Raw genomic sequence first — 70,964 nt, 5'->3', positions numbered from 1 at the left:
AAATCAAACATGCTGAAAAAATACTTGCCCTCTTAGAGAGCATTAAAAAACCCACAGAAGTAGCTATCATGCCTTGTAGAGGTCACCAAAAAGAGAAAACCCCTCCAGAACTGAGAAACCGCTTTGCTGATAAAGTAGCAAGAAGGATTGCAGAAAAATGTATTCTCAGAGTAATTCCACAAAACAAGATTGATTTGTTGGGGTTCACCCCAGAATATGACCAAGCAGAACATAAACTAATTAAATTTCTTAAAGCTGAGATCACAGAAGGTGGATGGGCTGTTACATCAGCAAAACAGGTTGTAGTCCTACCCCTGATCCTTCAGGAGGTAGCTCAAAGAGAACATGAAAACACATATTTCAGGGTTGAAAATCTTCTGAAACGTGTAAAAAAGGTAGTAATAGGAATGACTGACATTGTACACTCTGTAGTTAGCAAATGTAAAATATGATGTAAAAACAATCCTGACATAAGAAAAAGAGCTGTGTTAAGAGTAAAAAAAGCAGAGGATCTTCCTGGAGATTACTGGCAAATAGATTTTGCAGAGTTACCATGCAAAGAGGGTGTAGGAAATTTTAACAGAGCAAGAGCATGAAATTTTAGCCAAAGCCTGTCTGCACAACCCAGCTCTCAATCCAGGCAACAGTTCTAAGGGCAGTGTCCTTGAAACATTCCTGGGACAGTGAGAATAAAGAAAAACAATGGCATTGTGTATAAGGAAAAGAATGTTAAACAATATGTATTAACCAATAGTAGCCTGTTAAGCTGCATGAACCCAGTAGAACCCTATAAAAGTGTGCTAAAGATAGAAATAAATGACGTCCACTATACCTCTCTGAGGACTCAGTGAATAGTCTGAGTGGTTTTCCATTACCTGGCACCCGAACAGGGACCCTTTGCAAGCAAAGGGCACCAGCTCAGCAGGCTAGCACAGTGGTTGGACGTGGAAGCGGACCAGGGCTGAGGGAGCGAATTCATTCAGCAGTTAGACATGGAAGAGGATCGGAACTGGGTGGCAGGTTTGCACAGAGGTTGGACATGGAAGCAAACCTAAGCTGGGTGTTGGGGGTTTCGGTGTCCTTCTGTTAGTTCTGGCTTGCCTGTGGAATTTTTACCCATTGGTTTCGGGGAAAACCTAACTGTGGGTACTTGGTGGGTGCTTGAGAAAAGACAGAGTTCAGCCAGGCCCAGGGGGGGAAGGGGGCAGGAAAAAGAGGAGGGCGGGGACAGTTCGATGGGCTTTCTTCAGCTTCAGAGAAGGAAACTTTGGGGTGCAGAGCTGTTGCGGTGGGGAGAAGGGAATTTCTCCATCACCCAGATGGAGCTTCTGCTTCTTCTCCTTCTTCCCTCTTCATTGGTGGCCTCGCACCCTGTGTCCTGCCGGGACGTGTGGCAGTGCCAGGCACTGATCCACCTCAGCCACCGGCCCAGGATCTCAGCTCATCCCTGCTGATCCAGCTGAGTGTTCCTCAGAGCCCTGCAGGAGCACCAGGACTGCCCGCCCGAGGGGGTTTGTGAAGCAAAGCCTCTCCTCCATCCCTTCCCATCTCAGCCGAGAAGGCTGTCACGGGCCCCTGGTTCTGTTTTCTTGCTAACGCAGTAGTTATTGTTGTTTGTTTGCCTTGTTATAAATATTAGTAAAGAACTGTTATTCCTATCTCCAGATCTCTGCCTGAGCGCCCCTTGATTTCAGGATTATAATAATTCGGAGGGAGGGGGTCTACATTTTTCATTCCAAGGGAGGCTCCTGCTCTCTCTAGCAGACAGCTGTCTTCTAAAACCAAGACACTGGGGAAAGCCGGCAACAGAGGAGCCTGAGACAAAGGCCGAAGGCAAGTATGCATTGGCACTCAGGGAGGAGGGGTTGCTCCCCTGCCCCCGTCCAGGGCTGCTAGCATGGATGAATTTGCAGCAGCACAAACATTATCATTAAAGCATTATCATTAAATGAGGAGAAGCAGTCAAGGATAAGGACCTTGAAAATCTCATTGTATGGGCTAGAGAAAATGGAAGCTTGAAAGTGCCTCCACTGCTTTTTGCAGTGGAAGAATGGAAAGAAATAGGAGACCACCTGCAGGAGAAAACAATCACGAGGAGAAGCAAGGACACTCTATCTTACGGTCTGATTTGGCGGATTGTAATTAATACCTTAAAAGACATGAAAGCAGAACCTACTCAGGCTGCAAGCCCCGTAATTCTAGCTGCGTCACAGCAGCAGCCATCTTCACTTCCCACTGCTGGGTGAACATTCTTGGCAATCATGGCCTTGGAGGGGGCAGCAGGAGTCAGAGAGAAGAAAAGAAGGAGATGTTCAATGTTTTTAAATTGATTGTGGACATACAGGGACAAGATATTAACTCTACTTTTGAAGAGAGGCCAGATTTAGATCGGTTTCCACCCAATCCAGGAGGCGCATGGAGGAGAATTGGAGTGTGCACAGAGAACAGAGGCACCCCTCATGGCAGTGGCACTGCAGAAGCTCCAAGGCCACGCTGGACAAATATCAGCAATTACAGAAACAGTTGAGCAGAAACATGTGGCTCAGACAGCTTCAAAGGGAGACAAAACAGCCAAAAAATTGCTAACTGTTATAAATCTATATTGTGATATTGGCTTTCGCAGGTATTAAGATGAATATTATATGTTAAATACTTTTTAGCTATGTATGTACTTTTTTTCTTGCTAACAAGTTTTAAGCTTAAAGGAATCTCCTACGTACCCGCAAGAAAACCCCAGAGGGCAAAGACAGTGGGGCCCAAGCTGTTGCCAGTGGAAGAACAATAGAGCCCAAGCTGTTATCAGCAGAAGAACAATAGAGCCCAAGTTATCTGAAGCCAAGGCCAAGCCGTCAGCAGCAAGGAGGAAAGATATGAAGCCCAGCTGCCCTCAAAGGAAGGATGAGGGGCCCAGACTGTTATCAACACTGACCATTTGCAGAAGAAAGGAAACCAGACTCAAAATAATGTTGGTCAGCAAGAATAATGATGACCAGCAGAAATAATGCTGACCAGCAGAAAAAAACCCCATACAGAGCATGTTCCAAGAAGGCAGAACCAGGGAGGGGACATGCTTTGAATATGCATTAAACCTTCACAGCAGGAGGGGATAAAAAGAGTGTTCCCAAGATACCAGGTGTGTTCCTGGCAACCCGCCAGGGCACCCGGCCGTTTTAACCCTTTGCTTTATTTCCTTTGTCTCCTAATTGTCTTTTTGTTTATATTAAACTTTTTATAATTTATTAAGTAAATCTTGTTTTTACTATAACTATATGGCATCTATTTCAAAATTCATTACTGTAATTAAAAGTTGATAAACTTCAATGGTCACTGTTGCTACCACTTGGCCCTGAGAGGCTGTTCGTGTAACATCACCTGTTCTTGTAAAGTCGTGTCCTTTTCCTTCTGTCTGCGAACAACGAGAAAAATATTGAGAGAAAGAACTGCATTTGTTGAAGTTAACTTTTTAGGGTTTTTTTTCTCTCCGTTTTTCCTCTCTGCAAGAGTATGTGGGGGATGATGAAGACTTCATTCAAACCTTCTAGAGATAACAGCAGCAGAGCAGGGCAGTTCACCCCCTCCACACACACACACACTCTCTAAGAAGAAGCACCGGGATAGTACCCAGTTTGTTAAAAAGCCATGATTCATTGTTTTCTTAGAATGTCTTTATATACCCTTTTAGAGTTAATTTTGTGTTTTTAAGTAATTATGAGTTCTTGCAGTTTTAGAGAGTTTTACTGGAGAAATTATTGCAATTCTTTAGAAAATTCAAAAAACCCCTCTTTAGAAATGTTTAGAGTAAATATTAACAGAAGTAAAAGTTACCTTGCAATAATTAGTTTTAAAACCTAATGTCAAAATACTGAATGATTTACAGCTACTAATAAAACAACCTTCCAATTAACGTTATCTACAGAAGATATTCATGGTTTAAAAAATAATTAGCTAAGAGAACTTCACTGTACCAGACAAAGTTAAGTTAACCATATATTACCCATTTGCTTGTTTTTTCCACAATTTTAATATGGCAATTTCAATGTGAGGTTTTTTTGCTATAAAACCACGTGTAACAGCATATATACTGATTTGGACTTTAGATTTTAATTAAAAATTGGACTTCATGTTTCTGAAAAGTGCTAAAAAAGCTGAATGGCAACTTGCCAAACCCTGTGTCGTTGTGTTTTTTCTCTAGTAAAACTGCACTTTAAACTTAAACTTAGGAATATACCAAGCAATTCTTACTATGAATAAGTATTTTCAGTAACATATGCAGTTATTGTGAGTTATTTTCAAAGCCAGATGACATGGAATTGTGATGTATTTGTTACATCCTTGTAATCTCTATAGTGAATCCATGTCACTGTTATATTATGTTCAAAAGTCATATACCAAGCTTTCAGTTGCTTTTTTTGTAATAATAGAGTAAGATTGCTATGCTTTCATTTGATGTATATTAAGTGTCAATAGAATTAAGCAAAGTTAAGTTTTACTATGTTTAGATCTGAATGTTTTTAAGTTAATTTTTATAAATTCGGTATTCTTTTGAGGTTAAGTTTTGTTATTTCCTTCTGTCATAATTAATTTCTACCAGGTTTGAATATTGTTTAATTTAAATTGTCTCATGTTTTGTTGAAGACACTTGTTTAAATTGCAAAGTATAGTTATTTTCTTAGAGAGATGAAGATGACTACGACTGAAACAGCTGTGATGGAACACTGATAAACACCTGCTTGTAGAGAGAAGAAGATATAGTCTGTTGCATCCTTCATTTCATCAAAAGTTTAGTTTATTTGTTACAATTTCTGCTATTTTTGTTTTTGATAAGTAATACAAAAGAATAGTGACTGTTATTTACTAGGAAATTTAGAAGTTTTTTACCTTATTTAATTTTTGGTCATTAAGACATGAATGTTCTAAAAATATCTTGATTTTCTCAGACACTTACTGCTGACGTATTCATTGTACAATGTGAATTTATAGATTTTTATGATGAGCATTATCTATAGAGTGTCATTGTTGTATTTATAGCAAACTTCTTATATATTTGAACATATTTTTGTGTAACTACGTTTTAGACACGTGTCATTTGAGATCTTTTTGGTTTTTAACTGAAGATGCATATTGGTAAACAAGCTATATAGCTGTTCCTATAGAGAGTTTTCTTGTTTTTCACTCCTTTCCTTGTTTAACAAGACTTGCTTTTGCCTAATCCAGTATAGGTTTATTATTTTTTAGTGCTTCCAGAATTCCAAGAAAATGTATCATTGCTGAAAGTCAGCTACCACGAGAAAAATTTCAGATTAAACCATCTACTAAATGGTTTGATTAGTCTGTTGCCTAAAACTTCTGATCATTTGCTTTACAAGAATTCACTTCAACAGTTTGCTGAGCTTTAAGCATCTCATAGCTGCTATTACTAAGAACCTTGTTTTAGAAATTACTTAAGAGACATCTTTCCAGTTTTTCTGGGCCTGGCCAAGCCTTGACTTTACCTGGATGGAATGTTTGCCAACAGATCCAGATGTCTTCTTCACCAAATCAGTATTTGAGTCACTTTTGACTTGGCAATTTGACCCTATTAATATAACAGCTGGATCAATTTTGAAGTGGGCTTGGGGAATCATTTCCGGAGGTGGTTATCCAATCCTTCACTGATTTTGTTGTCTGTTTGCAGACTATGGGATGCTGGTGCAGTGTTTTAGTGGTTACTAGTAATTCTATATCACGTATGTTATTAATAATGTTTATTATCTGACTGATTTCTGACTGCTATAGGTTTTTCATTCATTATATTTTTGTATTGATATTAATATGCATGATAAAAGTCACTTTTAAAAACAAAAGGAATTGATGCCCTGAAAACATTCAATTAATGTAAAATGTGCATTAGAAATTTAGACCACAATTTATTTTTAATAATGAAATATTTACAGCAAAGATTTAGAAAGATCATATAAGCTGACTTTACAATTAAGTGTACCACAGCTAAGCCAAAATGATTCATTAACTTTAAGGAGAGAAGTGCCTATGTTTTGTTGACAGGTTCAAAAAGGTCACCTATTCATCTAACCAGACTGACTGCCTCTGAAAACATGAGACCTAGTAAACAGTCACCATACAGCCTAAGTACTGCAAAGAAGATCAGAAGTGGAGCTGCCAAGACACAGTTGTGTCTGAAAACTACACAGTTTGCCAGCAGAGGTTTTATGCTGTCATCATGATGCTGTGTCTTTACCAATTTTCTTCAGTTATTCCGTGTTTTAAGATTTGAAAGAATGTGTTGTATGAATCTTTCTAACCACTCAGTCTCTATCCAAGAACAACTAAAACAGCTACAAAATAGGTTACATGCCCTGAAAGAAGTTGATGACCCCATTAGAAGCTGGTTAACCAGTTAAAGTATTACTAAGCAGTTAAAATCTCTTGTACTAGAAAAAAGATGAATTCTTGTGATAGTATTAATAAGGTTAATTATTGTAAACTGTATGTTTTCCTATATCTGTAAAAGTCTGAAACTAATCACGTCCAAAGCCTGGGTTGTGCAAAAATAAAAAGGGGAATTGCAGGAAAATATTTTAACAGAGCAAGACTGTCTGCACAACCCAGCTCTCAATCCAGGCAACAATTCTAAGGGCAGTGTCCTTGAAACTCTCCTGGAACAGCGAGAATAAAGAAAAACAATGGCATTGAGTATAAGGAAAATAATGTTAAACAATATGTATTAACCAATAGTAGCTTGTTAAGCTGCGCAAACCCTGTAGGACCCTATAAAAGTGAGCTAAAGATAGAAATAAACGACATTTGCTATACCTCTCTGAGGACTCAGTGAATAGTCTGAGTGGTTTTCCATTAAGAGGGACACCGGTACATACCAGTATTAGTTGACACCTTCAGTGGATGGCCAGAAACTTACCCCTGCTGCACAAACACAGCCAAGGAAGTGGGGAAAGTTTTGCTAAATCATATAATTCTGAGGTTTGGGGTTCCCTTGGGAATGTCATCAGATAGGGGACCACATTTTGTTGCAACAGTGGTTAAAGAAGTTAGCTGGATTTTGGGAATTACTTGAGATCTGCATACACCTTATAGATCCCAAGCAAGTGGTAAAGTTGAATGTATGAATGGGACTCAAATCACAAATGAGCAAAATTTGTCAGGAGACATCCATGACATGGGTTCAAGCCTTGCCTATAGCTTTACTGAGAATCCGCATAAAATCAAGCTGGAGAGGTAACATCAGTCCCTATGAAATACTGGTATGATATGGTACTGATATGATACCATACTGATATGATATGACAGACCATATCAGATTCTGCATATTCCAGGTGAAATTCACATGTAGAAGAAACTTGACTTGCAGAGATTTTCCCCTTTGCAGAAGCTCCAGACTTACATCGTCCTATCCAGACCCATAGGACTGAACAGACCAGCACATCCCTTCTAACCTGGAGACTGGGTTTATATTAAGTGGTGGGACAGTGACCCTCTGCAAACCAAGTGGAGAGGACCATTCCAAGTTCGGCTGACCACCCTCACTGCAGGCAAAGTGTCTGGCAAAGGGCCCTGGATTCACTACTCCAGAACTAAGAAAGCTTCTGCTCCTGAAACAACTAAAGACAGACTGATAAAAAGCGACTGTAAAAAGAGAGACTGATATAGAAGAAAAACTGTTTAAATTATTCCCCTTCTGTGCCTAAAGTATCATAATAATCATTATACTTCTTTGCATGATACCCAACTGTGCAAGACATTGCTACTGTTAGATGTTTATTACTGTTTATTACTGTTTATTATTATTTTGTTTATTATATTTGTAATTATTATTAGATATTATTTTATTAGATTATTTGATTGTTATTATTATTTATCTAGTTATTTATATTACTATGTATTTATCTAGTGTCAGATATTAATCTAGTGTTAGATATTTACTGTTATTAGATATTTATTTAGTGTTAGATATTTATTTGCTACTAAATATTTATCTGTTGTTAGATGTTTATTATTTTTAGATTGTTGGGGGTTGGGTTTCTTTCTTTTGTATTTATAGAATTGTTTCCCATAAGTTGCTAGGAAACTAACTATTGGGTACTTATGGGTACTTAAGAAAAACACGAGTGGCCAAACTCTGAGGAGGGGGGAGGGGATACCTGGAGATTTGGATAGGCAGAAAGATGGGGGTTGGAGAACAAAGTTTGTGAAGCAAAGCCTCTCTTCCATCCCTTCCTGTCTCAGACAAAGCTGCCATTACCGCGTGCTCCCCGATCCCGCACCACAGTGCCCCCTGCAGCTGCGGGGGAATCACCACACCTGCCCTGGGAGCACCAGCGCCCCTGCTGGCTGTGAGCGGAACTGCACCAACGGGGAAAGTGCCTGTGGCTGGGAAGGCTGTTACTGGTTTCCTGGTTCTGTTTGTTGTTAATGCTGTAGTTGCTGTTTGTTTGCTTTATTAGACATACCAATAAATAACTGTCATTCCTATCCCCATACCTTTGCTTGAGAGCCCCTTAATTTCAAAATTATAACAATTTGGAGGGAGAGGGTTTACATTTTTCATTCCAAGGGAGGCTCCTGTCTTCCCTAGCAGACACCTGTCTTTCAAACCAAGACACAGAGGTTTATTATTGTTAGCTGTTTACTACTGTTAGATATTTATGCTATTAAATACCTATTATTAGTAGATATTTAGAATAGAGACTCGACAAGGTAAAAGCCTTGTCAAGCCTCTAAAGGGGGGAAATGATGCCTTAGGTTTTAACTTTCATATTTTTTACATTCTGTGTTGCCTAGGTGTGCAGTTTTGAGCTTCATATTAAATGTTAGTGAGCTTAGGTGGACAGGGCTTGAAGCTACCTGGTCTAGTAGAACATATCCTTGCCCATGACAAGGAAGTTTGAACTAGATGATGTTTAAGGTTCCTTCCAACGCAAAATATTCTAGGATCTTATTGTTCTGTGATTCTGTGATTTGAGAATTCTATGAAAGTTTCCTTTTTAGAGAAGAAACACCTACTTTTAGGTCCCATATGTACATTTTTTGGGTCCAGTGACTCATGGCTGGTCTGCTGGGGCCACAGAAACTGCCAGGAGTCTGCCCTGGCCTAGGGTCTCCATAGGCTCCAGCTTCCTGGTGGAGCTGTTTATGGTCACCTTAGGGTACAACACTGCTGGCTGGATTCTCTTTTAGGCATCCCAAGCACCTTGAGCATAGGAGGAAGATCACCTGGAGGGTAAACCAGGGCTTTCCCATCCCTATTCTCAAACAGGGGCACCTGCAGCCACTTGTCCATGATCTTGCGCAGAGGACTATGGAATATGTCCAAGGATGGAGCTTCCAGGTGCTCGCTCAGTAGCTTCTGCTGGTGCTCAACACCTTTTCCAACACCCTTCCTGAACTGCAAGGAGTCCTTGCCAGCCTAACTATTCAGCCTGCCCAGGTCCCTCAGGGATAGCAGCACAACCCCTGGCCTAAGCGCCAGTCTTCCAGTTTGCTGTCATGTGCCAATTTGCTGAGCATGTCCTCTGCCCAAGCAGACAGTTGAGGAAGATGTTAACCAGGATCAATCCCAGTGCTGATTCCTGGGAGACAGTGTTTGTTCCTGGCACCACAATAGACTTGGTGGCACTAAGCAGCACCCTCAGGGCCCAGCCATTCAGCCTTTTTCAGTCCCTGTCACTGTTGGCTCATCCAGTTCATGTCCTTTCAAGTGACTTGAACTCCATATTTTAAAAAGGGATTGCCAGTTAGGCACATGTAAGCATACAGCTTTCAAAATCCTATTACACAAACATCCCACAGAAGGCATGTCTACCAGTTGCCCCAAAACCTACAGAGAAGGAAACACCTTGCAAATTATATACACAAGGCTAACAAGGGATCTTAATTCTGCCTTTGTCTTTTCTGCCTGTTTGGTCCAAATGAGTGTTTCCTCCTCTTCTTTGTTGACTGGTGGTAGTCTGTGTTCTCCACAAACTGTCTGCGGAGATCATAGCCCTGCTGTGGTGATCTGCCCTGCTTTCTCTGCCTTGGCAGGGATTGCTCCTGAGAAGCACTGGGTGCAGTAGCCCCCTTGGAATTCACATTCAAGGACCCTTCCAGTGTATCATCCTTTGGGTCTTGGTCACAATGTGGAGGGCTTCTTCCCCACCAGCTCCTCCTCCTCCTCCTCCTCCTCACTGACTGGTGGTAGTCCATGATCTCCACAAGCTGTCTGCAAAGATCATAGCCCTGCTGTGAGCACTGGCTTTGCTTTTTCTGTCCTGGCAGGTGTTGTACCCAAGAACCACTGGGTGCAGAAGCCCACCGACTGTTGAAGGGCTCTGAAACTGTGCTATCCTTGAGAGCATGGTCATGACCTGGAGGACTAGTTCTCTTTCTCTTCCTCCCTGTTGAGTTGTTGGAGTCAGTGCTGTTTATGAACAACCTGCAGTGATCATTTTCCCACTGCAGGGATCGATTCTGGATCCTCTCCCTGGCACTTGTCCTCTGGCAGTGCATTGACACAGTCCTACAAGGTTGACCATGTGTCCTTGCAGAACCCGCCTGCTCACTGCTGGCCTCCCACTGACTGAAGAAGGAATGGGCATAGGATGGTGTCAGAGAGGAAGCTATCATTCCTCCCATTTTCAAATCAGAGCATCTGGAAGAAAAAAAAAAAAATTAGATCTCTCGGGCATTTTTTGCAGGCTCCTCTGGGATTCAGTAATTTTCTTGGAGTGGTTTCTACAGCAGAGAGAAGATTTCACCAAGGTCACCAATGGAAAATTTGATGGGAGTCTTCCCACCAGGTCTGCCCCTGTCAGAACAAGTCCTCATCTCTCTTCTCCCTACAGCCTCCATTTCACAGAATCCTAGAAAGGTTTGGTTTGGAGGGTTCCTTACATATCATCTAGTTCCACCTCCCCCTACCATGAGCAGAGATATCTACAGGTTACTCCAACCTTCATCCAGCCTGGCCTTGAACACTTCCAGGAATGGGGCAGCCACACATTAGAGAAGCTCATAGACAACTTCTGCTAGTGCTTCACCATCCTCACAGGCAATAATTTACTTCTAGTAACTAACCTAAAACTGTCTTTAACTTTGAAATTTTATCTCTTGTCCTATCACTGCATTCCCTGATAAAGAATCCCTCTCCATCTTTCTTGGAGTCCCCTTCAAGTCCTCTCAACATGACGTAGTTTCAGAGAGCACACAAGAAGCAGCTTACAGAGACCAGTACCCTAAAGCCCATCAAGAGAAGGACTGATATGACATAGTTCAGAATTGACAGCACTGAAGTTAGCAGTGAAGAATTGTATCCTATGACAGAAACACCCAGGAGGGTGAGAATACAAACAGCAAAGCCAGGAAAAGGAAACACATTTTAAGCACATGACCCTGGTTATTACCTGGCATAGAACAGCAAATAGGCTTGCTGCCTGAGAACTGCATGGATGCCACAATTATCCACAGACTCATCATCCATCTTGTACCATAGTCCATTGCTGGCCTGCAAAGAAAGTCATCCATGTCTGGAAAGGAACTGCAGATTTTCTCCACAACATCAAAGAGAGAGAGCAGCTGAACAAAGAGTACACCAAAACAAATCCAAATCAGCCCTGAAGGAGACCTTCTCTCCCAAAAGCCTTGGATACCTTTAACACCGAGAAGGAAATTTGTATTCCCAGCACAGGTTTCTGTCAAGAGAGAAGTTGCTCTTTACCTTTGTGTAGCAGAAGAAGTGTCCATCAAGACAGGTGTCACCGCTGTGCACCACAAGAGCATATAAGGAGTAGAGGAGGGGTTCTCCAGCTGTGTCAGACATGTATGGCCGAAGATTCAAGTACTCGGGATACTCAACAATCTACAGAAAGACCAAGTGGGCTCAGAAACTATCCTGAACTATCACATGAAATAGCCCTTCAGCACATAATGGTTTGGGCAGCAAGAAACTGTTCTCAGCCAAAGCAGCTCTGTTGGAGCAGAGTCCAGGTTGGTCTTTTCATCGGTGCTCTTCTCTCCCCATAACAGAACACAAAAACCCCAACATGAGCAGCTTCTGAAAGAATGCTTTGGGGAATATCCTGCTGCAAAGAGAAAGTTGCACTGCAGTTGCATACACACCTTGCTTATCTTCTTGCCTGTGTGATCGGCAGCTCTTTCCAGGCACACTGTGAAGACCTTGGGTACACGATGAACTGTAACCCTTTTAGAGGCAGTTACCTTCTTCTCACACCTTGAAACAAAAGCAGAGCCACGTGCTGAAATGCACTCTGTCTTTACCCAACAAGACCAGACAAGCTTTTGTGTCTCACATATCCTTACAGTATTTTAAGACTATGCCATAAGGTCACATAAAAAAAATACAGTATCTCATTATTGTTCTTTAAAACTCCATGAGAAGATGATTCTGCTCATTACATGCAGCTCCTTCACAGAGAATCAAGTGTTAATATGTTGTTATAAATCATCTTACTTGCTACATTTGAGGCAGTATTTTCCATCCAGCTCCTTGGGTGTCACAAAGTCCTCCAGAGCTGTGGTGAGGGATGAGGGTTCCTGGACAAGTGAGAAAGGAGCTGTTGAGCTGTGGGAAGTACCAATGCCAGAACACTTCCAAGGAGTCAACAAGAAGGGGAAGGGAGGATGAAGGGGAGGGAGGGAGGGAGGGAGGGAGGGAGGGAGGGAGGGAGGGAGGGAGGGAGGGAGGGAGGGAGGGAGGGAGGGAGGGAGGGAGGGAGGGAGGGAGGGAGGGAGGGAGGGAGGGAGGGAGGGAGGGAGGGAGGGAGGGAGGGAGGGAGGGAGGGAGGGAGGGAGGGAAGGAGGGAGGAGCCATTGAGAATTTCCTCTAGAATGGGTGATGAGTGCCATGGTCTTCGTAAAAAGATGTGCATTCTCCTTCCCACCCACCACCAAGCTCCCTTGTGCTTGCAGGATCCATTTTTAAGACTAATTCTTTGGATCTGGAAAGCTGCAGAGGCCTTGGGATATCTTGAAGCACAACTGCAAGCCCTCTTACTTTGATATCCAAAAGGACATGCAGGAAGGCTTTGTAGGAATCAGAAACTGCTTGGCACCTCAAGCATGTGACTGGAAGGAAAATCAAAATGCTGAGTGAAGGAGAAAGTTGAATGATGGTGACAATTTATGCTCATGTTACCAATTGTGCCAGTTACAGGACCAGCCATTTATCATAGACAGACAGAAGGATGAAAAAATGCCAAGGAGAACAATAGCTGTGGAAACATTACCTCTGGATTTCAAAAAGCCCCCAAATATTTGATGGATGATGGTAGTTGTTTGAGAAGAGATGTCCACACTGGAAATAAATGGCAAGGCAGAGTTATCCCCTCCTCATCCAAGAGGTTAGCTTGGAAAGCCCTGGGCCTAGGGTTTTCCTTGATGGGAACACATCCAAGGAGTCCAGTGTGCTTGGGAACATGGGAAAGACTATTTATGTATGCTTACTTGCTGCTTCCACTCAGACAAGCTCTCTGCATGGCCTCAAGAGCACAGCATAAGAACTCATAGGCATCTCCGGCCATGTCAGGCTCAAATTCTTCTCCTATGACTAAGAAAGAAGTTAGTAGTTCTCACCTACAAGAAAGGGAGAGAACCTATTAAAACATCTGAAATTACTTACATTTGAGGTCCCTGACGACAGCCCTAGGCCAGATGACATTGGCTGAAGAGTGCAGGACTTTCCTAACATGTGCTTCCATGATGCACATCATGCAGAAACCTTGCCGATGACCTGAAGAGGGAGGGAGGGAGGGAGGGAGGGAGGGAGGGAGGGAGGGAGGGAGGGAGGGAGGGAGGGAGGGAGGGAGGGAGGGAGGGAGGGAGGGAGGGAGGGAGGGAGGGAGGGAGGGAGGGAGGGAGGGAGGGAGGGAGGGAGGGAGGGAGGGAGGGAGGGAGGGAGGGAGGGAGGGAGGGAGGGAGGGAGGGAGGGAGGGAGGGAGGGAGGGAGGGAGGGAGGGAGGGAGGGAAGCTCTTCAGGTTAGTACATCATCCCTAGCACTGAGAAACCTAATGAAGATCTTTAAATTCTAAGAACAGTCTTCTCCCAAGTTGACAGTGTCACAAAATCACAGAATCACTAGGTTGGAAGAGACCTTCAAGATAATCGGGTCCAACCCATGCCCTAACACCACCTCAACTAAACTGAGTGCCACATCCAGTCTCTTTTGAAACACATCCAGGGATGGTGACTCCACCACCTCCCCGGGCAGACAATTCCAGTACTTTATCACACTTTCAATAAAAAAACTTTTTCCCAACATTCAACCTAAATTTCCCTTGGTGCAGCTTAAGACTGTGTCCTCTCATTCTCTCTGTTGTTGCCTGGCAAAGGAGACCACCCCCACCCGACTAAAACCACCTTTCAGGAAGTTGTAGAGAGTGATAAGGTCACCTCTGAGTGTCCTTTTCTCCAGGCTAAACAACCCCAGCTCCCTCAGTCGTTCTTCATAGGGCTTGTGTTCCAAGCCCCTCACCAGCCTTGTTGCCCTCCTCTGGATGCATTCAAGCATCTCAATGTCCTTCGTAAACTGAGGGCCCAGAACTGGACACAGCGCTCGAGGTGCAGCCTCACCAGTGCTAAGTACAGGGGAAGACTGACCTCCCTGCTCCTGCTGGCCACACTATTCCTGATACAGGCCAGGATGCCCTTGGCCTTCTTGGCCACCAGGGCACACTGCTGGCTCATGCTCAGCTGCTGTCACCAGCACCCCCAGGTCCCTTTCTGCCTGGGCACTGCCCAGACACACCATCCCCAGGCTACAGCGTTGCAGGGGGTTATTGCGGCCAAAATGCAGGACTTGGCAATTGGACTTATTAAACTTCATCTTACTGGAGTCTGCCCATCTATCCAACCACTTTGATCATTCCTAACAAGCCCAGGACATTTTAGTGCAGGGAAAACATTCTCTAGAAATTGTCACAAGTTTTTGGTGCAATAAGCTAAGAGGATTTAACTTGCAGGGACAGAGATACCAGGCTAGAAAAAGGTGCCTTCCTGAAGATGGACACACATCTTGTGTCATCTGTGGACACACACAATGGAACAATGGCTTCTTCTTCTTTGAACACAAGCTCATAGGGCTAACAAAGAAGGGCTACTGTCCTCCTAAATACAGTTCCAGGTTCTGTAATCCTTAGGATGAGCTCAAGAGATTTACAAGGAAATATTGCTGAAAGTACTCACACAGCTGGCTGTGGTCACGAGAGAGCAAGTAGTTGGCTAAAGGGGGTGTGTATGTCAGGCACTGTAGGATGACATTGATGTAGCAAGTACTGCCCAGGTTGCAGAGGCCTGCTCCAGGTCTCTGTCTTTGCTGCCAGTCCATGCAAATCTCCTCCGGGGGAAAGAGGATCCTTTGTGGCTGAGCCATTCCCTCAGCAATGCCTGCAGGGAAATTATATTTGATGAGATGTGATAATACTGTCACTTGAAAGCACATTCAAATGTTGAGTTCTCTACAGGAGCACCAAGGACAACAGCTCTAACCACCATCACAGAAACACTGGGGAAAGCCTAACAGCCCATTTACATCTACTGGTATGGAAACAGTTTTGGAAAACAGTCTGTTCCCCTGCTTAGTCTGCCAAAAGTCCAACAAACTCCAACTCTGATTTCTGGACCTCAGGCTACCTTCCTTTCCCTCTAGAGCCTTGGATAATCAGTTCCTTTTTCATCATTGTAATGTGAAAAACAAGTACCTACACGTGTCAGGTCTTTCTATAAGCAATGTCCTCTTTCAAAATCTTGTGCACTAGTGACAGAGTGACCAAATGCATTTTCCTGCATCTAACCAAAGCCACCTGGGTCAGTCTGGCTGCTCTCAGGAAACACCCCAGATTTCACACTAGTTTGTTAGTGCACTGGCACTCAGGAACGAAGCACCAGCCATGTTGTCTGCGAGCATTCACAAAGTTCAAGACTGCTGGAAAAACTGTTACAGGGATTATTTCCTGTTGCAGCTGTTGCTCCTCTCAGGATGGAAAAGTTGTGGATGACAAAGGATCCAGATCCTCCTCCAGAGAGATCAGATCAGAATTAAACCCATCTCCTGTTGAGAAAGAAAATAAATGTAGCTTGAAAATTAAAAAACCCCAAATGCAACCTACAGAACAGCTTTAACAGTCAGAATCATTTTGTTGGTGCTTGTAGTTGCTGCCAAAGACAGAGAATGCTTGAAAAAGTGCAGACATTCATGTAACAAAGAAAGGATGAGTTATCCTGAAGACCAGTTCAATCTTTGCTGGTCTGCTCCTCAGAATACCAAACATTGGGCAGGTGAGGTCACAGTGGCTGGACAGGTGCTACATCTCTGCCCCTTTGTGACACAGGGCTGAATGGGGAGATCTCCTGTTGTGCCCACAGAACCCTGATGCCACACAACCCAGGCATCTTTCACAACTGGAAGTCAGTGGACCTCCCTTGGCAAAGGGTTCCCCCACCAGTAAAGCTACTCTTCCTGAATCTGCAGCAGCCAGAGGAATTAAAACCTGCTCAGGGCTATAAGCGTAGTTGTGGAGGCTCTGGAGCCCACGGTGGTGATGGCATGGAGGGAAGCCTCTGAGGTGTAATGTGGAAGCAAAAGAAAAAGGCCTTCCCCCATAGTTCTTTGCATCGCCATGTTAATGTACCCCAGTTCTCTATAACTTGTTGGTACATTGGCCCTCCCTCCCCTTTCTAGCTTTTATATCTACCCTCTGGAAAGTTCTCCCTTCCCTGTTTTCCCACTGGCCCCAGTTTGGTGCATTGTTCTGCCCGTTATCCCATTGGTTTCTGCACCACATCCCTATTGGACCCTCACCCTATGATCCACCCCCCTTTACCCAAATATAATCCTGGAACCTCCATTGTTTTCTGCCTTTGGTACCTGGTTCCCCCTGGAATGGTGGCAAATAAACCCCCTCTGAATTACCATACCAAAAGCCCTTCTTGCCTCTTCTACTGCTGCAAGCTATCTGTGGCTGAGTGTGTGGAGTGTCTGCTGCCTGGCTGAGAGCCTTCTCACTGGAGAGACCTTTCAGAAGGTAGTGTCACCCTACCGTTCCAAGCATGATGTTACACCTGGTCATTGATTTGGCTGGCACACTCACAGTGCTGAGGGTTTCTGTTCCGTTCTTCCCACGTACTGGAATGTGTCCATGTGACTTGTATAGCAAATCACCTGGATTCTTTGGGCTCATTTCCAATGAATTTTCTCTGCTCTTTAAGGTGAGTTTCAGGCTGACCCTGAACTAGCAATACCAAAGGAACACCTTCACAAACAGTGCTGGGTGCACCTTGGATGGCTGCTAGGCCCCACCCAGCTTCTCTCTCACACTGGCTCTCTCATCCCTTCTGGCTTTTTAGCACCAGAACTCTTTGGATTCCACCTCTCAGGAGAGCATGTTAAAGCTTCATTTTAGGGTGCAGACCTCTCACTGAGGGCTCAAAGCCTTATGTTCATCATGCCTGAAGCCTCATTGGGAAACTAAAACAAATTATTTCTAGGGTGTAAAACCTCAATTTTAAGGCTATTCTTTTAGTATCTGTATATTTTACTGTTGTTTTTACGAACTATAATTTCATTTTTAATGTCCAAAACATCCTGGTTTAAGTCCGAACTGACCTTGTTAAGGCACAAACCCCACGACTCATCTGAAGGGCTCAAAGCATCATTTTGAAGGCTCCAAGTCTTATTTGGAAGGTCCAAAGCTTCATCTCCAGGGTTCAGAGCCTCATTTGTTTTGGTCCAAGAGAGGAGATCTGTGGAAGCTAATAAGAGGGTTTGGATCCCAGAAAGACCCTTTGGACTTTCTAAAGAAGGCTTTGGACTCTACAGACGAGCTTTTACCCTACAAGTGAAAATTTGGACCTTCCAAATCAAGTCCTCATGGGAAGCTAAATACCAGCAATAGCTTTCTGTCCTATTACCTTTTGCGTGGAAGCAATACCTGAACATGTCCCATTTTGGATGTGGTCTCCTAAAAGTGGAGCAGAACTTTTTGAAGTGGGTCTCTTTCTTTATGAGAAGAGCAAGAGGAACTACAGCCCATGCTTCAGGGCTATGGGATTCCCCACTTCTCTGTGCAGATGAGGAGGATATGTATTGAGACTGCCAGCTATTCACAACCCTTCACAGAAGTAAACATGAATGCCGTTTATTTCTATCTTTAGCACACTTATATAGGGTTTTACAGGGTCCGCAGGCCAAGCAAGTCACTATTGGCTAATGCACATAAGTTTACATTTTTTCTCCTGTACACAAGGATATTGTTTTGCTTTACTCTCTTCTGCAGGAAGGTTTCAAGGACTTTAGCCTTTAATATCACGACTTATTTCAAAGACTGGTTTGTGCAGACAGCCCTTTACTAATATATAAAATATAGCAACAATTCCCCCTTCCTCTTTTTGCACAAACCAGACTTTGGATGTGACTCATTCTATATTTTTATGAAGACAAGATAACATACAACTTAAACTGTCATCCTGATTAACACTATAAGTAAAGTCCATCCTCCTTCTAGCACAAGAGACCTCAACCATTCAGTGATATCCCAGCTGGCGAACCAACTTCCGATGGGATCACTATCTTCTTTCAGGGCATGTAACCCATCCTGTAGCTGTTGTAGTTGTTTATGGATGGAAGCTGAATGATCAGTAAGATCCAAGCAGCATATGCCTTCAAACTCCTCACAACCGTGTCCTTGTGCTAAGAGCAAAAAATCAATTGCAGCTCGATTTTGTAATACTGCATGACGTTCACTACTCACATCAGCTGAAAGTTCACTTAACATTGTGGATGTTAAGTTCAATTCTTTCTTAGTCTAACAAGTGAGCATTTTTAGAGTTGCTAAGCCTTAATTCATTCAGGCTTCGCTTCGACTGTTTGATGTTTTTTATTTTATCAGCTACATTCAGTAATTGGTGTAAGCTTGGATGGAAACAAAGTAAGTTTCTCAAGATAACAGGGTCTTCCATGTAGATTAGCAGGAATCCCATTCCATGCTCTATCTCCACAGATTAGGAATATGGAACTAGGTAATCATTTTGGTAATCATCCTGTGAGACTGAACCGCGAATAAAGGCTTTACTTTCAATGGTAGTAACGAGACCAGCTATAGGGTTGACTGCAGCCCAGTGCTGCATTACTTTGTTAGAGTGGCTTTTGTTGGGGGTTCAAACATTATTCATCCACCTGAGGTATTGGTGGAACTTAACAAATCTAATTCTTCTGGGGGTTCTATGGTAACATTGAGAACTTCAAGAATTTTCACTTGCCAGCAGGCTTCAAGTTGTCTTAATGTGAAGCCAACAGTGCGATTGCACTCTTGCAACATTGCCAATCGATTCAGTCGAGTCTCGTTACTAACTAAACCTTTAAATGCTTGAGGATCCCATTCAGGGACTCTCATGAGACAGGTGCGAAAAGGATCTCCAGGTGTAGCTAGGCTCAAACACATTGACCTTTGGCCAGTTCAATGTGCCAGAATGACCCATATGTTCTGTCACTTTTGGATGTTAGTTAGCAGACAGCTGGTCACGACTATACACAGCACAATTACTATAAGCAGTTTGTTCCATGCAAATGACACCATACTTGCAAACTCACAGCTAAAACTTTAACGTTAAATGAACTTTCAAAGATGCTTACACTACCGCTTGAAGGGGGGGGATGCTTATACTTTATACTAATATAACAATTACTACACAGACTAAACTCTTTATCTTAAACTATTATCTAACTACTTTTAACACACATGCTCTGGTATATATGTAGTCTAAGCGTGAAAGCAATTTGCTGAAAGGGTAAACACACAACTACAATTTGCTTTATATACAATTAGATGGAGTCTCTACACTTTTCTTAGATCTTCTACAGAATTTCTCTCACAAACAGACTATGATTTAACACGATTCAGTCTTGGAACATTCACTGCTCCCATGATGTCAGCTGGCAGCTGATCGGTGACTGAGGCCTTTGATGTTCAGGTTGTTCTTCAGATCCTTCTAAATCTTAAAACAGAAGATAACTGAAAAAATTGGTAGAGACACAACATCATAATAAGAACATAAAATTTCTGTGGGCAACTGTCTGTGTAGTGTTCAGACACAACTGTGTCCTGACAGGTCCACTTCTGATCCATGTCTGGAGTACCAAGGCTGTGTGGTGACTTTTCTGTTCACTGGATCTCGTGTGTTCAGAGGCAGTCTGGTGAGATGAACAGGTGACCTTTTGGAACCTGCCAACAAAACACAGGCACTTCTCTCCTTGAAGTTAATGAATTACATTCATACAAATGCCTCTAAGGCATCAATTTCCCCCGTTTTCTTAAAAAAAATAAAAATGAGATGTACTTCTGTCATACACATCAACATCAACACAAAACCATATACACAATGAATAAGAACCTATGGCAGTTAAAAATCAATCAAATCATGAACATTATTAATAACATATGCAATATAAAATTACCACTAACCACTAAAACGCTGCACCAGCATCTTATAGTTTGCAAACAAACAGAAACAACAAAAAAAAATCAGTGAAGGATTGGATAATCACCTCCGGAAATGATTCTCCAAGCTCACTTCAAAATTGATCCAGCTGTCATATTAATAGAGTTAAATTGCAAAGTCAAAAAGTGACTCAAATACTAATCTGGTGCAAAAAACATCTGGATCTGTTGGCAAACATTCTGTCCAGGTAAAGTCAAGGCTTGGCCAGGGCCTAGGCTTTAAACTGGAAAGATGCCTCTTAACTCATTTCTAAAACAAGGTTCTCAATAGTAGCAGCTATGAGCTGCTTACAGCACAGCAAACTGTTAAAATGCATTCGTACAAAGCAAATGATCAGAAGCCTCAGGTACCAGACCAATTAAACCATTCAGCAGTTGGTTTAATCTGAAGCCTCTCCCATGGCAGCTGACCCTCAGCAATGGTACATCTTCTTAAAATTCTGGAAACACTGAAAAATAAGAAAGCTATAACAAACAAAAACTGCAGAGATTGCAACAAACCATAGAACTCCTGATGGAGTCAAGGGTGTCACAGACTGCATTCACTTCTATCCACAAGCAGGTGTTCATCAGTGTTCTATCCCAGCTGTTTCAGTTGTAACTTCATCTCTCTAAGAAAATAACTATACATTGCAGTTTCCAATAAAACATAAAACAATTTAAATTAAACAATATTTAAACCTAATAAAATTAATTATAACAAAAAGAAATAACAAAACCTTAAAAGAATATCAAAGTTATAAAACTTAAAAACATTCAAGCCTAAACATAATAAAACTTGACTATTCTTAATTCATTAACACTTAATCTATATTAAATAAAAGCATAATCTTATTCTGTTACTACAAAAAGCAACTAAAAGTTTGATATATACCTTTTAAACACAATATAACAATAACATGGATTCACTAGAAAGATTATAAAAATGTAACAAATACATCACAATTCTATGTCATCTAGCTTTGAGAATAACTCACAATAACTGCAAATGTTACTAAAAACACTTATTCATAACAGGAATTTGCCTAGTATATGCTTAAGTTGGTTAGGACTTTAAAGTGCAGTTTTTCTAGAGAAAAACCACAGCACAGGATTTGGCAAGTTGCCATTCAGCTTTTGTAGCCCTTTTCAGAAACATAAAGTCCAATTCTTAATTGAAATCCAAAATCCAAATTGGTATATATGCAATTATATGTGTTTTATATAACAAAAGGACTCACATAGAAATTACCTTATTAAAATTGTGGAGAAAACAAGCAAATAGATAATGTATAGTCTAACTTAACTTTGTCTTGTACAGTAAAGTTCTCTTAACTAATTATTTTTTAAACCACAAATCTCTTCTGTAGATAACATTAACTGGAAAGTTTTCTTAGAAGCTGTAAATCATACCAGATTTTAACCTTAGGTTTTAAGGCTAATTATTGCAAGGTAACCTTCTGTTAATATGTTGTAATGCAGTTAGGAAAAATGGTATGACCCAAAGAACGTACCCCCAAATATGTAGACTTGTAAGTTCTTTCCCTTATTTTGTTCTCCCCAGTTCCCCTAATTGGTTGTGTAAATTCCCCCCACCCCTTCCCCCTGCCTTAGAAAAGAAGTGCTTATCAATACCTCTTCCTCTTTCCCCCCTGCAACTTCACTCTGAAAGATCCCAAGAAATAAAGCTGCAATTGCCATCTCAGCAAAGGGAAAGACCCTTGTTTTTAGGGCCTCCTCTGCCAAGCTAAAACTATCTCCCCAGCCTCCCTGGCCGCTGTGGGGTGGACAGAGGTAACAGAGAGGCTGGGGACGAAGTTATAATAGCATTAATATTCACCTTAAACACCCTTTTTTGAAAAGAGGCCTGTTGTGAATTCATGTTGTAAATATTGGCTTTTCACAAGTATTCTGATAAAGGTTATATGCTATATGCTTTTGCTATATTCTTTTCTCTCTTATCAAGTTATAGGCTTAAACAGGAATTCTGAATGGTAAGGATGTGTTTCATCTGGACAAGGCAAGATAACTCCAACAGGCAAGACAGTGGGAGGACCAAGCTGTTTCCAACAGAAGGACAGTGGAAAACAGGCTATTATCAGCAGCAGGAAATGGAGAGCAAACTGTTATCAAAAAGTCGGGTACCAGGACGTTGGTAGGGGGGAAAGATATGAAGCCCAGCTGCCCTCAAAGGAAGGATGAGGGGCCCGGGCTGTTATCAACACTGACCATTTGCAGAAGAAAGGGAACTAAACTCCAATTAATGCTGACCAGCTAGAATAATGATGATCAGCAAAAAAAAAATGTACAAGAGCATGTTCTAAGAAGGCGGAACCAGGGAGGGGACATGCTTTGAATATGCATTAAACCCTTACAGCAGGATGGGATAAAAAGGGTATTCCCAAGATACCAAGTGTGCTCTTGGCAGCGCGCCAAGGCACCCGGCCGTAACTCTTTGCTTTATTTTATGTCTCTTATTGTCTTTATTAAACCTTTTTAAAATTTTACAGGAGTGAACTTTGTTTTTCACAGGCCTTTTTAAGCTTTCAAAGAATCACAATAATTTCTCTAGTAAAACTCTAAAAACTGCAACTGCATAAATTCATAATTACCTAAAACACAAAATTAACTCTAAAAGGGTATATAAAAACATTTAAAAAACCAATGAATCATGACTTTTTAACAAACTGGGTACTATCTCAGTGCTTTTTCTTAGAGAGGGAGTGGGGGGGTGGACTGCCCACTCTGCTGCTGCTCTCTGCTGCTGTTATCTTTCTTCACATTCTCCACATACTCTCGCAGAGAGGAAAAAACGGAGAGAAAGAAAAAAACCTCACAAAGTTCACTTTAACAAATGCAGTTTTTTCTCTCAATTTCTTTCTTATTGTTTGCAGTTAGAGGAAAAAGGGCACGATTTTACAAAAGCAGGCGATGTTACACAAATGTCTCTCACGGCCAGGTGCTAACAATGGTGACCATTGCAGCTTATCAACTTCTAATTACAGTGACGAATTTTGAACTAGATACCACATAGTTCATGATTTTTTGGCTATTTTGTCTCTCTTTGAAGCTGTCTGAGCCACTTGTTTCTGCTCAATTGCTTCTGTAATTGTTCAGCGTGGCCTTGGAACGTTTCCTGCACTGCCTCTGCTCTGGGGATGCCTTTGTTCTCTGCGCACACCTCAGTGCTCTCCCATGTCCCCCTGGTTCGGGTGGAAACCAATCTAAATTTGGCTTCTTTTCTTCCAGGGTAGTAAAGTTGGAACTTAAACAAGATTGTAGTGTTAAGAGTGACTCCAAAAGTGAAGCAAATAGTTCAGGATGTATCACATCCTGCTGTAGATGAACAGACTCTGCCTGCTACTTCGATGTTTGATGCAAAGCTGCTTTTTCTTGATAACGCTGTACTTTGTTTGCACATAGTGTCTGCACAATCTGAGCTTGCAGCTGTTGCACGAGCTGTTTTACTTGTTGTTGTCTCCCTAATAGACCTTTTTTAGATGCACCATTACAATTTACTGATTCTTCTCCTGATGGTGTTTGCCTGTCTGTTGAATGTATCAACACGCCTAGGGGGGAGAGGGACGTCCTGCAGCTTTCCCCAGTGTTATAAATGCAAAGGCAATTTTGGATTAAAGTGAAAAATAAAAGATTTATTATAAAACAATTTTGATAAGAAACAGCAACGAGAAAAAAAAAACACAATAAAATAAGCAGCGCAGCGCTGGGTGGACAGGGTCTATACCAAAGGTATAGGTGTTCCCAAATCCACGTTTGAGCGCTCTCAGGCTTGGGGTTTTATAGGATTTTTAAGTCCTCAGGCTAAAATTCCGAGCAGGCTCCATTCACCGAGTATTCTTGATTGTTCGGTGAATAGATTTCCTGGCTTGGAAGAATAGACCTGACTTGAGTCCGGACAGAGTCTCCTCATATGCAAAGAGACTCTGTATGTATTTTAATTCTGAGTTATCAATGTGATCCGGGGTTGGTGCTGATGGAAATCTCGACGGAGCCTTCCCCTTTGTTTCCAATGATTGCTTTTTCAACACCGGGATGTTCAGGTCTGGCAAGGCCTATCTTTTGGGGCTTGTCTTTCTTTTGTCGATCAGATTGTTCCCTACAGGAATCTGCAGGGCGTTGCTTGGGTCCGGAGGCAGGTAATTTCCCCCAAGCCAGCTCCATTGTCATCTTGATTATCCGTGTCCTGTCTGTTTGTCCGAGTTGATGGGTCTGCTTGAGTTCGTTATCTGGGTGTGGGTGGCAATCAGTGGTTTTTCGGAGAGAATCCCGTTCTCCCCCTCCGCAAGGAGAGGCCTTTTACATTTCATATTTTTATATCATTGCAAACACATTTGTCTTAGTTATAGCCTTCGAATTTTTAATACAAACAATAATTTATTACACCCAGTGAACAGTAGATGGTGGCTGGCAATCTGGGGCTCTGATTTCTGATGACGTGTGAGGCTCTGCCTGCCTGGGGCTGGCACCGTCTCATTCTGGAAACATTTCTACATCCGCATTCGGCGGAGCAACTTCCGGTTTGGGCTCCGCTGATGAGGTCCCGCCCCAGCACACTCCTGAGATTTTAAAAGTTCCGATACGGTGCTACACTGCCTCCCTGTGAGCCCCTTCGCTGGCTGAACGTGCCCAACTCCAAAGAAAGCACCCAGACGGCTGATTGACGTGGCAGGAGGTGACTGCTGCGGCATGTCCGTCTCAGGCCATGCCATGGCTTCTACAGTGGTGGCTATGACCCTGGACTCTGCCTTCATATCTTTTAAGGTGTCCAACACAAGTTTCCATATTGAACCGAGCGCTACTATGTCTTTACTCTTTCCCGTGATTGCCGTTTCCCACATCAGAGCCCTTATATCCGTCCATTCTTTCACTGCAAAGAGCAGTGGGGGCACTGCTAAATGCCCGTGATTTTTAGCCCATATAATGAACTTATCCAGGTCCTTTTCCCTGGCTGCTTCACCTCATTTAACGAGAATACTCAGAAGCAGTTTTTTAGCTGCTGCGAGCTCCGTTTCCATTTTTGTGCGGCCACGGTGGGGGGAGGGTCACGACCCCTCACTTACTCCTCCACCTCTCGGTCTCCCCCAGCAACTTGAATTCTAATTCCACGTCTAACCACAACGCGTCTCACTGTGCTCAGGTTGCCTATCCGGTACCAATCCGCGTCCGTGGCTTCCCGTGCCCAGATCCGCTCCGCTGGCTCCAAAGCCCCCTGCCTGCAGTGTCCCTGTTCAAAGCGCCAGATATTGCAAGACTGCCAGCTTTTTCACCACTCTTCACAGAAGTAAAAGTGAACACCATTTGTTTCTATCTTTAGCACACCTTTTATAGGGTTCTACAGGGTCTGCGGGCTAAGCAAGCCACCATTGGCTAATACACACAGGTTTACATTTTTTGTCTTACACACAAGGATATTGTTTTGCTCTACTCTCTCTTCTGCAGGAAGAGTTCAAGGACTTTAGCCTTTAATCTCACGACTTATTTCAAAGATTGGTTTGTGCAGACAGGCTTTTACTAATAAAATCTAGGTACACCAGGCTGTGTTCTGCATCTGACAGCTGTCAACTCTCCCAGCACACCAGAGCTGTGGGGCATTGGCAGGTGTGTCACTACTGTCTTACAGCCTTGGATGGAGGTACCCACAGGATAGCTGTTGTGTCCCCCAATGCTGTATGGTAGTGTAATAAATGGAAATAATTCATGCTAACTAAATTGTAACTATTTGGAAAGTTATAATTAGAAACAATCAAAGGAATTAGTTTTACAAGGCAGATGTACCCCTTTACAGATGTTACATGTTAAAATTAAAGTACAGGATGTAGTTTTGAGATAAGTAATGCCCCAAGACAAAATTGACCTTGAGATGGATAAAGTTGGAACAACTTTAGGCATGGGGCCTGAAAATTATAAAATGTAAGACTAATTAGTGGAACATAATGCTTACTTACATAACACAATGCTTAGTATGCATGCGCAACCTGTAAGGTTATCCAGAGGACAACAAAGATGAGTGTAAGCCTTCATCCAAAAGACCACCAAAAGAAGACTGAAGACCCCCTAGCACCAAGTGAGGCAGGCCCCATGAAGAATAGTGATGTAAAATTAAAGAATCGGAAATAGGAGGAGACTTATGAGAAATATTAATGAATATGTATAAGCATATATTATATAAGTTTAATTTGAATTGCTTTGTTTTGGTGCATGAGGTAGGATGAGAAGCCCTCCCCGTACCATGGTCAGTTTGCTTATGCTTTAACCATACTCAATTACTTGCAAACTATATTCATATATATATATATTTTTTTACTAAATGGTACTCTTTTACTGAATTGTATTTCTTTTATACCAAAATTGTATTAAATTCACTAAATTGCAATTGTATTCTTGTATTCAATTCACTAAATTGTCTTGTTATTAAATTGCTATTAACTCAATAGACCTAGTTGTCCAAATTTTAATTTCATTTATAACAGTGGGTCCTAGCAACAGTCCTGTGGTGTCTGCAGATGTCTGTACCTCAAGGGGTGATACTGGGCATCATGAAGGTGGGCTCCATCCTCACTCAGAAGCCCATCTTGGTCTGCCTCATGTTGGCGAGTTGATCCTCAGTGGCGAAAGCCCTGACAACCTCTAAAATTTGCAGCTCCCTGTCTCAAGTGTCAGAGCTGGTACGTAGAAATTTTTCAGCTTGCCGGAAAAGCTATTGAAGAGAAGCCACCTGCAGACAAACTGTTGGAGCTGACATGCTTCCCAATGTGACACAGGGAACATCCACACCATCAAGAGAAGAAAGGATAAGCACTCTCACAATGCCCCCCCACCCCCAATAGTCTCTTGGGACCTACTTTACTGATAAGTGCATGAGGAAATGGGTCTTTGGAGTCTTAAAAGAAGGATTGGAGATGGCCAAATGGCAGACTGAATTCTAAAAAGGAGGTTTAGTCCCCAACTTTCAAAAACTAAAAATGAAGGTTTGAGGCCAGAAATGAGCCTTTGAAGACACAAATGAGGCTTTGGACCTTGAGACATAAAAATAATGCTTTGGACCCTCTAAATGTGTCTTTGAACCCTAAAAGCATAAACTTTGTCAATTATGAATTGCTTTTTAGAAATTTAGAAAATCTTAGCAATTTTGTAGTCTAAAAATGTGGGTTTGGACTTTATTTGTTCTCCCAAACACATGTTCTGGTGATTTAAAATGTGTGCAGTTCTCTCTCTTTGTGAGGATTACATCATATAAATAGTGTCTACGCCTGAAAAACTCAGAGTTAAATCTGGAAAATAATCCTCTGGACCTTGAAAATGTAGTTTGGGGTCTAGTTTTTAAAAATTTCTTTGTTCTTGGGATTCAGATTCAGATTCTGACCCTAATCATGAGGGGGCTTGAACTAATATTTCCCTGTGTTATAAACCCTGTTCTCAGTACAAATCCAAAACATAGGCCCCATGAAAGGTATTATGAAGAACTTTAACTTAATTACTGGCCAAACCAGTACTACTGTTCCACATAATCCCTTAGGCCTCTTTAGGAAACTAATAGGACTCCGGGATGGATCTTGTTTGCATAGGTTGCCCGCTGGCAACACTTGTTCTTTCCTCTGTAGATAGTATGCAAAAGCCCCAGGTATGGGGTTTAAAAATACATGTCATTTACCCCTGTCCTGGGGTGACTTTATATATCTATTGCGTACTGCACCTTTAAGATAGCTTTGGGAGCTGGGGGGAAGTTGAAACTGCTGGAGGCTGATGGGAGTTTTTTCTCCTGACCAATTACTAGCCATTTCTGAGAACTGACAGCAGTTCTAACCATTGAAAAATGAGAAGATGTAAGTCTGGGAATTTCTGGCTCTCTTTGATTTCTGGCTTTTGAGGAGGTAACAAGGCTCTGATTCAGCCTGCCCCCCCCACCCCAGGCCAGACAAGGCTGCGGGTGGGGGGGCGGGAAAAAAGCGGAGCCGGCCGGCTTGACGCGGTTTGCAGTTTGTGCCGCTGCTGAGTTTTACCAGAGACTGCCGAGTAAGGAGAGGCCATAGCAGACAGCTCCAGCCGCTGCTCTGGCAGAGATAACAAAACCAGCTACAAGGCCTGGGCAAGATTTTAACCCTTTCATTACCCAGATGAAACTTGCAGATTAATCTTTTTTTTTTTTTGCAGAGAGAGAGAGAGAATGATCAACATGGAAAGAGACCCTATAAAACTATCAAAGACAGTGAAGAAAGGAATTAAGCCTCAGAGGGGGTAGAGAAACAAGGAGATGCTTTAATAAGCTGAAAAATTTCCTGTTAAAGACTATGGAGATGGACAGTAGAGTTCTGAGAAAAACTCCTTTAATTCATGATAGAGTATATTGGGAGGAATGGAGTGTTTCAAAGTGTAGATTTTGAGCAAATGGTGAAGTAGTTGTGATACTGTGAGATGCTGGGACAGAGGGGGAGAAGTTTTTGTCTCTATGTTGTCATGTGTACAAGGGAATGGTTGGGTCGTGGGGGAGAAAAGGGTTGTTCTGGAGGTTTTATTCTGGTTTCTTGTTCTTGTAGTTTTTGTTAATAAACTTTCTTTATTCCTTTTAAGTTTTAAGCCTCTATTGCTCTTGCTCTAATCTATATCACATAGCAAGAAATAAGTAAGTTTTCTAGTGATTTTTTTTTTGCTATTGCTTTAAAATCATGACACCCCACTCCCTTGCCTCCTCAAAATGCAAGAAATGCTAGAACACTGACAATCAAAAAGAATAAAAAATCAAAAAGTACCATCTTTCTTTGACAAAAAGTACCTAGTAAAACTCAAAGTCAACCACTAAAATTCTTAAGTTAAAACTACAAAAAGTCTAAAACCAACTACACTCCAACAAAAAAAATAAGATTTAATAGCCAGAAAAAAAGTTCCAACTGCTTCAGAGGTGATTGGAACAGAAACACAACTCCTTCTGGCACCCAGAATACCAGTGTTAAAATTAATGTTCAAAACAAAAGTTCCCTCTATCCACCATAGCACCAATCCCACATAAAGCAAGTAAATTACTCTAATCACACAGCACTCCAGTATTAAAAAGCTAAATCAACCTAAGATCTTAAAAATAGTTACAAATTAGCCTAGAAATAAAAACTTTAGTCTCACGAACAAAAAAAAAAACTAACATGTACTAAAAAAGCCCCACCATACAACCAACTATTGTAGTATGTTTATTCAGTTCTGTTAAAATTGTTATTATTTCATATGTTTGGTATGTTCCTGGTTCTCCCCCATTTACTGCTTTGGTTGGTTCCAGTTGTCTGTTATGGAAACTCCTCCCAGTTTTCCTGAATGTTCCCCGTCAATCACCTTTACCCTGCCCCATCTCCCCATCCATCATTGTAAACCCCACCTCTCCTTCCAGCTCCTTCCATGTACATCATCCCTTCCTCAACACGTTATTGGTTGTTATGTTATGTTCCCGCCTTCTTTGTATCCCCATTGGTCCCTGATATTGTAGCCTCCTCCCCTTACCCCTCCCTCCATGAGCTCCCATTGGACCCTGGACTGTGCCTGCCCCTGAGATAAAATCAAGTGCACAGAGGTGCTCAGGGCTCTCTTCGGTCCTGATTTGTCCAAGGCCAGACCCTTGTGCTCATCCCCCCTCCCAAATAAACCTGTTCCTGGGAAGTACAGCTGAGTGAGTCTCCTCCTTCCTTTTGCCATCACCCACGACGCCTGATCTGGCAGAGCCCGGCAGGATTCGGTGCTCTGAAGGTTCTGCAGTGGGATCGCCTTTCCCCTGCAGTTCCCCACTCCTGGCGACTGCCCATGCCAGAGTGGCACTGTAGAGCTAGCCTGGAGAAGCATCACCAACTACCAACAAAAAACCCACATTATGCTCTTTTTACTAATAGTTCTTGTCACATCATAAAAATAAAACAAAATTAAAAAACAACCATATAAAACCTTACAAAAGTCACAAAAACTACTAAAAAAAATAAACCAATTTAATCTGAAAACTAAATAGCTGTAAACATTACTAAGAAAAAAAATACCCAAAGCTCTACCTCTACAATAGTTCATAAATAATAGCCAATAGTCTCCAAAAATTTCTAAAAAAATTTTAAAATGCCCTAATTAACAGCACAAAATAAAGCAAATTTGGGCTGCTTAAAAGTAAGAAACATCACTACCAAGATAAAAAATGGTCTATAAAAGTTCACCATATAAATAACTGTGTTCCCAAGAGTACGGCTAATAAAAAACACCAAAACAGTAACAAATAAATCAAGCTACAAAAATAAAAATGTCAAAAATAAATTAGCAACACAGAAACAAGTTATTCCTAGCTTAATAAGTCCATGAGGCCTCAGGTTAGCAAAGTAAAAATACCACCTATATGTAAGCACAAAACCAAAGAATAAATTTAACCTTAAACAATATTTCTCAAATTATCTACGACTGTGAGACATGTACTACAATCAAACAGGCCAAGCAAGTAAAACCCCTAGTATTGAAGTACAAAACGCTCGCGGTAAGAGACTTCTCCAGGGTCAAGCTGTTCAGGTATAAGCTGTTTATTATAAGGGCAAAGAGAGCGAGACACCCATGTCCGCCACCAGCCTCAGCGTTCATGTGGTCCTGGGGGAGGGGAGAGAGTGCAGGGAGAACAGGAGAGAAGAGGTTAAAGATGGGGAGGGAGGGAGGGATCAAAAGAGCATGAGAGAGATCGGGGAGAACTAGGGAGGCTTAGGAGAGAGGGGGAGGACAAGAGAGGGGTAAGGGGGGGAAAGAGTGAAAAACAAGAGAGTAAGAGCAAGAGAGGGAGAGAGGGAAAAACGAGAGAGAGAGAGCGGGGAAAAATTAAGAGGGTAAGGGAGGGAGAAACTAAGAGGGTAAGAGCAGGGAAAACGAGAGGGAAGTTCCTGTTGCAATACAATATATGTCTTTCTATAGTGAATATTTTAATTCCCAGTAACCAATCACTACAAGATACACCCACTAAAGATTTTACATACAGGCTATAAGAGTCACTACATTAACATACAGTGTTGCATTTCAAACTCTAAAAGCTTTACAAATTCTTCCCTTGCTTCTTGACCTTTGGACTTTGTATCAGCAGAAGGACATTGTTTCATCAACAGGGACTCTCCTTTAGCTGGCTAGGCTATTGTTTTTTGGTCATATAGTAACTAGTACTCAGCATCTTATGACTCAAAGCAAGCTTTTATTTCTATTTCGATTCTAGGCTTCATGTTTTCAGAATCTTCTGCCAATCACATTCATAAGGTTTTCCTGTTTCATCCTCCCCAACACCCTATAACATAATAAGCAATTTTCCAAATATAAATATAAGGACGTCTGGCAGATTAACTACATCACACTGCCTCAAACCCACCAAGGCAAGTGCTATGTGCTCACAATAGTAAAAACCACCATTAAATAGTTAAAAACCTACCCTACACCTCACAGTACTGCTCAAAGCACCATCTTAGACCTTAAAAAACAAGTTCTTTCAAAACATAGTACCCCTAAAAATTTTTTCAGAAGCACTTAAATTTGCCTTCTAAAAAAACCCCATTCAAATATTTTCTGCTAAATTTGCCCTAAACGAAAACAAATACACTAGAATACTAGAAGCAAGATTAAGATTTAAATAAAATTGATATGGAAATATTGATAAATAAACTAACCACTGCAACTAACACTTTAACAAAACTAAAGCAACCTCTACACTCATCTCTATTAGCATTAAGAACTAGCCAGTAGCAAGTCTCAAAAGTGCTACCAAAATAAGAATAAACTAAAGACCAAGATCATAAATTAATAGTAAATACACAATATAGCCCAGAACAATGTATCATTAACTTTTAGTTATATGCAAGCACAGTTATACATATAATCAATAGCCACTTTAATTAGAAGTGAAAAAAGTGAAAGTGCTTTTCCAATTAAAGTATGAAAGACAATTTAAAATAATGCCATGAATTTAAAAAAAAATTCAATCTTAGCAGACCCTAATAAATTTTACCTACAATCCTATTACTAACATAGTTACTGCCTTTATACTTACTATACAGTATATATGTTATATATGTGCCACAATATATGTTATCCATCCCATTACTGCACTGAAACCATAATAAGACAGTACTCTATCCCTCTAAACATAAAGTCTGGGCCCATATAACGAATAAGAAGTGGCACACTGTAAACTGAAAGTCTTATATTATCCGAGAACAACAAAAGTTCATTTGTGAGAACAATCAATACTCAAGACATATGTCTAAACACTGAGCAAAGCATTTCCCACTTTGAGGTCTACCCACATACTAGTCAAAAAACTGTCCTTGTATATATTAGTCAAAGGTGTATATATTTAAGAATGTATAGGTGTATGTATATGTATATGTATATGTATATGTATATGTATATGTATATATTTAAGAATGCTTGTGTTTTTGTAAAAAGAAATAATAATAATATAACCTTACCTATTGAATATCATTCTAATTTTTGCATCTATAATTTTGTTAAGATTACTAAGCATAACTTTTCATATTTAGCAACAGTTGTATGCCACCAGTTGATAAAACCTAACTACACAATATATCACAAATTATCACCTACACCTATTAGAATGAATCTTACATTAGTGAAGCAAATAGAAACAGGCAATAGATTGGGTACCCAAGACTGTGCAGGAGACAGACAAAAGGCAGACCAGGGGGGTCTGTGAAGAGTCCATAGGAGAGGACATGGATGTCCAGAGGGGGCTGTAAAAGACAGTTGAGAAGGATCTTGGCAAATCTCACCAGTAAAAACCACTTTGGGGTGTGATGAACACGTATATATATAATAGTTTTGGCTTTCACAAATATTAAAATGGATGCAATGTGCTGTGCATTATAATATAATGTTAACTTTTGCAGAATGTCTCGGTTTTAGAAGACAGCTGTCTGCTAGGGAGGGCAGGAGCCTGCCTTGGAATGAAAAAATGTAGACCCCCTCCCTCCGAATTATTATAATTCTGAAATCAAGGGGCTCTCAGGCAGAGATCTGGGGATAGGAACAACAGTTCTTTACTATTTATAACAAGGCAAACAAACAACAATAACTACAGCATTAGCAAGGAAACAGAACCAAGGACCCCGTGACAGCTTTCTCGGCTGAGATGGGAAGGGATGGAGGAGAGGCTTTGCTTCACAAACCCCCTCGGGCGGGCAGTCCTGGTGCTCCTGCAGGGCTCTGAGGAACACACAGCTGGAATGTTAGCATTCAGGTGTGGACTCTGTGTCTAACTCTGAAACAGAGAGCCTGTAGAAATTACAGGCCACATAGCTCCCTCAGTCCTGCCTGAGAAGCTGGCCTGGGAAATTCATGGAAGAATTCAAAACAATCCTCAGAGACAGAAAACAGCCTTGCAGGTGTTGTTGTCTGTCCCTTGTTTTCTTTGCAGGAGAAAGTCAGGGGGTGGTGAACCCCACTGACCAATGATGGTAATGTAGTAGCTTACTAACCAATAAGAGTTTCCTTTCTGTACTTTCCACGTATCAGTCTATAAAACAGAACTAAAGTAATAAACTACGAGAAATTCTCCTGAGTAACTCCTAGAGAGTCTGTGTCATCTCTTCCCAGCCGGTCCTAATAGAGCGACATTCAGGAACACACATAATCACGAATGAAGGTGCTTTATTGAAGAGCTCTGGGTGTCAGGGGTACACATACCCAAATCTGACCCAATTTGGTTTTAAGGTGAACATGTTTTGTACTCTATCGTTATGCAACTTACATATTAATTATTAAACTTACATTGTTCTATTGTAAGCATTGTTTTTACCCAAGCATGAATTTCTCGTGATCCCCCTAGCCCCCTAACATTGTTCCTTACATTCTTTAATTAGATCTAATCACATCTAACAATTGTATCATTTATCATATACTGATTACACAGGTGCAGTTTGACCTGATCTTTAGCAAGCACAAGGCCTAACATTTCTCAGGGCCTACTTTTCCCAGGGCTTTCCAAACCTAACTTTCTTTCTAAGTCTCCAAATTTTCTAAGATTTTAGAACCTTTTACTATCAGGAACAGCAGGGATGAGCAGAGATCCTGGGCCGGTGGCTGAGGTGGATCAGCAGCTCTGCGGCGGTGCCTGGCACTGCCACACGTCCCGGCAGGACATGGGGTGCGAGGCCACCAATGAAGAGGGAAGAAGGAGAAGAAGCAGCAGCTCCGTCTGGGTGATGGAGAAATTCCCTTCTCCCCACCGCAACAGCTCTGTGCCCCAAAGTTTCCTTCTCCGAAGCTGAAGAAAGCCCACCAAACTGTCCCCACCCTCCCTTTTTCCTGCCCCCTTCTCCCCCTGTGCCCCGGCTGAACTCTTTGTCTTTTCTCAAGCACCCACCAAGTACCTGCAGTTAGGTTGTCCCAGCAACCAATGGGTAAAAATTCCACAGGCAAGCCAGAACTAAAAAAAAGAGACACCTAACCCACAACACAAAAGTAGCTATAGTTGTGAAATAATAGCTAATGCTTTTAATTTTGTAACTCACAATAATTAAAGTAACTCAGATATATTTGTGAAGTAGCTGATGTTGATTTAGAGTACTTGTGGTTAATTTGAAATTACTGAAATAGCTAAACAGTCTGCATGGTTGGATAACATTTGAGGAACGAGTATGATGTGAACCCCTGCTACTGACACTTTGACTATCAACAACTGTCATCTGCTGAAATCATGACACAGAGGGCCATGAGGAGGTGACACACAACCCTCAAAACCACATTCAAGATTACTGCACATGCTCCAAAAAGGAGGATCAGAGGAAGGACCTGAAAAAATGCTAAAAATTTCCTGGAACATGTAAATGAGTTCAAAGAAATACTTGAATATGTATCATCATTTGTTGTCCTGGGGTGAGTGTGATGTTAAATTGTATCCCCATTCATCCACCTAGCCCAGAAATACGTTTTATATCCTTAAAACTTCATCTAAGAGTAGAAGTGAGTGGAGAAGCACTGAGTCTGTTATCAGAGACTGTACTTGCTCCCCCCGCATCCTGGGACGGAGTTTTGAGTACAGCACAGACAGACAACAAGGGACAAATCCCATTGCCTTTCCAACTAGCCGAAGTGGAGAGGTCTTCCTGGACTGTTTTCTTTCCCTTTTCCTTTAAATGGATCAAACCTGCTCTGGACTGGGGACTCGTGGGAGCACCAGGAGCTTGCACCCGCGGACTACAGGGAGCCCAGCCTGGGCAGCGGCATTTTCCAGGACCAGAAGGATTGATAACAGAGTGAACACCTGCAGGAAAGAGACCCTCTGAATTTTGTCATCTCTTCAGAGCAGTGAGAGGTTTTGTAATTTGATATTGTTCATTCTTGTGCTGGGTAGTGCTGCGCCTGTGAAATAAACAGGTTTTTTCCACTTCTCTCAGAGAAATCTCTTCCCGAACTGGTTGGGGGGGGGGGGGGCGGGGGGGGGGGGGGAAGAAAGGGGCCACGTGGGTTTGCTTCCTGGGGGGGGCCTGTTGGAGGTTTTCTCCCAAATTTGCCCTAAATCAGGACAAATTCCAAAATACCTGCATTCAGGTGATAGATCTCCAGATCTGTGTGAGGGAAGTTTCACAAAATACTCCCTGGCCTGAGGGAGAAAATGTGTTTATTGATGGGTCTTCAATGATGGTAGAAGGGAAACGATTTACAGCATACTCTATTGTGAGTGGAAAGCAATTAAAGGAAGGGGGAGAGGTTACCGCCCACTTGGTCAGCTCACTCAGCAGAGCTGTGTGGGCTTGTGAGAGCCTGTGATTTATATTGGGACGAGACAATGAGTGTTTTTACTGCTTCTAAATATGCATATGGGGCGATACATGCATTTGGGAAACAATGGATAGAAAGAAGCTTATTAACTTGCAGGGGGAAGATGTTAGGTCATGAGAACTTAATCTCCCACCTATTGGAGGTGGTGAACTTACCAAAAAGGGTGGCAATAATACACACCAAGGGACACCAAGCAGGGTGCTCAGAGGAGGCAATAGGAAACCAACTGGCTGATGAAGAAATTCAGAAAGCTGCATTGTTGCCAGAAATCTTTAAGATCCTCTCCTTGCTCCCAGAAATTGCACCTCTGCCAGAAAAATTGTCTTTTCCACCAGAGGAACTTGAGATAATTTGAAAAAAGTGGGGCAAAGGGTAAGTGGGGAGAATTGGTTTACAACGGATGGCAAACAGCGGATACTTGTTATAGATATATATATTACTGGTTTTTCACAATTATTAAAATTAATGTTATATGTATCATGTTGGAAAACTTTGCTGTACTAATATAGTTTCTTTTATTTCTGTTATTGATAAAACTTAGAAATAGTGGTGTAATACATTTATATATATATATATATATATTTAAAGCTGTAATATGGTATTAAAATAAAGACTGTTTTTGTTAATATAACCCAGAAGCTGAAAAGATAGTCAGAAATTTCCCCCTGCATTCTTAGATTATCTTATTCAGATGAAGATAGCAGTGACTGTAGTTACATGGGAGCAATTTTTTGAACCTCTGTTATCAGGGAGTGTGAGATGCAAAGGAGCCAAGAAGATTGATCTACTGGGGAGGGGGGAGTTGAAGCTAAACAAAAGAACATCTAAAACTTAAGAAGAATGTTTAAATCATGCATAAGCATTTATGAATATGCAAGAGACTTCTGTTTTTAAGGGACAATCCTTTGTTAGTAAAGTGTGCTCTTGGCTGAATGCTGAGGCACCCAGCCATATTTATTCATTTTGCTTTATTTGTTTCTTTGTCTATTTCTTCTTGTCTTTCTATTAAACTTTTTAAATTTTATATTAAAAAACGAGAACATAATTTTTTACAATACCAAAAGCTCTGGCCTTACAGTTGTTTAAACAACTTCATGAAGGAAGTCCTTGGGGCTTCCAAGGACTGGCAGAAGCTTTCCTCAAAATGTAGGCTGCTGTGGGTCTTTTTAGTCTGTCAAAGCAAGCTATTGAGGGATGTTCGACTTGTGCTAAAACCAATAACAGAGTTACAAAGAAACTTGCCAGTAGAGGGAGGCCTTAGGCTGCATGTCCTTTCCAGGGATGCCAGATGGATTTTACTGAACTGCTCCAAGTGACAAGATTAAATATCTTCTTGTAATAGTGTGTCAGTTAACAGGGTGGCCAGAAGCATTTCCAGGCGTTTCAGCAACTACAGGATTGGTTAATAAAGTATTTTTGGAACAAATAATTCCAAGATATGTGATTGTGGATGCAGTAGGCTCAGGGGAACTTATTTTACAGGAAAAATTCTTCAAGGAGTTTTGACTGCTTGTAGTAGTTTAGATTTGTTAGTTTGTGTTTCCCAGACAACACATTAAATAATGTGGTGGTTTTTAGCTCTGGCTAAAATCACTACAGTACTTACTTATTTCTTGCTGTGAGATATGGATTAGGAGAACGGCAAAACAGGCTTAAAACTTAAAAGTAATAAAGAAACTGTATTAATAGGACTACAAGAAATAAGAAACCAGAATAAAACCTCTAAAAACTTTTTCTGCCCCAACCTAACCTTTTTCCTTTCCCAGCTGACACCATAGAGACAAAACGTGGGATGTTAAAGCAGTACCAACTATACAATAGTCTTTTCATCAGTCTCTGTAGGGAGAGGAGTTTTCTCTTGTCATTTCATGGAGAGTTCTCTACAAGAAAAACAGTTTTCTTGTGACTTTTCATTTCCATGCCTGGCAGCCACCTGAAAAAAAACTCTGTCATCATGTTTTCTTCCCATTTTCACACTAGTCTGAGGTGTGTTCCTGGGCCGTGAACTCAAGGGGTATTATTTTAAGGATGAGTTATTCAAAGGCAAAGGTTTTCTTCATCTGTCTCCGTGATCATTTCTGGGAACAGAGGTTTTCTTCTTTCCCTTGGGGTAAAGGGTCTTCATTAGCTCTTACTTCTCTCTCTCTCTGTTCAGGCATCTCATGGGATCACAGCTACTCCACCATCTGGTTAGTTTTATCAACAGATACTTTTGCTCAGATCTACAGTTTGAATACTTTATTCCTCCCAATACTCTTTCATTAATTAAAAGAGTTTTTCAGAACATTATTGTCCATCTCCATGGCCCTACCAAAAGAATATTTCAGCTTATTAAAGCATCTCCTCATTCTCCTTCCATCTGAGGCTTGACTCCTTCCTTTACTGACCTTGATGTTTCAGGTTGTCTCTTTACATGTTGATTGCTCCCACTTTCCTCTCTCTGGAGAGGGGATTAAGTCTGCAGGTCTCATCTGTGTAGTGAAAAAGTTAAATCTGGCCCAAGCCCAGAGCAGATGAGCAGATGGGATCGCTTCTCAGCCTGGAGCCGTCTGTACGGACCATGGGTGGGGGTGTATCGGCAAGATGTCAGCAACTGTGGCCCAGTCTAGCCTAGGGCCAGGGGCCCCCTGGGGAGGGCTTTAGCCACCCCACTGGAATGGGACCCAGAGGGTTTCCTGGGAGGGGCCACAGCTCGGCCCAGTCTGGGGCTGGGGGAAGCCCAGCAGTCTCCATTCCCCATCCGGGAGCCACAGAAGGCTGAGCCCAGCCCCTGCCGGACCTCACAGGCCATGGGGGAGCGGGGCCAGTCGCACCAGAGCTCCACAAGTAAGACACATGTTGCCTGTGACTATCAGTGGAAGTGGCAACACCAGAATGGAACTCGAACCCTTTTCAGTAAGTTCTGGTCCAGATCTAACAAAACAGATCTGGGATGTAACTTCAGGTGGAAACCTCATGTGGGAGCTTGGAAATGAAAATACTGTGAGCAGAAGAAGGGGGAGTGTGTGTAAAATTAAATGATAGATGAAAGGTGGTGAAACAAATAACAAAAGGAATAAGAAAGTTAGCTCATGTACTGGTCCAAACATGGAAAGGATGGGAATGGGACATGTTTTCATGGTTACCTGGTGAACTGAGTTAAACAAATGCATTTTTTGTGCTGTAGCAACTCTAATTTTTACCATACATGATCTCTTGCTTAGTAAAACTTATTCAACATGCGATCAAAAGGATGCAGGTAGTAGCCATGCCTACTGATCCAGAGATGGCTACAAAAGGACAGAAACTGATGTCACTGCAAATAATTGCAAAACCAAAAAAGACCCAGGAACAGGAAATTAAGTCAATGATAACTAAAGCTTATAAAGACAATTATTAAAAAAAAAAAAAAATAAAAGAGGTGGGATTGAGAAGAATGATGGATTTTCTTTACAAACAGGCTGTGGGTCTGCTGGTAGATAAAACTATCACTGAGAGATAAAAGAAACAATGGGAAGGATTCCACTGATTGATGAATGGAAAAAAGATATTTTCCTTTGCAAACAAACTGTAGGTTTGCTGATAAATGAAATTGGATATTGAAAGATGAAAGAAACAATGGGGAAAAACCATAAATTCCATAAGAATTAAAAATTAAGAGGGAGAGTTATACATTTGAGGGGAATCTTAGGTATCAGGCATTCCAAGAAGTCTGTACCTCTCAAGTACCTCAGCCAATGGGGAAAGAGAGAAGGACTGGATAAATTTGGATAAAATGGAGGCTGTGTCCTCCAAAAATTTGAGAGATCCAGGGGAATGTCCCATGACCTCTCCCTTTATTCAAAAAGTAAACAGACTCTCCTGTCTCCTTTTTGGACATAAATCTCTGCTGTTTGTGGATTAATTTTCCAGACACTGATAGACACATTAACTTCTCAGTCTAATTTGAATTTTATATTAAAAGGGGAACAATTGTTGTAATGTTCTTTTGATAAGTAAGAAAGGTGAGCAGGTGCATTCTGTGTAAAATAACACAGGAATTTCCCTGAGAGTTTGGTCAATGTATGAGCTGGATTTGAAAAGTATGAGTTTCTGATTATTCTTAGTTGTAAATGTGGTTTGCTAAGAGGGAATTTGATGACTGGAGTTGGGAATGCGAGTTAGTGTTGTGAGGGGTGATGAGGATGCTAGCACTCTTTCGATATGGAAAACTGGATATGGAGCCTCTCCACATTACTCTAAGGTGACCTGGACAACTGGTGTCTAAAAAGCCAAGGGAAGGAAGGAAAGGGTTGCAGCCTGTAGTTAAATCCCTGTTAAAGGCAGATCTTTTGGATCCGTGTATGTCTCCCTAGAACTCTATTATCCTGCCAGTTATGGTGCACAGTAGGTGGGGCTGTTGAACCCAGGCACTCCACAGTGCCAGATCCTTGTACTGTCTTGAGCCAGGTTCCCTCCTCACATTGCTACTAAAGACTGGCTCCTATCAGGAGAATGGGAGGAGGTAGTAGGGGAAGCCACTCCAAAATTGTTCCATTTTCTGGCTGCAGGGAAGGCTTGGAGTGTCTAAAAGGAAGGCAGACATGATAGAGAGAAAGGTTGAATGTTTAGGGTATATTTGGACTGAAGGCTTGGGGTGTGTTGGCACAGAAGGGGTCCAGGGAACCTTGGAGATGCCGTTGCCCAGGACTGAAGAGGAGCTGTAACAATTTTTAGAATGAATAGGTTTTTGCAGGACATGGATTAAGGACTTTTTATTTTGTGGCTTTTTAACCCAAGATAGTCCCAATGTTGTTGTATAGATACCAGAAGAAAAGCAGAACTTAAGAAAATTAAAAGAAAGGCTGATTAATGCCCCGGATTTAGCTCTTCTAGGCCCAGGAAATGAATTTGAATTGTATGTGGGTGGTTAACAGGGCCAAAGGAATTCTAGTGCTAAAATGTTTGTGAAGCAAGGGGGTGGCCCCACAGTTTGCTCTGATGGTATCTGAGGCTCTGTTGTGTGCAAAATTGTGTAGCCAAGCTGTGTTAATTTGGCATGGCCTGGTTTGTTGGTAGCAGGAGTGTGGGACAGACAGGAGAGCTTTTTTGAGAATCTCTGATGGCTCTGAAGATGGACATGCTGCTGGTCCAATTAGAGACATTGGTAATGCCTCATATGTGACGACATATTTGAGAAGAAAATCATAACAGCACACACGCAGTTTTTTCCAGGAGCAGTGAATCAATGCTGACAGGGGCCAGCTGTGCTGTGGGCAAAAGGGCAGGGGTGGCAGCAGCAGCTTCACCTTCCCAGTGCCCTGCATGAGGAGAGGCGTTCAATAGAGACAGCACGACAGCAGCAGCACCACTGTGCAATGGCAGCAGGACTGCATGGACAGCAGCGGAAACATGGCAAGCAATTCCCCAATGTGGAACCTAAATGAGATCAACTTCTTGGCACTGCGGGATCCTGCAGGAATCTTTGAATTAGTAAAACTTGTTGGCAATGGTACCTACAAGCAGCAGTTTTCTTCTCGTCAGAGAAGAGAACAAGGTGAGAACATGTGAGGGAGAACAACATGGCGACACCAAGGTCAGTGGGAAAAAAGGAAGGGGAGGAGGTGCTTCAAGCTCCACAGCCAAGATTCCTCTGCAGGCCATGGTGAGGACTGTGGTGAAAAAAATTGTCCCCTTGTCATGCGTGAAGTCCATGGAGGATGAAGATATCCACTTGCAGCCCATGGGAAAAGTGGTCATGGTGGAACTGGTGGATGTTAGAGAAAGCTGTGATCTAGTGGGAGACCTGAATAGAGAGGATCCCTGCTTCCAAAGTTAGAGAGAGAGGGCCCTTGCTTCCAAACCGGAGTAGTCTATCCTTAGGGGACTGCCCCCCATGGATGAGTGACCCATGCCACAACTGTTTTGGGACAACTGCCCATGGGAGGGAACCCAATGCGCAGCAGAGCAGACTCTCCCTGAGAGAACAGAAGATGATCTTGAGTCACAAACTGACCAAAACCCCCACACCCTGTCTCCCTATGCTGTTCATGGGAAGGAGGGAGGGGCTTGAGAGGAAGAAAGGTGTTTCAATGGCTTATTTTACTTCTCATTATCCTCTTCTGACTCTGCTCATCTTTTTCCCTCTCCTTTGCCCATCTATAGCAGGAGAGGATAAGAGAATGACTCTTGTGGGTGCTTGGTCTTTGGCCAGTGTCAAATCATGACACGTGGCAACTTAACCTTCAATACTACCTTTATCTGCAGTGTTACCTGCACTGGGTTTTTGGACATAACAAGTGCTACATATGGCTTTCCATATGCAGAGAGCATTGGAGATCCTGTCACGTGTCGATGGCATAGCACAGTTCTGTGGAGACAGCAACGTTATTACAGATGTACATATATAGCACACCAGGGCTCAGCACTGCTCAGACCAAATATACACAATTCCACACCATGTGTGGTGTTTGGTCCCCTCCTCTTTAGTACAGGAGAGACATCAGCCAGTAGGAGACACTGCTGCAGGGGAAGGATGCACAAGCACTCACTGCTTAGGCAGATGCTAGGGGCACAAAGCACCTCAGCCTGGGCAGAAGGCTTTACACAGCCCACCAGGACTGTGTGGGGTTTCATCCAGGCTCTTTTTTCTGAAAGCTGTCAGGAGGAGACACCATGGACCACAGTGGAGAGGAGAGACCCAGCAATGCCCCTCCAGCCTGCTGCTGGCCTAGCAGCAGCTGTAGCTGAAATGATCTAGAAGACACTCACAGCCCATACTGCATTTTTGAACATGCCCAAAAGAAACCCATTCGTTGCCTCTGACATTCACTCAGCTTCAGGCTACAGCCTGCCTATACACTCTTGCAGAAGAGGATAAAGAGCCACCAACAACTGCAGTAGAGCCAGTGTTTGTATATCCAGACCCCACTGGAGAACACACTCTGCACTTTATGGAGTGACACCACTGCTTCAGCAGTGGGAATACAGATGTGAGCCAGGCAATATATAAAACAGAAAAAAATAGGGGCAAGCAGTCTTACTTGTCAGCGTGCTTCTGCTATCCTTCTGTTACTAAATCCCCCAACATCGTCAGGATAAGTAAAACCCTCTAACATAGTCTTTTCAGTGAAAATAAGTAAGATATTACTTTATCCTTGGTCCAGAGGTATATGTATGGCCAAAAAAATTCCAACCTCCATACAGACATCAATACAAAATTTTTACTTATTTATACACTGCAAACAAAGAAATTAATGTTATTGGTTCTAAATTACATAACTCTTTCATAATTAGTATTCCATCTTCTATTGGCTGATGATTTCTTGCTTCTTATGCTAATTAGACCATATTTTTAGGTTTTTTTCGTATCTTTTTCCTCCAGTAGGGACTTTCCAACACATATACTGAGTCTTTGTTAGTCTCCTCTTTATCTTCTGGTTTCCGCAAAAGGTCCTTGTAATCCATAAATTCTGCAATCTAGATATCCAGCTTCAACAATATATCTCTCTCTCCCAGGCTTTTTTCACTGAAGCATATCAGAGTTAGTTTAGCAAAATGTAAAGTTTCAGTAATTTTCCCAAGCTGTGTTCCCATAAATGGAGCATATGATAACTTTACTAAATGCTGGCTAAAAGTGGTTTAAGACTAACTCACTACATGTAACTTACATACTGGTTATTGTTCTTTTTTAAAAAATAATTAGAAGTTAATTAAACTATTAATTTAATAATTAGAAAAGTTATATAATTTCCAACAATTGGATCTAGGAAATGGAGCAGCCAAAGCACACAGTTGTATCTGACTGTAAAAATGTAAAGTAAAAAGAAACAAAAAAGCCTGGGAAATCAGAGGCTCTAGTTAAAATGACACCTCCTGTCTCAATCCCCAAAGCAGAGGGAAATACATCTGCAGATGAGTACTCCAATGCAGTTACCATCACACATACCATTTGTAACTTGCATCTAAGCTCTGTCTTCTATGAACCAGGAATGTTGTGTGGCTGTTTTAACAGGTTGAAGACATTCCTCCTACCTGACTCCAAAGGCAGAATGATGGACACTCCTTTGAGAGCAAAGGCTGCAATTCCAACGCATGATGCAGAGGTCTGCTGCCAGTGCCTCCATCCAGACAGAGCTGCCAAATGGAGGTGCTGCAATGAAGATCTCTCATTGCAAGAAATGAATAGGTCTTTCTCTAGGGCAGGGACAGGCAGCAGATCTACCTGCAAAAGGTGTGCCCAGGACCACCTGTGGCAAGTGATTGAGAAAGGCAAGAGGCAGCAAGAAAGCTGTATAGTAGCAGGAAGGCTGAGAAGGAGTTCTTTCCCTGGAAGGAGAGAGTTAGCTGGTTGCAAGCACAGTTTGCAGTAGACCTTCAGCACAAAGCCAAACAGCAAGAGACTTCTCCAGTGATACACATAGAAGGGGAGAAGACCAAGAGAACGCACACAGAAGGAAGGAGGGCCAGTGTGGAAGGATGGAACAGCAAGGACCTGCAGGAAGAATAGTCTTCCCCAAAGCCACAGGTGCTCTTGCAGAACTTTTCCAGAAGACAGAGGTGCCCTTGAAGAACCTTTCACTGCTCTGCAGGAAAGACTCAGCAAGTGAGACACTGAAGATGAGTAAGGTAACCCCATCTACTCCCCATATAACAACCAGTTATATGATCTGCTCCCCATATAATAATTATCACAGCTAAGAGGGTAACAGTAGGAGGAGACTCTCTTCTGAGTGGTATGGAGGCACTATTTACTGGTCTGCTGTACTCTCTAGATTATGCTGCTTACCATGGACTCATATCAGAGATATCACTGAGAGACTACCATGCCTTGCACAGTCCACCATTACCTGCTGCTGTTGTTTCATGTGCGTGCCAGTGATACAGTCAAGAGCAGTCTGAGCAGCATCAAGAAGGATTACAGAGCCCTGGGAGCAGCTGTAGCTGCTGACTCTGGAGCACAGGTAGTTTTTTCATCAATCTTCCCAGTCAAAGGGAAGTGGTTTGAAAGAGCCAGTTGAATCTGGGGAATCAACAGATGGTTACAGTACTGGTGCCACAGCCAGGGATTTGGCTACTTAGACTATCAGACTTGCTTTGAACAACCTGATCTCCTGGGGGCAGATGAAGTCCATCTGTCAGAAAAATCAAAGAACACTCACAAAATTGCCAAGCTAGAGAAGAGGACTTTAAACTACAGTTGCTAGGGGAGGAGAGCTTCAGTCCATCCCACTCCTATCACAGACAGCAAGAGATGTCCTGAGCCTCAAGGCATCCTGGTCCAGTTAGGCCTGCATCCAGACACAAGTGCTTCTCCAGCATCATGGGCATAGTCATTTTATTACTACCTCAGCCCCTTCTCAGAAGCTGTGGCCAATATTCCTGCCCATTTTCTCTTCAGAAGCCAATGGAATTATTTTCTGCAAATGCTCCTGCGAATTCTAAGGGGAAAACTGGTTTGAGCAGCAGAACAAGCAGGATCCAGTGCAGATTGCATTGGGCCACAACCATTTGCTGCTGGGGCAATGCCTACTGATCCTCATTGACATTTTGCAAGGAGAGATGGTGATGTGGCAGTGCAGCCAAAGAAAGGGCTGTGTGAGAAGACAGGAGATGGGTTTGGCTGCTCAGGAAACCATAACTCCCTTCCCACAGCTGTGGGTGCTGATAGAGAGCTGGGCAGCTCCTCGCTAGCACTGACCCAGAGCACTGTCTGGTCTATGGGCAGGAGGAGGCAGAGCAGCAGGAGAGCAAACACTGGAAGATCTACAGGTGAGTCACAGCGTTCACAGGGGCCTGGTTGTTTATGGAAGACACATCTGTGCACAGGAAGCTCCCTTCACATGATTCATACTCCTACCTTCCAAATCTTGCAGAGGGCTCAGCTGGTGTTGGTAAGAGCATATTTGGGGAGATTCTTCCAGCACACAATTTGTCTGGGTCGAGCTGGGTGTGGGTATGCTGGGACAAAAACACTGCAGAGGTATGGCTTTTACAGTGGTGAGGGCAGCAATGCTGTCCCAGTGTAGAAGGCATTGCTGTGAAGAGGCCCATGAGTCAGGGCAAAAGGGCCAAAATGTCATCTGCTGGTCTCCAAGAACAAGATGGTAGTAGGTGTGGGATTTGTCCCTCCATTACACCATCCCAGGAAGAAGCTGCAGAGCTCAGAGGTTGCCAGAGGGTCTGGCAGGGGATGCCAGTTTTGCTGCAAATGGTGCTTGCGTGGGAATTGTGTGGGCAATGAATGTGTAGGTGCATGCCTGATTGTACCCACACCCCTCGGTTCTCCCCCTCCAGGCCATGCAGGTCCCTGCCCTGACCCTGGTCACTCTCCTGGCCCTGTTGTCCCCAGCCCGGCCCTGCCCCTCAGAGATGAACAAGGTCAAGGACCTCCTGGAGGTGAACTGCACAGGGCAGGCTCTCAGGGCAGTGCCCCCAGACCTGCCTGCAGATACAGGCATCCTACTTCTCAGCAACAATTACTTGGAGTCCCTCTCCACCACTGCCTTTCTGCCCCTCACCCAGCTTCAGGACATTGACCTGGCCAACAATGGGCTGGTGGCTCTGCACACAGGGGCCCTGCTGCCATCCGTGAAGGACCTGACCCTCTCCCACAATGCACTGGCAGCCCTACCCATCCTGGAGGGCCTGCCTGCGCTCACCCACCTGGCTGTGGCCCACAACAGCCTGGAGACACTGGCCCCGGGGGCTTTCCGCACAGTGCCACAGCTGCAGAATCTGGACTTGAGAGGGAACAAGATGCAGCAGCTGCCCTGGGAGGCCTTTGCAGGGCTGATGGCACTCAAGGAGTTGGACCTCTCAGACAACCTCCTGAAAGAGCTACCCAAGGAGTTGCTGCAGGACCTGCAAAACTTGGAGACTCTCTGGCTCTCAGGAAACCAGCTGCAGACCCTGCCCACTGACTTTTTCCCAAAGGGGCGTCTCTTCATGTATGTTTTCCTCACTGAGAACCCCTGGAATTGCAACTGTGACCTGCGCTACCTCCAGACCTGGATCCAGAAGAATGCTGACATTGTTTATCAGCCAGAGCGAGGCCTGGAGGAAACAAAGGTGGAGGTCGCACCTGAGAAGGTACTGTGTCACAGCCCTACTGAGCATAGGGAGAAGCCCATCATTCACTTCAAGCTTAACTGCAGCATTGTGGAGGATGCAGATGAGGAAGAAGGGGATGAATACAATTATGGGGAAGAAACACCAGAGAAAGCTACCGTGACCACCTTCCCCCCACATGGATTCATCCCCAAAGAGGACACTACCATGCCCTCTGCTGTTACCTCATCTTGCCTTCCTACCCTCACTACCACAGGATCTCCCCTCACCAGACCTTCCTTCAGCACCCCTTGTACCTCCACCCTTTCCCCAAGCACTTTGCTTGTGATGCTGACAAGCACCACCACTCCTGTACCAGCCAGTCCCACCATGACATCCCCACAGAACCCCAGCACTGCTACCATTCTCACTGCTGCTACCACCATCACCCTGCACAGACCTGCCACCCTTGGCAATGCCACCTCGCTGCCAACAGCTATGAGCAGGAGCCCTTCTAGCACCAGTGGCCATCCTCAAACCACCCTTGCTGCCAGCACTATCTATGGTAGTCTCGTGGGGTCCACTGGCACATTTCTCACCACTTCCACAGCAGTGCCTTCTTCTGCCATGCTAGAAGCTTCTTCTATTGTCAGATCTCCATCTCCTCCTCCGATGCTGGCCAACACTGTGCTTTCCACTCATGCCACAACACTACCACCTCCCCTGGACACCACACATTTCACCCAGCCTGCATGCTCCCCCCTACCTGCTCCTCCTTCCCTCTGCCCTTGCTCCATCCATACAGGACGGGCTGTACCTGTGCTGCATTTGCAGGCAGGTGGGGAGGGTCCACAGTGGGGGCAGTGGGTGCTGAGGCACTGCTGCCTGTTGCACTGGGTGCTCTACCTGGCTTCCTTGTTTGTGATGGTCCTGACCTTGCTGGCTCTAGCAGGTTGGATGGCATGGATGTGTCTGGTGGGAAAACCCTCCTGGCACCAGTCCTTGCAGACCCAAGAGGTGCGATATCCACTGCAGGAATGGAGGGAGTCAACAGGAAACCCTATGATGCATCTCAGCAGTTTCAAAATACCCCTCCAGCGACCCACATTCTGTACAATCAAGGAAGTGGACTTGTGCCCTGAGGTTACCTACTGCACAATTAAAGATCTGGGGATACAGTGCAGTCCTCCTGCAAGTTACTCTTTCTGCACTACAAAGGAACTGTGGGTTCACCACAGTCCTCTGCACACATCAGTCAAGCCTTTTTCCAGGAAGCTGATGGTCACAGACCTTGGCTTCCCGAGGACCCCATCTGCTTACAGCCTAGACACGGGTGTCGAGGCCATTGGTGATGTCAGAGTGAAATATGCAGGTAACACCATGTAAATGATTCTGTACACTCAGAGAAAGAGATTGAGAGTCATGGTTCTGCTTTATATGCTTTGTTTTACAAGGGAAAGATCTACTTGCCTAGGGGGAAGCCATCCAGCTCCTTCCTCTTGTACTCTCAAACAGCCTGAGGTTTCCAGAGCTAAAATAATTACTTGGGTATTTGGCAGAGGCAAATAATGTCCTACACTGGTCAGTGATAGTCTGGGGCTGTCACTGCCACAGACTGGTTTTGGGGTAAGTGAGGGCAAGCAGAATTTACATTGTGCTCTGTTGCAACTGCTTCTGTTCAAATTATGCACACAAAGATGCAATATACTTTTCTACTTAGTGCCAGGTTCTTAATCACATAATAAACATTCTGTGCCTGAATTTAAAAGGGGTGCTGGCTTAATTTCACTGGACCTGCCACAAGTCCAGGCAGGGCACAGTGAATTAGAAATTTGTCTTCAGTATTTGGAAGAGTGAAGACAGGGAAGAAAAGTCCATGGAATCCCAGAATCCTATAATATCCTGAGTTGGCAGGGACCCCTGAGGATCAAGCTCAACTCCTGGCCCTGCACAGACACCAACAATCCCACCCTGTGCCTGAGAGCATTGTCTAAACACTTCTGGAGCTCTGACAGCCTTGGGGCTGTGACATTCCCTGGGGAGACTGTTCAGTGCCTGACCACTCTCTGGAGGAAAAGCTTTTTCCTAATATTTATCCATTGGGATGCCCTCATGACACAGCTCCAGTTGTTCCTGGGGTCAGAACAGAGCTGGCCCTCTGCCTCCCTTCAGGGGAGGTCTCTGCACTGAGGTCTCCCCTTGATGTCCTCCAGACTGAATATGTCAAATGCCCTCATTTGACTGCTACTCATATCCTTTCCCTCTAGACCCTTCCCCATTTCTGTGGCCTCCTTTGGATACTCTTTAACAGCTTTAGATCCTTCTTGTATTCTCGCATTCAAAACTGCACACTTATACTCCTGTTCTTGACTTTGGCCCCAAATATGTGATTCTTTCCTGTGAAACTGAATCACACGGAAAAAGCATCCCACTGGCAGGCAATAAGGAACGTGCAAGTGTTGATGCCTCTGCATGACCAATTATGGATGGCCAGATATGGAGGAGTAGGGTGGGAGGCTTTGAAAGGCAATGGATGTGATTTGTAAGGAATTACATGAAAACAAAGCACTCCAGAGATGGCCAAAATTTTGTGATCACCTGTCTACGTGTCACTCAAACATTTAGGCAGGTGTGACAAGGAGGCAACAGTCACCATTGGTGGGGCTTGAACGGCTTGCCCCAGAACTGGTGCATAAATGCAGCAGCTGGATCCTATAAATCACTTTTCTAGCCTGAAATGGAGTTCCAGTTCTCATTGCCCCAAATGTATTGTCAAACTGCTATGAGTCAGTGTAGCCTTCTGCCAGATTAACTACTGGGTTCAACGGTGGGAACATGTGCCTGTGCTGGCCAGCATGAGTATGTCTGCTCGTGAAAGTCTGGTGTGCAAGTATGTCATGGACATACACACACTGTGTTTGTAAGGAGCCACTTGTCTGTCTGTTGGTGCTGTCCTCTAACCACACCATCCTCTCTATCCCTGTTTCCTGGGACAAGAGTGAGGCGAGCAGCTTCAGTGCTGGCACAGTCTGAAGGCCCCAACAGTGGGGCACAAACATTTGGGAGGCAGAGCTGTGGAAAAAGATCTGTGTATTTTGGTAGACAGAAAGGTGAACAAGGTCCAGCAGTGCACTTGGCAGCAAAGAGAGGGCAACAAAACCTGGTCTGGGTTAACAGAGACAGGCCATCAGACCAAGGGAAGTGATTACCCCCTTCTCCTCAGAACTCTTTAGACTACAACTTTTGTCCATCTTCTACACATCTGAAGCCACCCAGTTCCCTCCCCACAGGCACTACTAGTACCCCAGCATTTCTCAGAATCTCATTACCTTTGCCTCTCCTTGCAACTCCTTGCTGGAATTCTCCCACCTCTTCACACAACAAGCAGTCCAGGTCCCTCCAGGAATCCAAGACCTCTCAAAACCACCTAGGAACCCCAAAGCCCGCAGGATCCTCTATTATACCCCACCATCAACCCCCACAAATCCTGGCATCCCCAGGACTCTATTCCCCCAGGATCCCCTATGCATCCCAAGATCCCTCTCAGTCCTGAGACACACACACATACACCCTTGTGCCCAGAGAACCCAGGCACACAGAGCCCCAGTGCCCAGCACCACCCACCCAGGACACCCAGGTCACTGGTCTCCTGCTCTCCTATTCCTTGTGAGAAGCACCTGGATGTATGGGTTCCCCACCAGAAACAATAAGACCCAGACAGACAGTTTAGGAAGCACTTTTATTCAACCCAGGTGAGGGGGAATATTGGGGAATTCCCAGCTCCCAGTGAAGGGCTCAGACAAGGGGATTGAGTATTCCTGGAGGCACAGGGCTACAGTGTGGGGAATCTTTAAGTCACATAGGTTCATAACAGTCTAGCTCATGTACCCTGAGGGTGAAGGGTTGCTGGAAACCACAGGAGAAACCTGGGAGAGGGATCTGGACACTTTTGTCTCATAGTGGTATCCATAGATGCTACCTGGCTATCCCAGTATGAGATGCAGAGAGTATACCCTAAGCATTATTGGGAGTTTCAGTTGATCTCAAGGGGTCCTTAAGGCAGCTGGGGGCACGCAAGGCAGAAGGTACAGTGAGAACACAGGCTTGTAGGTCAGTGTATGCATGGGGCAAGGTGCCCCGGGTGATCCAGCGCCGGGTACCTGGTTGGTAGGCATGAATCAAGTGCGTGTCCTGGTAGGTCTCATGACTGTACCCTCCCAGTACAAGCAGCTCCCCTCCCAGCACAGCTGCACCTCCAACTACATGTGCACGGGGGAGAGGGCTGAGGAGGACCCAGATGTTCTGCTTGGGGCTGTAGACCTCAAAGGTCAGCTGGTCCCTGTAGCCAGTCTGCCCAGCCCGCTGACACAGGCCCCCAGCCACATAGAGCTGCCCACCTGCCTCCTCCATGATGTGGCCAGCTCGCTGGCCATTCATGGGGGCAAGGAGTGTGACAGGTGCACCTGGGACATAGCGGAGCAAGGATGCTTGACACTGGTATGCTTCATCACAACCACCTGACACGTAGAGCTCACCATCCAGGGCACATGCTGCATGCCCACACAGAGCCATTGGCAGGGGCTGGCACCTCCTGGGCAAGGAAAGAGGGAGGGGTGAAGGACAGGTTAAGCAGGGTGTCCTGCAGTGACTGACTACCTAGGGGTTCCCTGGTGAGCCATGGCTTCACTGACCACTCAGAAGGCAACACTTGCCAACATCCAATGAGCTCCAGTGTACATCATCAGGTGACACAGAATGGATGCTGCAGGGGCATCACTATTCAACACTTTGTAGTCACCACACCATCAGTAAACCATGTTGGACTCCCTCAAAGGACAACCTTGGCCATCACCCCATGAACATTCTGCCTATGAGAGGAATCAAACTACTTTTCTCATTGGCAGATGGCCAACAAGACCAACAGTGACTACTGGCTAAAAACCCAAACCCACTAAGCAACACTAGCCAACAGCCAGTCCCCAAGGGACATGGTTATTCACCACACAGTAGACTTCTCTCAAATACCACTGCAAGTCCATCCTCCACTGGAGGCTTAGTGACACGACGCAATCAGTGGGCACCATGGCCAAAACAAGGGGCTCTGAGAGAAAAGGGAAACTAGGCATCTGCTGGAGCAGCCTCACCTCCAGGTATCATTGGCCAGGTTGTAGCACTCCACAGTGTCTGTGCAGTAGAGCTCCCCTGAGCTTCCCCCCAGGGCATAGATGAAATTACCAAGTGCCACAGCAGCAAAGTAGCTCCGTCCACATGTCATACTGGCCAGACGCTCCCAAGAATCATCCATAGGCTGGTACCTGGGTTTGAGAGGCAAAGGGGCAAGAAACTACCTGTTACCTATAACACCATGAGCTGATGTTGGCACTGCTAAGGCCAACAACCTACCCACAACTTGCCATAATGTCTTGGGTCACATGGTCACCTTGCACGGGAATATCCCCTCCTTCTGGACAATATCTAATCCATAATGTCCTGTGGTATCTCCAGATAGAAGCCTCCCGCTCCTACTCCCGAAAAGCCTGTACCCCAGAGTAGGAGGGCACCTCTGAGTCCTACACCCAACTGTTCCCAGAATGACTTGGGGCCACTTGACCAGCTGCAATGCCACAATGTCTTGGATCCACGGGGCAGCTCTACCTCTAGTTCTATCAATACCTCCCACAATGCCCTGGTGCCACATGGCAACTCTAAGTCCTCTGTAGCTCTCACCTGTAGACACTGGCTAGGGTGTCATGGACCCCGTAGTAGTGCTTTCCACCCAGGACGTAGAGGTTGTTGCCCACCACAGTTACAGCATGACGGAAGCGTGGGCCATCAGGAAAGTGTCCCAGTGCCCGCCACTCAACCTGCTTCACCAGCCCCACAGCACTGAGGTAGCGGTCTGCAAACCAGAGGTGTCTGCTGGGCTTCCGGGCAGCCAGGTTGCCCTTTACTTTGTCTCCACCACAAACCACCAACACCTCCTGCAAGGAACGTACCCGACATGGCAGCTGGGCCATAGGGGCGAAACTTGCTACCATGAGCTCATGGAGGACCTTTGGGTCAGCTACCCCTGCAGTCACAGATGGGACCTTCTTCAGCTCCAGGCTGGACATGAGGGCAAAGCGAACAGATGACAGGATCTCTTTGGCTAGATCCTCCTGGCCATCTCCATTGGCCATAAGCCACCGAGATGCTGCTTCCAAGGTTTCCAGTTCATGGAGGACATTAAGACCATCAGAGCGGAGGAGGCGGATGAGAAGGTGTGCAGGAAGATCCAGGAAGGCCGGTGTAACCACCACACAGGGGAATGTGGCCAGGATGTAGTTCTCTGCTACATGGACCACCTCATCCAACCCATAGGCCACAGCAAAGGTCAGTACATCAGGGACAATTTCTGGGGTCAGGCCATGGGTGAAAACATCCAGGCAGAGAGTGAGGAGCCCCCAGGCCTGGTAGCGCAGGGAGGTCTCAGCTGCCTCCAAGACCATGGGCCATGGCCCTGCCACAGCTCCTGTGTAGGCAAAGGAGAGGAGGAGACGCAGTTCGGCTGGGGACAGCCCTGTGACCAACGGGTCAGCAGGGTCGTGGGTGGCCTCCCGCATGGGGCAGGTGAAAAGGGCCCGGAAGAAGTCACAGGAGCAGCTCAGGGCCAGTCGCTGAACTAGGAGGAAGGAGGAATAATGGTGGGAGGCAGCAGGGACTCTGCACTGAGCAGCCCCCAGAACTCAGGTGTTGTGGCCCCACACCCATCAAAGCCCCAGCTCTGCCAAAGGGAGCAGCCCTGCAGGCACCTCTAGAGCTTGATCCCCAGCTGGAGCTGCAGTATTATCCCCACCAGAGAACTTCGTTGTCCCAGAGCACCCTGTCCCACTCCTCAGCCCCTCATAGGGGACCCCCACCTCCTGCCCACCTGGGATGACCTCATTCCCTGCTTGGAGCTGGAGGTCACAGCCCACACCATCGGCATGGAGCTGCTCCATGGCTCTTAGTGTCTCCCACTGCTCCTCCAGGGGCTTAGGACCTTCTTCCTGGTGGTCAGTCTCCAGACGCAGGGTGCAGGCAGCCACCAGCCGGGAGGCACCTAGGGCCCGGGCAGCCTCCTCCACCTCTTTCGGTCGGCCATGGGGCACAATTCCCCCATAGGCAAAGGTGAGCACAGCCCGCCAGCCCCACAGCGTGGCCCCAGGTGGCAGGGGAACGTGGGGTGGAGGATCTTGGCGGAGTTGTGTGGTCCTGCCCTCCAGGAAGCGGTGGAAGAAGGAGCTGATGGAGGCCAGGACCACAGCATGGGCCATGTCACCCTCTGGGCCCACGGTCACATCCACCAGCTGTCCTGTAGTGCGGAGTTGGTCAGCCACAGCCAGGAAATGTCCAGCATGAGCCCCATCCCGCAGGCTCCACTGGTCTGAGGCCGGCCCCTCTGCAACCCACATCTTGCCTGTGGAAACACATGGAGCAGGGTGTCAGGATGCTGTCTCCACAGCTGGAGCCTCTAGCCCATGGCAGGAGTACTGGCTGAGGACATGGGGTCTTGCTACTGGCACTGCCACATAGCAAAGCCACTGAATCCACCACCAAAACCTGTGTCCTACAGCCAGGGCCACCAGCCTCTGCTACTGCTCCATTACTGAATTGGATGCTTCTTGGCAAAACTGCAGCTACATAGCTGACAACAGCAGCCCATTTCACTGCCCCATAGCTGAGCCTGATCTCATCACCTGCCTCATCTCTGAACCCTTAGCATGAAGCTACTGCCCCACAGCCAAAACTGCTGCCCCACAGCCCCACAGTTCAGGCCACTGTCACCATTCAGACCTTCAGTCCTATAGCACACACAAGCAAGCCCTTCCTCAGCCATTACCCCAGAGCTGAAACTACTGATGGTCCAACAGCAACCAAGCCACTGGCCCCCAGCAAAGCACCTGCACATCTACTTAGTGCATGGCAGTACCTGCTGTGCACTGCCTGTCTTGTGTCACGCTGCCTGTCACACGTTGTGATGCATTATCCTGCTAGCTGTCTGCAATGTTTCATGTCATGCATGCCCCCCTGCACCAAGTACTGTCAAGGTGTGCTGACCCTCATGACATTGCTGCCACCCCTTGCCCTCACTGTGTTGCTCACTGTTTGCACAGTGTTGCTTGTCCTCGCTCAGGCCACACATTTTGCAGCCCAATGAAGAGCTTGCTGTATGCCATGCCCCCTGTATTACTGTGTGGCCTGTTATGCTGTGCCGTGCACTTGTCCCCCTTACCGCCTGCTGCTGCTCTGCAGAACTCCTGTGACCCTCTAAGAATGTGCCCGGGTAATTATAGACCGGAGAAAACACGTGGCATCAGCCAGAAGCTGGGAGAGGCTCAGGCAGAGGGAGGTCCAAGGCCCCAGAGTCCCCAGGCTGGGACAGTGGGTCACTGAATTCTCTGGGCCAGCTGAGGCTGATGGGAGCTTCCATAAACCACGTGCTAACCCTGGGCAGGTCCTGCTGGGGATCCTTGGTCCCTCAGCCCCTCTCTAAACCTTATTCTTTTCCAGAGCGCAGGATGAAGCAGAGTCCCCTCCCAAGCCCTCAGGTAGGAGGCACACAATTGCCTGCTCCCCCAACCCCATAAGGGGTTGATATGTCTACCACCACCTGCTGTGCTCCTGAGCTGCAGCCCAGCCCCACTGGTTTCCAAAGAGCTGGGAATCTCAGCTCCAGGAGCACATGGAGACAGCCAGCCCCTTGGCCCAGCCTCAAATGCCCCCAGGACCCCACCAGCTCACACAGAGCACATACCAGAGGTATGACTGTGTCCCAGTACCACCATCTCCTCATCTTGTCCCCTCCCCTCACACCCCACATTCCCCTCTCTGCAACCCCCATGCCCACATTCCCCGTCTCTGTAACTCATGCACCCATCCCCTAATGTACCATCTCCATACTGCACTGTTCCTACATGTCCAGTTGAATTCTGTGTCCCCAAAGATGTTTTCACATCCTCTACAAGTCTGTTTTTCAGCACTTATTCTGCCTGTGAGATTTTTTTTTTCCTGTCTAGTTAGAATTTCCCTATTTTGTTATTTCCCACCTTTCACTGCACACCTGAGCCTGCACTTTCTGTAGCCACTAAATTGTGAAAAACTGCTATTAGATTAAATCTTGACCTTTTCTCCAGGCAAAAGGATCCAGTTCTCACCTGTCTGTGCATCCCCTGCCTCCATGCTCTCCACCTCTTTAGTGGGTTTGCAGGACACACTTGTTTGTTGATAGAAAATTCAACCAGACACAGTTATAAGCAACATGCTCCAGTTCTCAGCTGGTGTTCAAGGGTCCCTCAGGTATTCCTCAATTTCAACCATGAAGCACTTAGCTCTAGACTTCCTGAAAGGCTTTTTGGAAAATGATCCCAGGCTCCCAAACAACTTGTGGGCAACCCACGACTTCTTCCCTACCCCACCTTCCTCCATCTTCAGCTCACAGCCAAGCACTTCTTCAGAAGCTTTGGCTCCAGACCCTCAGATGGGCTCAGTTCCGTGTAATCCCACTCCTTGTCAAGAAGCCCCGCAGGGCCCACTCAACCACAAGGACCTCACTGAAGCTACAGCGTAGTGCTCATGCATGTGCACACAATATCAAGACATGGAGGCAAAGTAACTTGTGCACAGAAATTGCAGCTGGACCAGAAGATGCCATTTCCCCTTCAGTAGCTCCAGCTTTCTGCACCTCAGCCCAAATGTCAGGAAACAACTGCATGACACCACAATGTTGTGACGACTGCTGAATGGACCAAGTTTTTATTACAATACGTCCTAAGTACATACAGCATTTGGAAGCCAGTTTACGGAGAGGGGAAAGGTGACATTTACAGCTTGGGAGGTCCCGTCAGCCTCCAGCCCTCCTTGTTACCAATCTTCATGAGAGCTGCAGTGATTCCGAACCCCAGACATGCTGTGGTGCCAGTGAGGTAACTGTGAGCTGAAGAAAACACATCAAACCAGGAAAGACCCATTAAGGCACAAGTTCTTGGCAATAGATCTTGATAGACTGCCATTTTTCGTAAGTTCCTTGACCATCAGCAGCATTGTCTGGCCAGAGAAATTGGAAAAGTGGCCTTTTTATATAATTGAGTTTTCACACTTATGGCTTGCAATTTGAAATACCAATTTCAGTAATCCACTGCCCCATCCCCTTAAGTGGGCAATCTTAAATGGCTCATTTAAGTGAAAAAAATAACAAATACTGCTTTGAACTCTAATCAGCTCAGCAGCTAGGACAAGTAAAGATTAATTATATTTCACCACAATTACAACTTGAATAAATCCCTCACTTCTTTAGGTTTGACGATGAATGTCTACAGAAAACAGAGTTGTGTCAGTATCTGCATGAGCTGTTTAAGCTTTACAAGGTGCTATAGGAGCAACAGCAGCAGCGCACAGCTTGTCCCTCAGACTGTAAAGAATTCACAAGGCAGATACTAGATTGTACTTGCTGTCTAAAATAAATCACATTTGTTGCCAAGAAAACATGGATTTGCACAACTATATTTTTCCTATCCTGCAACTTTAAGATACAACTGGTAGCTCTTACTGGCAGTACTGAATCAGCTCTCCTTTCATTCTGTGTATCACTTCATGTTCCCTTTGGTGTCCTGGCCTCCTGCAGCCACATTTATTTTAGCAGGCCCATACAATGCCAAAGAAACTGGCACGAATAGAGGCTGAGATGAATCGTTACCAGAGAAGCCTGATATCAACATCCTTTAACATTTTCCCCCAACAGAAAAGTTTCTAAAACCAGCAAGGGCACATTTCAACAGAGGCATTGTCCACAGTTACCTCTCACTCCCAAGACAGCTCCTGCTGCACAGCCGCCTATGAAATAATTCAAAGGATCCTCTGGTTCTTCCCGGACTTGGGCACTGAGACAGGTACTTAAGCCAAACACAGCTCCCAGTGTAGCTGTAAACAAAAAGTAAAAAAATAATAACAAAATCCTCAAGGACCAGAGAATTCACAGAGAGCATGATTTCAATATTCACAGTGACTACAATGGCAAATGAAGCAAGATCAGCTTCCCATTTCCCAGGGACATCCTACCCAGCTGCTCCAGTGAGACTCAACATTCACCCAGTCCCACACAGCCTCCCTGTGTTTCTCCCCCTGCACTACGTGGATACTGCTCAGCTGTGAGCTGGACCCTCCGAGCACCCTACACGCACTGCCACCAAACAGCACTGCATCCTGCTGGGGTATTGCCTAACAGCCCTTCCCGACAAGGAGATGGGGCACCCCTGACAGCTGGGAGTACTGGAGGGGAGAAGTGCTGTCTGTGCAGCCACCTCCTCCGCTTTGCCTGACTCTGCACTGTAACTCTGCCCTCAAGTCCCGGTGAAACCACCTCACAGCACCAGGCAGAGCAACCCCAAGGGCTTTGCTCTCCCGGCACACTACTAGTCCTGGCACTTTCCTCCTCTGCCTGCCTATGGTTCACAATGCTTCCTGGATAGTAGAAAAATTAATTGAGTTTGTACATTATTCTTCTTTGTAAACTGAAACTGAATTAAGAATTTTGACCTGAACTACAAAACTTCAAAGTAAAAGCATCCTGTCCACTCAATTACACACGTGGTCCCATCAGACCTTACACTAATATAACTGCAAACTTTGGCAAAGAGCTGTGTCAAGAAAATCTGGGTTTGTATCTAATACAAACTCTTGATCACGCAACATGAAACTACCAGACACCATCTGCAGATTTCAACTTATCTTTCTTGGGAACAACAAAAATGTCCAGGATAAAAATTTTCAATCCCTGTATGAAACCAGCAGCTCCTGTTACAAATCTATGCAGAAAATTAATTATGCTGAAGCCAAAATCAACTGAAAAGAGCACTGAAGAAACAAAACACCCAGACCTAGGACTGTGTTTCAACTCTCCTGCTCTCCCTGCTTTGGACCAAGGCATCTGTTGGCAAAATGTACATCTTAAGGTATTGCCCCTGATCAGCAGACAGGTCAAACCCTTCCTCGGGTATGAAACTAGTAAGAGGACCCAATATGTCTGTTTAGAATTAAGGGATTTATTGAAATCACAGTTGATTACAAGATCCAGTCCTTTCATGATTACCTCAACTCATTAGAGATGCCATATCCTGGTTTAGATTCAAACTACTCAAAAATGCAAACCTGGACTGACTGTGCCCCAGCTCAGAGCACCAGCACTTGGGGAGAGGCAGACGTGGCACAAGCCATTGAAATAAACTGAAAAGTCTGCTAAGAAAACTGCACTTGACAAGGGGCAGATGGAGCTTCAACCGTGCAGCCCCTTCAGCTCCCTGCTCCTCTCATCAGCATTCACTTTCTCTTCCAAAGACAATTCAAGACAACTACATGGTTTCTTCTTGTCTATAGAACATGACAGGAAAAACTCCACGTTTATTTTCCTTTTGCCACCAAAAACATTGCGTTGTTCTTTAGCAAATGCAGTTTATTAAACATAATGCCTAAATATATTAAGTAAGAAACCTACATTTGCTTACACTATGTTGTTGCCCACAAACTGAGTATTCTAGAAATATAGAAAATAAATGTACTTTTTACTCTAGATTGGAAAAAAAAAAATGTTACTTGACCTGCAAATCAAGGATACGTCTTTCCATTTCAGTGTTCTGCGTTTTTGCTAAACAACGACCCAGGGCCGGTGGATGAGAGAACCACCGAAATGTGCAGGGGCAGAGGCAAGGGTAAAAGCGAGGGCGTACCCAGACCGGGCAGAGGCGAAGCTGGAGCCCCTGCGGCGTGCGTTAGGTCCCACCCTATAGTTACACTGTCGAGGGGCCCGGCTCTTACCCATAGTGACAGTGTCTGCCGCCGCCGTCTGCAACGCGGCCAGAGCCGAGCCGGGCCGCAGCAGGATGATGCGATACGCCGCCCCGACCAAGCCTGCAACACAGCACTGCGCGTCATTGCCCGGTTCCAGGTCCCGCTAGGCCGCCCCCCCGTGTGCCCCTTTCCCCCCGGTGCCCACCCGCGGCCGCGCCCACGCGCGTAGCGAGCCAGGTACGCTGCGGGCACTGCTCGCCCTCGGGCCCGTCCCAATAGCCCGCCATGGCGACAAGGGCATGAGCGACGTATCGCGAGAAGACGCCGCGGCCCCGCCTCGCGAGGAGGCGAGGCCAGGAACCGTCCCGCGGGCACGCGCGTGGTGAGCGCGGCGGCCCCGCCGCCTCCGCTGCCCCTGGCGGAGAGCCGGGAGCCAGCCCCGGGCAGCGCGGGCCCCGCCGCCTCCGCTGCCCCTGGCGGAGAGCCGGGAGCCAGCCCCGGGCAGCGCGGGCCCCGCCGCCTCCGCTGCCCCTTGGGGGAGAGCCGGGAGCCAGCCCCGGGCAGCGCGAGCCCCGCCGCCTCCGCTGCCCCTTGGGGGAGAGCCGGGAGCCAGCCCCGGGCAGCGCGGGCCCCGCCGCCTCCGCTGCCCCTGGCGGAGAGCCGGGAGCCAGCCCCGGGCAGCGCGGGCCCCGCCGCCTCCGCTGCCCCTGGCGGAGAGCCGGGAGCCAGCCCCGGGCAGCGCGGGCCCCGCCGCCTCCGCTGCCCGAGCGCACCTGCACCGGCACTGGCCTAAGGGGCTTCTGCCTTGGGCTCCCAGCTGCCCCACCCGCGGCTCTCAGGCCTTTTGCCGAAACCCGGGGCTCTGACCGTGCCGTTTGTCTTTGCTGGCTGCTTGCGGGGCGGGGAGATCTGTATCGTTTGTTTTATTGTTATGTTTTACATTTTTGTTTATTGTTTTATTGTGTGTTTCACATTTTTGTGGGGGAGGGGTTGTTTTTTGTTTGTGGTTTGTTTCGGGGTTTTGTTTATTTGTTTTGGGGTTTTTTGTTAGGTTTTGGTGTTTGGGGATTTTTTGGTTTTGTTTTTTTGGGGGGGGTTGAGTTTTTTGGGTTTTGGGGTTTTTTTTTTTTGGTAGGATCTACAACTCTTACATAATGGAACTTGAAATATTTTTAATGAATTTTAAAAGTTTCTGTTTTAATTCTCTGTCTGTGTTGTGAAAAATGAGGTTCACTTTCCTGGTAAAATTTAAAAGTTAATAAAAGACAATAGGAAACAAAAATAAGAAAGCAAATATTAACAGTCAGGTGCTTGGCATTCTGCCAAGAGCGCACTAGCTATTTCAGAGACATTCTTTATGTATTTTTTCTATTGCATCAGCAATATTCATAAACAATTATACATATTTAAACTTTTCCTGAAACTAGTTTACATATTCTGAGAACTATTTAGCATGACTCCTCCTCAAGACCGCCTTTTTAGAGCATGCGCATTTCTTGGCTGTGTTTTTAGTCTGTTCTTATTATCACCTCCAGTTTGGATTTTGGTCCATGTTTTCTTCAGCCAGTAGGTGCTGATAGCTGGCATATCAGTAGCAAGGGTCTTCACCATATGTTTGTTGGATGTTATCCCAACCAAGCAGGCAGTTCAAGCATAACTATCAGCTATTCCGCTATTATGCCTAAGTTTAGTTAATAGAAATATACCAAAATTACTTTAACATTATACATATAACATCCATTTCAATCTTTTGCAAAAAGCCAATATTATATGTATTTATAGCATTATATGTATTTATAGTGTCTATACTGCTGTATGGCCCTGTCTCCTGAAATAATAAAGATGCTTTGACACAGGCTATAGGGATGATGTATACATTGACTTTTCTAGCTGTTCATAGTACACTAATAAAAAGACAACTCTCTACTGCTCCTTCTTGGTGATGTACGGAAAATCATGCAATGAAAAGCCAATGTCCACAAGGGAGACACAGAAGCCTTTCAGCTTTACTTGAATAATGGAAGAGAGTCCACTGGGGCACGTGCCCATGAAATTTCTTCTCTTGAGGTTTTGGAGGGCGCAGCCTCCTTTTATCCTAAACTTCCAGCCACAGGTTGCCCTCTTTCTTTCCCCATTGGCTGAGGAAGGTACAGCCTTCCCAATCTGCCTACCCCATATCCTCCCTTGAACCTGGCATTTTACCCCAAAGTTCAGAAGTTCGAGCTTGTGCAGAGTCCCCCACTTCTCTTTTTGAGGACACAGCCCAGGCTGTCTGGGCTCTGTAACAAACCTGCTGCTTGATGTTAGTAGAGACATGAAGACACATTTCAAAGATGTTAACTCCCATACCCTCACCCATCGAATTGTTTGTAAAAATATTAGCACATCTTATCAATCCTTCCTCTTCTTATTGCTCAATTCAACTTCTCAAACGCTAGGTTATTATTAACCTTTTTAAACAACCTGGCATGGTGTAAATATTAACATTTGAAACACCCCCTCCCAACTTTTCCACCTCTGGTCCCTGCAGCAGGTGTGGCAAGCAAGTACAGAGAAACAGAGAATACAGTAAATACAGAGAATAAATTAGACAATAACAGTTCATATTAGGCCACTAATCACTAGACATCTTTGTACGTGGCTACTTATAGCCAACATCTCCCGTGCTTTTCTTCCAGTTGAGAAGTCCAAATCTCCAGGGCTGGAGACTTGACCCAGGTGTGATGGGTCCACCCATGTTCAGCTGTCCTGGCTGCTGTCTCTGAGGTCCTGGTTGGATGTTATGAACTGCAAAGTCCAAAGACAGTGTCTGTGCTAACTGTGCTTCCTGTCAAAGAGATTCAATGATACACAGTATACTGGTCACATACTGGTTTAAATATACTTTTTCACCTCCCCACCACATTGAAAATTAATTCAAAGGATGAAAGGAATGAGGAGGAGGTGTCTTTACAAACAAGCTGTGGGCCTGCTGGTAGATAAAGTCAAATACTGAGAGGTGAAAGAAGCAATGGAAGGCACTAAAAATTCCACTGGAATTCCATTAATTGACACAGACTCTTACTCAATCAAGGCTGTACTAAATCCCGGGACTTAAAAAGAACAGAGACATAAGGAAGAAGAAAAGCGGGGGAGGTACACATTAGAAGGGGGTCTGTAATTAGGTGGTTCAGGAATTCTGTATCTCACAAGTATCTCAGGCAGTGGGAAAAGAGAGAGGGAAATGCAGCTGGGAAATTAGGATAAAAAGGAGGCTATGTCCTCCAACCATTTGAGAGACCTCATGGGAAATGCCCATGGCCTCACCCTCTATTTGAATAAAGTTACAGGATTCCTCTGTCTCCTTTTTGGACATAAACCTCTGGTGTTTGTGGATTAATTTTCCTGATAGTGTCTTGGTTTTGGAAGACAGGTGTCCGCTAGGGAGGGCATGAGCCTCCCTTGGAATGAAAATGTAGATCCCCTCCCTCTGAATTATTATCATTTTGAAATCAAGGAGCTCTCAGGCAGAGATCTGGGGATAGCAATAACAGTTCTTTACTAGTATGTATAACGAGGCACACAAACAACAATAACTAATAACTACAGCATTAACAACAAAACAGAACCAGGGACCCGTGACAGCCTTCTTGGCTGAGATGGGAAGGGATGGAGGAGAGGCTTTGCTTCACAAACCCCCTCGGGCGGGCAGTCCTGGTGCTCCTGCAGGGCTCTGAGGAACACTCAGCTGGATCAGCAGGGATGAGCTGAGATCCTGGGCTGGTGGCTGAGGTGGATCAGCAGCTCCGTGGTGGTGGCTGGCACTGCCACACGTCCCGGCAGGACAGGGGGTGCGAGGCCACCAAGGAAGAAAGGAAGAAGGAGGAGACGCAGCAGCTCCGTCTGGGTGATGGCGAATTCCCTTCTCTCCGCAGCAACAGCTCCCAGCAAAGTGTCCTTCTCTCAAGGTGAAGAAACCCGCCAGCTGCCCCTGCCTTCCTTTTTTCCTGCCCCGCTTCTGCCCTGGGCCCAGCCAAACTCTTTTTTGTTTTTCAAGCACCCACTAAGTACTGGCAATCAGGTCGTCCGTGTCCGTCCCTCCCCCTCCACACCCCCATACCCTACCCGCCCCCCCCCCCCCTTTAGTCCTTCCTTTAGTTCTAGATCAATATGGATTTTTTACCCGTTAGTTCCCCCCCCCCCCGGAACTAACGGGTAAAAAATCCATATTGATCTAGAACTAAAGGAAGGACACCTAACCCCCGGCACAAAGGGAATTATTTCCTAGGAGTTTGGCTCTTATTCTAGCTAAAACTAATGGCAAAAGATGTACTGTTATAAATAACTATATAGTTGTTGGCTTTCACATTTATATGTATTGGCTTTTGCAAAATGTTAAACACAACAGTTTTGATACAGTGTTGTGTAGAACATTTCAACAGAGCAAGGGCATGGTATTTTAGTCAAAGCCTGTCAGCACAACCCATCATTCAACCCAGACGACAATTCCAGGGACAGTGTCCTTGGAACTTTGCTGGAGCAGCAAGAATGAAAAAAAACAATTATGTTGTGTACAAGAAAAGGAATGATAAACAAAATGTATTAGCCAATAGTAGCTTGTTAAGCCACGCCAACCCTGTAGGACCCTATAAGAGTGTGCAAAAGTGTCGTGGTTTTGAACCAGTAATTAACAAAAAGGGGAAAAAAAGAATTATTTTTTGCTGTGAAATATGGATTAAAACAAGAGCAAACCAGGCATAAAACTTAAAAGGAATAAAGAAAGTTTATTGACAAACTACAAGAATAAGAACACCAGAATAAACTTTTAGAAAAACCTTTTCATTTTTCACTGCTCACCATTCTTTTGTTCACATGACAACAGAGACAAAAACTTTAGAATTTTGATGGTTTAAACAGTCCCAATTCTTTCTATAGTCTTTTCCTCAGTTTCTGTAGAGAAACAGAAGTTCCTTTCTGTTAATTTATGGAGTTTCTCACAAGAAAACTATTTTTGTTATAGTTTTCCGTGGGCTCATTTATAGTGGGCTCTGATAACAGCTGCCCAGAGCTGCTGTTATCAGAGCCCACCCCTCCCATTCCACATCACTCTGAAATGTGTTATGGGTCATTAGTTTGGGGATAGCATTTTTAAGGATAAGTTATTCAAAGGCAAAAAGTATTCTTCATCTGTTTCTGTGAGCTTCACTAGAAAACAGTTTTCTCATTGCCTCTCAAGGCTTCAAATCTCTCAGCACTTCACTATACCACAATTACTCTACTTTTTACTCAGATTTACACTTTGAACACTCTATTCCTCCCCATACTCTATCATGAATTAAAGGAGTTCTTTTCAGGACTTCATTGTCCATCCCCATAGTTTTAACAGAAAGATATTTCAGCTTAATTAAAGCATCTTCTTAATTCTCTACCTTTCTTGAAGTTTCTTTTCTTTCTTGCCACTAGTAGTTTATAAAGTCTCCTTTCATGTTGATCACTCTCTTTTTCTCTCTCTGGATAAAAATATTAACCCGCAAGTCTCATCTGGATAAGAAAGAGTTAAAATCTTGCCCAAGCTTTTGTAGATGGTTCGGTGATCTCTGCTGAACAGGAGCTGGAGCTGTCTGCGATGAAAAGTTCCTCATAGCTGCTCTGGAGAGCGTGGTCACCGTCTCTGCTTGCAGCAGGCTTAGAGCTCTTCTCCTTCTTTACATGGCAGTTTCTGGTAAATTCCATCACGGCAAAACCTGCAGCCAAGCCAGGAACCGGCCTGGCCCGGCTTGGCTCGGAGCAAGCTCCCGCAGGCCCCATCTCCCGGCTGGGAGACGGGAGACGCGGCAGGCCCAGCCCGGCCCCCGCCCGCGGCCGCATGGCCTGGGCAGGGAACCGGAGGCCAGCCGGAGGTCTGCTACCTTTCACAGCCAAGCAACAAAGAGAACAACCGAGTTCTGGTTGTACACTTTAGGGTGGGGTTCACAAGTTGATTCCACTTTTCAATGGCTAAAACTGCTGTCAATTCTCAGCAATGACCGATAATTGGTCAGGAGAAAAGACTCCCGGCAGTCCCCAGCAACTTTAACTTTCTTAAAGGTAAAGTAACCCCATGACAAAAAGATAGAAATAAAGCAAAGTTCACTTTTACTTCTATGAGGTCTCTGTGAACATTCTGAGCGCTTTTCATTTAGTGCTGTTTGTAACCACTTTAAACTGCTTTAAGATAGTATAATCTGTCATCTTTTGTAGCCAATGCACTGTGTATCATATATGTTTATATATATATATATAATAAGAGAGAGAGAGAGGTGTGATAAATATATATTGTAGCTTAGGCTTTCGCAAAATATTAGAATACAGACTATGTGTTGTGCATTGTAATGTTAAATGCTTTTATTAGTGTAACTGTCAATGGTAGGAACAACTCAGATAATTGTATGAAACACCTATGTTGATTCAATGTACTTGTGGAGTATCTTATCTGAATGATAACATTGAAAAGAACCAGGAAAATAAACACCAAGGGGGAAAAAATGCAAGGAATTTACTACTGACCCTCCAGTTATCAGAAGTGTCAAAGAACAGAGCCTCAAGAAGAGATGAAATATATGAAGTTCATCAGCACGATGGCATGAAGATAAGCCAAAAGTCAAACCAAGCAAAAGAATTCCCAGAACATTCATGTGTAAATTCATAGGAATGTTTGAATATATATAATCCTCATGAATATGCATTTAACCAATGTCATGAAAAGGTATATACGAAAATTGTTTTAAGCTAACTGGTGTGCCTCTGGCAGTTTGCCAAGCACCTCAGTGCTATGTACTGTCACTTTTATCCTCATTAAACTTCTAAAAATTTTAAAGAGTGAGCCTCACACATATCCATGGAACCTTAGTTTCTGTCACCAGCTTCATAGGTGTTTCTTTATTTGTCCATTCATCCTTTCTCTTTGACCTGAATTCCCAGGGTGCCAGGGGGTATGGAGGTCCCACTGAGTTCTCAAAGCAGCCATAACCCCTTGAAGGATCCCTGTAAAATGAGTTACCCCATCCGAGTCCACGACTTCCAGAATCCCATATCCTGGAAATATTTGTCCCAAAAATAATTTCATAACTGATGCAATAGTTGCCGATGTGACCAGAAACACCTCTGGCCACCCTGCTGGCTGGCATATCACTATGAGAGGAATGACGGCTGTATTTACAAATAAGCTGTGGGTCTGCTGATAAGATGAAACTATCACTGAGAGATAACAGAAACAATGGGATGGATTCCACTGAAAGATGAAAGGGACACTGAAGAAACACCATAAATTCCACTAGAGTTAAGAATTAAGTTAATGGGAAATCTTAGGTATTAGGCATTCTGGGAAGTCTGTACCTCTCAAGTACCTCAGTCAATGGGGAAAGAGAGAAGGGACATGCAGCCAGGAAATTAGGATAAAAAGGAGGCTGCACCTTGCAAAAATTTAAGAGACCCCAGGGGAATGCTCCGTGGCTTCTCCCTTTATTCAAATAAAGTAAAAGGACTCCTCTGTCTCCCTTTTGGACATAAACCTCTGGTGGTTTTGGATTAATTTTCCTGACAAATGGGGACTCTTGTCTGGGATATTTCCACCGTCCAGGCCAGCGGGCAGGAAGTGGAGCTGAAGGTGCGCCTCACCCAGTTTCGGTGATCAGCTCCCCTGGGTTGCAGCAGCACCGGGCGATCGATTGCGTTCCCTAGACTGTCCAGGAGACAGATGAGTGGTGGACCAGGGGGGTCCGTGAAGAGTCCACAGGGAAAGACCACTGAAAAGCTCACTGGTGAGTAAAATGGGATCTTCAGGGAGCAAGCCTGGGAGAGCAGCCATGGAGGGTAGCACAGGTAAACCTGAGAGGTCACCCATGGAGGGTAGTGCAGGTAAAATAAGGCACCCAGAGTGGGTTGCCAGGGTACAGCCAGGAAGGGGCCCTGGCAAAAGGGATGACGATCCCAAAATATCTCCAAAGAATCCCTTGGAAGAATGTGGAGTTTGTTTACACATTCTTCCAGAGGTGATTAAGGATATAGATGCCCAAAGGGGGCAATAAGGGAAAATTGAGAAGGGGTCTTGACACTCCATGCCCAGGAGGAGCAATAAGGGGAGTTGAGAAGGGGTCTCAAGAATCCATGCCTGGGGAGGCAATAAGGGGAGTCGAGAAGGAGTCTTGACAACAGGGGATGGACGGATCATGTTGGCATGTTGGAACAGAATTGGTTAAAGGGGAGTGTGGTGGAGAGATATGCTTGAGGCAAAGACCTGGCATGGACGTGCAGGACCGGGAGCATGGGCTGGAGGTCTGTGTTTGCTGCTGGGACTCAGTGCCGGGCAGTGCCTGACCCCACCAGCCCCGGGCAGGGGCGGCAGTGGCCACCGGCCCTGTGAGGCTGCTGGCCATGCCTGCTGGGAGCGCCAGAGGGGGAAGGTGCTGTTTGGACAATGTGGCAGGACAGGAACTGGCTCTGGTATATGGTGTGTGATAAATAGAGTGAGCACAAGGAGGAAGAGCGACGGTGATGGCAGAATTTTTCCAGCCCAAGAGGGAAAAACCTTCCAAGGCCCAAGGGGTCCCCTGGGACAGAGGGGACGGGGCCGGCCACAAGGAAATGGCAGAGGCATTCCTCCCCAGCAGGGGATACCCGACCCAGACAGTGGTTGGGGAGGAACCAGTGTGCTGTTTGCAGGGCAGAGGGACACTGAAAACTGCAATGTCTGCAAAAACAGCTGGACTCCCAAGAGGAGGGAGTCCAGAGGATAATGGAAATGGATTTTTAGGGGTGTTAAGGGCTCCCACTGTACCAGTGTAAGAGACGGTCGGAAGATTCTATCATCTATCTCACAACTGTCTCAAAGACAGAGGCTGAGACACTGAATATCACAAGGGATTTGGTTTAGGGGGTTTGGCCTAGCTGAGGCGGATGTTTGCTCAGTGATTGTTTGCAGGTGGTTGCACGGTACACTGCCCTCGTTCCTGCTGGTGAGCAGAGGTTTGTGCGTGGTACCCTGTGCAATGGGATTTCCACGACATATTGCCCTCATTCCTGCTGGTGAGCAAAGACTTGCAAGACATGGTTTGCTCTCTACCCTACTCCTGCCCCCTGCACAATGGAATTCATCACAGTGATCATCAATCTCCTCTGTTTTTGGCCCTGTGCCCCTCACTTTGTAAAAGACTATAAAATTATACCCCAAACTTACCTTCCTTTGAGATCTCCCCAACGGACAGAAGACTCTGCGTCGTTGGACGGCTGAGTGGACTTCAACGTTGATAGCTATAATCCCCTTACTCTCTTTTCCTTCTGCTTTGTTTTCTCCTCTTTTCCCTCTATCACATATTAGTGCTGATGAGCACTCAATAAAGTGTGTTTTGCTGTTTAAGTCCTTGGTTTGCTGATAATCTTCTGTACTCTAAGATCTAATAAAAGAACCACATCATGAATCCCACCTCGCGGATCGTGACAACCGGGGCCCACCAACCTGGAGCCTTTGTTAACTTTTAAGGTGGGTCTGGATCGAGAGGAAGTGTGTGTCCTAGTAAACACCGGGACCTATTGATCCACCTTAATTTTTATCCCTGAAGGGGGAACAATTGTCAAAAGGATTTTTTTGATTGTTCAAGGGAGTTGTGAAAATTATGCTTTCTTCTATAGGCTCAGGCATCTTTCTCTGAGACAATTGTAGAAATTGTAGTAAATTAATTTGGGGATGTAAATAATTTGTCTTCGTGGGGTTTTGTGCAGAGCTGAAAGGCTCCTGTTTGGAGGGGAACACGTCCCTCTGCTTTTTGTGTGTTTTGTTGTAAAAAGCCAGAATTGGCAAGTTTTAATTATGAAGCCAATTCTGCAACTCCTACCTTGTGGGGAACCCCCCCACTAGTTTGTGGCCTACTGTGCAGAGCTAAAATTGGCAGGTTCTAATCCTAAGGCTGATTCTGCAGCTGCTGCCTTGTGGGGATGGCGTTGTCTTATGCAGGCCTAGGTATTTACCATGCAGCTTCCTTTGTGGGGGCTATAGGAAAACTTTAAGGGAAAATACTTTATTATCTTTCCTTAATAAAGGTTATAAATGTTCAAAGTTATAAAATGTTATAAATATTAAGGTTTCCTTAATAAAGGTTAATTTGTCAGTCACTTCCCTATGCCTAAGATGGACTTGATGCAAAAAATTGAGACAGGGAGCAATTGGTTACAAAAGAAATGTGATTGGCTTTAGGCAGTAGCATTGCTTGCTGCTGAACTGGATCATGTTTCCATAGAGTCACCTGTTTTGTTTAGGCAAGCTTTGCAGAAAATATTAAGAGAGTTTACTCCACACTCTGGAGTGAAGTTGTTGCAGTATGTGGATGTTAAACAAAATTATGAGGAATTTTGGTGCAAGAGCATGGGGGAACACAGAAGCCTGTTGCCTATCTTTCTAAGCTGTTAAACCTGAGAGCCAGAGGCTGGCCTCCTTGTCTGCACAACTGTGAAGCCACAGCTCTGATCGCGGCTGAGGCCCAAAAGCTGACAAGGGGAGGGTATTGATTGTTGAAGTTTCACATCAGATTAAAGCTTTGTTAACTGAGAGAGTCTCTAAGTGGATGACCAGCGCTTGGTTCTTACAGTATGAATTTTGTTTAATGGAACAGGAAGATGGAGAATTTAAAAGTGGGGAAAGGTTTAACCCAGCCTCCTGTTTGAACGACCCTGAAGTGGGAAACCCATGACTGCATTCAGGTGATGGATCTCCAGATCTGGGTGAGGGAAATTTTACAAAATACTCCCTGGCCTGAGGGAGAAAATGTGTTTATTGATGGGTCTTCAAGAGTGATAGAAGGGAAATTATTTACAGGATATTCCATCATGAATGTAAAGCAATTAAAGGAAGTGGGGAGGTTACCAACCAC

At 44.7% G+C, this 70,964-nt stretch overlaps 3 protein-coding genes and 2 long non-coding RNA genes across 5 annotated transcripts; 3 read left to right on the top strand and 2 right to left on the bottom strand.

The window, feature by feature from the left end:
* Positions 1-24,988: 24,988 nt before the first annotated feature.
* Positions 24,989-29,187, top strand: LOC131589303 (uncharacterized). The gene is made up of 3 exons (XR_009279705.1): positions 24,989-25,260; positions 25,637-28,512; positions 28,651-29,187. It is a non-coding gene; the product is annotated as an uncharacterized LOC131589303 (long non-coding RNA).
* A 16,412-nt stretch (positions 29,188-45,599) lies between these two features.
* Positions 45,600-49,045, top strand: GP1BA (glycoprotein Ib platelet subunit alpha). The gene is made up of 2 exons (XM_058858591.1): positions 45,600-46,005; positions 46,531-49,045. The coding sequence occupies exon 2, from the start codon at positions 46,534-46,536 to the stop codon at positions 48,667-48,669; it is 2,136 nt and encodes a 711-aa protein (XP_058714574.1). The 5' UTR covers positions 45,600-46,005; positions 46,531-46,533; the 3' UTR covers positions 48,670-49,045.
* Positions 49,046-51,003: 1,958 nt separating this feature from the next.
* Positions 51,004-55,978, bottom strand: KLHL33 (kelch like family member 33). Its single transcript, XM_058858590.1, has 5 exons — positions 55,538-55,978; positions 54,194-54,721; positions 53,011-53,944; positions 52,428-52,598; positions 51,004-51,874 (listed from the first exon to the last, which is right to left on the bottom strand). The coding sequence occupies exons 2-5, from the start codon at positions 54,714-54,716 to the stop codon at positions 51,298-51,300; spliced, it is 2,205 nt and encodes a 734-aa protein (XP_058714573.1). The 5' UTR covers positions 54,717-54,721; positions 55,538-55,978; the 3' UTR covers positions 51,004-51,297.
* Positions 55,979-57,028: 1,050 nt separating this feature from the next.
* On the bottom strand, positions 57,029-60,448 carry NDUFA11 (NADH:ubiquinone oxidoreductase subunit A11). Its single transcript, XM_058858606.1, has 4 exons — positions 60,290-60,448; positions 60,112-60,204; positions 58,099-58,221; positions 57,029-57,238 (listed from the first exon to the last, which is right to left on the bottom strand). The coding sequence occupies exons 1-4, from the start codon at positions 60,369-60,371 to the stop codon at positions 57,126-57,128; spliced, it is 411 nt and encodes a 136-aa protein (XP_058714589.1). The 5' UTR covers positions 60,372-60,448; the 3' UTR covers positions 57,029-57,125.
* LOC131589304 (uncharacterized) lies at positions 60,345-69,521 on the top strand. The gene is made up of 3 exons (XR_009279706.1): positions 60,345-60,466; positions 67,682-67,862; positions 69,023-69,521. It is a non-coding gene; the product is annotated as an uncharacterized LOC131589304 (long non-coding RNA).
* The last annotated feature ends 1,443 nt before the right edge of the window (positions 69,522-70,964 follow it).

The sequence above is a fragment of the Poecile atricapillus genome, chromosome 28 (genome assembly GCF_030490865.1).
Source record: "Poecile atricapillus isolate bPoeAtr1 chromosome 28, bPoeAtr1.hap1, whole genome shotgun sequence".
In the NCBI taxonomy this organism is placed as follows: Eukaryota; Metazoa; Chordata; class Aves; order Passeriformes; family Paridae; genus Poecile; species Poecile atricapillus.
This window is presented reverse-complemented; position numbering and strand designations above follow the sequence as displayed.

Bases quoted from the DNA above. Each gene is read 5' to 3' on its own strand.
- GP1BA (XM_058858591.1), top strand. From the start codon at position 46,534: ATGCAGGTCCCTGCCCTGACCCTGGTCACTCTCCTGGCCCTGTTGTCC.
- KLHL33 (XM_058858590.1), bottom strand. From the start codon at position 54,716: ATGTGGGTTGCAGAGGGGCCGGCCTCAGACCAGTGGAGCCTGCGGGAT. The intron at 52,599-53,010 runs GTGAGAGCTACA...TCTCAAACCCAG, and splicing joins ACCCTAGCCAGTGTCTACAG to GTACCAGCCTATGGATGATT. The intron at 51,875-52,427 runs GTGAGGCTGCTC...TTCCTTGCCCAG, and splicing joins CTGGCCAATGATACCTGGAG to GAGGTGCCAGCCCCTGCCAA.
- NDUFA11 (XM_058858606.1), bottom strand. From the start codon at position 60,371: ATGGCGGGCTATTGGGACGGGCCCGAGGGCGAGCAGTGCCCGCAGCGT. The intron at 60,205-60,289 runs GTGGGCACCGGG...GCTGTGTTGCAG, and splicing joins GCGCGTGGGCGCGGCCGCGG to GCTTGGTCGGGGCGGCGTAT. The intron at 57,239-58,098 runs GTAACTGTGGAC...TGTTTTCTTCAG, and splicing joins AGCTGTCTTGGGAGTGAGAG to CTCACAGTTACCTCACTGGC.